This window comes from Thamnophis elegans, chromosome 14 (assembly GCF_009769535.1).
Source record: "Thamnophis elegans isolate rThaEle1 chromosome 14, rThaEle1.pri, whole genome shotgun sequence".
Lineage (NCBI taxonomy): Eukaryota > Metazoa > Chordata > Lepidosauria > Squamata > Colubridae > Thamnophis > Thamnophis elegans.
In genome coordinates, this window is record NC_045554.1 from 6,566,416 (window position 1) to 6,626,820 (window position 60,405).

General features: G+C 43.2%; 2 protein-coding genes and 1 non-coding gene across 3 annotated transcripts in view; all 3 read right to left on the reverse strand.

The window, feature by feature from the left end:
- Nucleotides 1–591: 591 nt before the first annotated feature.
- On the reverse strand, nt 592–41,766 carry POLR3E (RNA polymerase III subunit E). Its single transcript, XM_032231193.1, has 21 exons — nt 41,594–41,766; nt 39,246–39,331; nt 38,135–38,185; nt 37,954–38,031; nt 35,353–35,468; nt 32,774–32,856; nt 30,304–30,411; nt 28,481–28,530; nt 27,950–28,069; nt 26,080–26,165; nt 25,751–25,795; nt 23,452–23,543; nt 22,941–23,061; nt 21,701–21,782; nt 19,780–19,839; nt 16,735–16,892; nt 15,692–15,756; nt 12,036–12,523; nt 9,268–9,345; nt 5,181–5,306; nt 592–1,011 (listed from the first exon to the last, which is right to left on the reverse strand). Exons 2-21 carry the CDS (start codon nt 39,279–39,281, stop codon nt 946–948), a joined length of 2,109 nt encoding a protein of 702 aa, XP_032087084.1. The 5' UTR covers nt 39,282–39,331; nt 41,594–41,766; the 3' UTR covers nt 592–945.
- Nucleotides 41,767–42,028: 262 nt separating this feature from the next.
- Nucleotides 42,029–42,110, reverse strand: TRNAL-AAG. Its single transcript has one exon. It is a non-coding gene; the product is annotated as a tRNA-Leu (tRNA).
- Nucleotides 42,111–50,425: 8,315 nt separating this feature from the next.
- Nucleotides 50,426–60,405, reverse strand: part of EEF2K (eukaryotic elongation factor 2 kinase) — a 44,187-nt gene continuing 34,207 nt past the window's right edge. The window contains exons 14-18 of the mRNA XM_032230965.1: nt 57,228–57,362; nt 55,855–56,043; nt 54,301–54,425; nt 52,025–52,203; nt 50,426–51,314 (exon numbers count right to left, since the gene is read on the reverse strand). Of these exons, the coding sequence (XP_032086856.1) occupies nt 51,205–51,314; nt 52,025–52,203; nt 54,301–54,425; nt 55,855–56,043; nt 57,228–57,362 (738 nt within the window). The 3' untranslated portion in view covers nt 50,426–51,204. The remainder of the gene's footprint in view (nt 51,315–52,024; nt 52,204–54,300; nt 54,426–55,854; nt 56,044–57,227; nt 57,363–60,405) is intronic.

Sequence of the window (60,405 nt, forward strand, 5' to 3'; positions counted from 1 at the left end):
GATATTTTTCGGGTCATTTTTAGCTCAAAACAAATGACCATCAACAAATGGTGTGAAAACAGCCTGAAAATGGCATGAATACAGGTCTTTTCTCAGGCTGTTTTGAGGCCATTTTTGGCCCAAAAAACAGCCCACAAATGGCCTGAAAATTTGACAGTAAACAGCCTGAAAATGGCATGAAAACAGGCTGAAAAAGAGCCTGTGTTCTGGCTGTTTTGGGGGCCATTTTCCAATCCATTTTTGCCAAAAAAAAAAAAAAATGCTGTGAAAACAGGCTAAAACAGCCTGTGTTTTGGCTGTTTTCAGGCCATTTGGGGGGCCATTTTCAGGGCTATTTTCGGTCTGAAAATGGCCAAAAACCAGGCATGCGCGTGCCGGCCAACTGGTCTTCGGTTTTCCGGTACTCCGGCATGCACAAACACACATACACATTCTGGTTTGGGCACTCGGTGCTGAAAAGTTTCGCCATCACTGACCTATGCCATGCCCTCCAAGAGGCGACCAACCGTAACCCAAAGACACCTCAGAGGCCGGGCGGTGATGAGAACGAGAGACCACCAACGTGTAAAGATAAAAATCCGAATCTCCTCCTCCTGCAAACTCGAAATTTATTGGCATTCATTATAAAACGAACCGTTCGATCATGATTCCATAACAGTCCAGCCGCCCTAATAAGGATTGTTCGTCCCGTGGTTGCTTCTAAGTAAGATTTGAGAAATATAGATAATTAGGGAATCCAAATTAAGCTAGCGGGACATACAGATCCCCCCCTGTCCGTTGAAGAGTAGTGGTTTGGATGTTCGTTGCAAATAGCTAGCACGGCAGTCTCTGGTAGATCTTCCATCTGGAAAGCTGTGAGAGCATCCAGCTGTTTTCCCCATCCTTCTGCTTTCCCTTTGCCCAACCTGGGATGAAACCAGATGCAACAGAAGCGGACTCCCATCGTCAAGAGGTTGGTTGCTGGACTGTCCCTTTGAGGTACCACATGCCCCCTTGGCTTACGCAACAATCCTGCAAGAAAAGGAAGAAGCTGGTCAGGGGTTTGGTTGCAATCAAACAAGCTCACCTCAAATTGCCATCTGCAGCAACCGAAGTGTGACGAAAACAAGAGAGCTGAACCCAGCTAGCATTCATCGTGGTTTTTTCCCCCTCAAAACAACAACAACACAAGATTTAGCAGTTAGACTTATATACCGCTTCATAGGGCTTTCAGCCCTCTCTAAGCGGTTTACAGAGTCAGCATATTGCCCCCAACAACAATCCGGGTCCTCATTTTACCCACCTCGGAAGGATGGAAGGCTGAGTCAACCCTGAGCCGGTGAGATTTGAACAGCCGAACTGCAGAACTGCAGTCAGCTGAAGTAGCCTGCAGTGCTGCATTTAACCACTGCGCCACCTCGGCTCTAATTTCATGCATGGTTTCCATTGCAAATTATACAATCCCACAACTTTGAAGGAAGTTTGAAGGATGCTTCCGAAAGGCAGCCAGGGTTAGAACTGATTTGGTGGGAGTGGCCCGCCAGTGGCCAGTAGAGCTGGCTGCAGATTCGGACAGTGAGGAGGTTGGGGAGGAAGATGGGCCAGTCCTGGAGTCTGGGGAAGGCTCTGACGAGGACTCTGTGTCAGAGGCAGAGAGGGGGGCCAGGGACGTATGCCAGTTATCAGCTGCCTTCAGAGTCAGACATCAGTGAGGCGGAGGAACAGCTGGAGCCTGTTCCCAGTGTGCGCATGCGCAGAGTTGCCAGATGAAGGGAACAGCTAAAGAACGGGTCGACTTGGGAGTAAGGCCACAGGTGGACAGTGAATGGCCCCTCCCAGAGGTAATAAAAGAGGAACGAAAGGGGAGTGGAGTTTGCAGGAGACCATTAGTTCATTCTTGCATTCTTGCCAAATATTGTGGTGTCTGAATGATATCGGCCTGGCCACTCTCCAAGCCTGATAAAGGTCAGTAATTGTGAACTATCTTGAAAGACTGTGGGAGAGGAAAGACTTTGCTGGATAATTCACTATAAATTAAATTAAAAGGGGTTTATCGGGACGAGGACTCGCCTTCGGGCTGCTGGGGAAGCCTGGGTCAGAACCCTGGTGCTAATCGAAGGTTGGCTGGGGAATTCTGGGAGTTGAAGTCCATATGTCTTAAAAATGGCGAATGATCCCACTGATCTGGGATAATTACGTAATTCAGAACCACATCAACCTCAAGTAGAGAAGATCTATAAATCTGTGGATTTGTTCCTCTCCTCCTTGTTTTAATGACCCTATCATCCCTTGAGGGATGGAGTCTGGGCATACGAATGAAGATGAGTGTTTAAATGGCCCGATGCCCTTCCTGTTGCCAATATGGAGTTTTTGTTCAGTAGATATATTCTCATTCTGCCCAGAGAGAGAAATATCTGTATATATATAAAAAAAGAAAATATTGTGGTGCTGTCAAGGCAATGACTGATATTCAGGGATCCTCAGAGACAATAAACAAACCTCCTTTAAACATTTCCAAGGGGATTTGATGTGATATCATTTTCCATCTCCGGGGGGGGAAAAGGCTTAAAATGCACAGTGCATTTAGCTCCCTATCTGCCTGGAAGGAAGTGTAATGACAATTCCTCACCCCCCAAAAAACACATGAAGAAGTTGCTAATTGCTGCTATTAAATAATTAACACCGTGCCTACAGATGAAAACAAACACAAGCATCTGCTGGTTATTTTTGGGGGGGGGGTTGCAAACATCTGGGCTCTGCTCTCTCTTCCAACAGCTTCCCTAAATGACATGGCAGGCTAAACCAAGATAGGCCTCAAGCCTGAACCAGACTAGGGTTTCATGACATTAAGCTTTAACTGTCCATATAGAAATTGCAAGGTTTGCTTTTAGGACATAGTGCGGTTAGACACGGGTTAGAAGGAAATCTGTACATGAAAATTGCTGAGGCAAAACATCTATTTTAACCTATTTGCCGGCTTGGCTGTTAAAACTGTTTGGTAGACACATATTGTTAGTTCCTCAAAATACATGCTATGTCTGTCCGTTGGCTGATCTATGTATTATGACGTCCTGTAAACATACTTGCTGTAACTCAAGGGCAAATCTTGAGGGGTGTTTCCAAAACTAACAGATGGCTTTAGCTGAAAGCGATAAACTACATAAGGAATTTCCTGACTTTCACTCATTGTTCAGACCATTCATTCTGAACCTGCGCAATAAACATTTCCTTCCCTGAAGAGCTGGATTGCGTGTCCCGTCTTTTCTACAACAGACAGGCCCTTAAGAACGTTCAAAACTTCAAAAGTGAATATTTAGAATACCTTGTTGAAAAATGAAGGAATAACATCTTTGAATGTCTGACGTACAAGGACAATAATGAACATAAGCATACTCGATAGATGATTGGTGGGATTATACATAATTGAAAACAGTGATATACAAATATAAATAGTTGGTAATTTTTTTTTATATCGTAAAAATATTCAGAATGGGATAAGTGATTATATAAAGGTATATTGTTATTAAACAGACAATCAAGGATGTAAGGGAATTAGGTTTATTGAAAAGAAAGAAATATTAATCGTAACTGAATATATGTTGTACAATGAAAATGAGGTATTTAGTTATATTAGATGGAAAATCTGTGATTGTAAATGTGATTGAGAATATGGATGCAAAAACACTTGTAACCTAACGACATGCTGTAAGTAATGGATGATAATTTTTTATGTTGTTTTTTTATGTTTAAAAATAAAAAAAATTGCAAAAAAAAAAAAAAAGAAAGTTCAAAACATCCTTAAAGATCCATCTCATCCTGGGCACCCTTTTTTTTGAACTATTACCATCTGGCAGATGGTACAGGACAATCAAAATGGACGAACAGGCTGAAAAACCGCTTCTATTCTATCGGTAACTAGATTGAATTCCACTGCACAGTGCAATATTAATGCAATATCAGGGGTTTTCAATTCAATTGTATATAAAATGTGAAGGATGTCTGTTTGTGTTTTATTTTTTTATGTATAACGCACGCCGAAGATGGCATTTAATTTCGTTGTACAAAGTGCAATGGCAATAAACTAAACTAAACTAAAGCAAAGCAAAAATTAAGTAAACTCTTCTTTCTCCATCATTCTTCCGCGATTCCGCAGAGAGAAAAACAACTCTGTGTGTGTGGACAGTTGGTATCTCATATGCCACCCCTAAAAACCAGTGAATAGCAGGCTGATGGCTCAACCTTGTAAGTTTGGTCAATCCAGAGACCTGGGAATACCGATGCCTTTTCAGGCGTGCAATCCAGAGTTGCTTCACCAAGTAAATTCGGAAAACAATTTAATTAAAAATTCCTCCCAGTTTCTCAGGTAAACCGGCAGTTCTGTTACGCAAGAGAATCAGGGGAACGGGTGGACTTAAAAGGCAGCGTCCTGTGAGAACCTTCCTTGGGCTATCGTGAACGCTAAGCACACACCCTTAGTTCCAGCACAGAATTGTAAGTAGGTGTGCAGGTATGTACAGGTTCTCGGAAAGATTTTAAGTTCCGCATCCAAACCAGAAGGGCTGCTCCATGCCGTGTTTATTCTTGCCCGGGATCAGTGAGAGCGAGCGGCCGGCCATATAAATTTAGAAATACCCCGTTTCCCCGAAAATAAGACCTAAACGGAAAATAAGTCCTTGCACAATTTTTCAGGATGCTCGTAATTTAAGCCCACAAAATAAACCCCTGTTAAGATTGTCAGCCAGATGGATCGGGGTGGGTTCCTGCAGGCATGACTACCGTTTCGATGCCCCCCAAAAATGTGCGTGCACGTGTGAGCTTGCTTGTGCATATCTGCACTTAAAAAGGTCAGCGCATGCGCACACCAGTAAAAAAGGGGGGGAAATACATTTTTTCCATGAAGAACGTTCTGATTGCATTGCAGACGCTGCTTTAGAGCCGAGGTGGCACAGTGGTTAGGGTGCAGTACTGCAGGCCACTACAGCTGACTGTTATCTGCAGTTCGGTGGTTCTAATCTCACCGGCTCAAGGTTGACTCAGCCTTCCATCCTTCCGAGGTGGGTGAAATGAGGACCCAGACTGTGGGGGCGATATGCTGACTCTGTAAACCGCTTAGAGAGGGCTGAAAGCCCTATGAAGCGGTATATAAGTCTAACTGCTATTGCTAACTGCTATTGCTATTTAAACAAAAGTAAAACTTTTACCTTCAAAACTTTATCCACTTCCTGTTTGTCTAGATCTTCGCCATACTCCCGGGCCAGTCGATTCTGGATGATGTTTCGGCGCACACGGTAGTTTTTGGAAAAGATTTCAAGCAAAATTTGCCGATGCTGGAGGGGGAAAAAACCCACAATGAAACGGCAAGAAAAAATATATATCAGGTAAGCGTCAGAAAATATCAAACCGGGGTTGATATAAAGCACCACGATGGATGTCATGCGCTGAATTTGCTTGATAATTTAGGCTGAATTGGGATGATGAAGACTTCTGCTGAATCAGTGAACCAGTGATCTTATTTTTAATTGTAAAAACTGATGCACAAAAGTTTGTAACCAAACGACATGCTTGACGAAATTGAGGAAAGTTTTTTAAATGTTTTTTTTTTGTTGGTTTTAAAAAATAAAATATATATATTAAAAAAAAATAAGACTTCTGCTGAACCAGCAGAATCCCAGAAAAAAAATTAAAATCACCTCATGTTCGCACCCCCTTGAACCGTGAGCGTGTAAACAGCAGGCTGCCAAGTACTCTGTCTGCCTTATTTCTAAGTTCCCAATAGGTCTGGCAATTTTTGCCCGGGTTTCATTTCCTCCCTTTTTAAACAGAATCAGAGCAGAGCTGGAAAGGACCTTGGAGGTCTTCTAGTCCAGCCCCCTGCTCAAGCAGATCTTATACCCGTGATGGTGAACCTGTGGCACACAGAGACCTCTCAGTGGGCACACACCATCGCCAGCTGGTCTTCTAGTTTCCGACACGCGCATGTGTGCTGACCAGCTGGAATTCACAGGCGCCAGAGCACTGGAAAACGATCTGAAAACAGCCTGAAAAACAGCTGAAAATTACCGTATTTTCCGGCGTATAAGACGACTTTTTAACCCCCCAAAATGGGGGGTCGTCTTATACGCTGGGTATAAGAAAGGCCATGCCAAAAGAACCAAAACAAAAGAAAAAGCACCGCCGCCAAGCAAAAAGCCGCGCTGCCCCCAGCACAGACGCCGGCCTTTCAATCGTTAACCTCGGCGCTCCTCGCCTGGGCATGTGGATGGATGAGCGCTGGGATGGCTTAGTAAGGTCTGGCTGGCGGTCTGGAGGAGGAAGGCGCTGAGCTCAAACTGCGAAAGCCCGGCAGCGCAGAGGCCTTAAGCCGGCTCGCGGGCGCCTGAAATTAGGGGGTTGTCTTATACGCCCAGTCACCTTATATGGCGGACTATACAGTAAGCCATTTTTTCAGGCCGTTTTCTGATCATTGTTAACAACTAACAATGGAACAATAAGGATAAGGGATACAGTTAATGATATATATATATATGTGTGTGTGTGTGTGTGTGTGTGTGTGTGCTGATAAATAAATAAAGGGAGACTAGTATAGATCTATTTCAAGCTATTTAGCTCTCATCAGCTAGCCATACCCTTACTGGGATTTGAAGAGCTAAATAGCTTGAAATAGATCTATACTAGTCTCCCTTTATTTATTTATCAGCACAAATAAAAAACACAAATATAACAAAGGCAACAGTAAAAATATTGGGTTTCTGTCGTGATGGACTCTTGTGACGAGCCGAAGGACAGATGATGGAAGCAGTTAGCTTCCTCCCATAATTGGGGCTTACCAGGGGTTGTAAAAAAATCATATATATATATATATATATATATATATATATATATATATATATATATATATATATATATATATATATATATATATATATATATATATATAGTGTCATATACTAAATATATACCTTCCTCCCTGGCTTCAGCTGATAAGGAGGAGGGCCTGTGGCTTAATGGCTAAGACATCTGCCTACAATGTAATACACCACAGGTTCGAATCCCAGTAAGAGTCTGGCTAGCTGATGAGAGCTAAATAGCTTGAAATAGATCTATACTAGTCTCCCTTTATTTATTTATCAGCACAAATATAACACAAATATAACAAAGGCAACAGTAAAAATATTGGGTTTCTGTCGTGATGGACACTTGTGATGAGCCGATTGACAGATAATGGAAGCAGTTAGCTTTCTCCTATAATTGGGGCATACCAGGGGTTGTGACACTAAATATATACCTTCCTCCCTGGCTTCAGCTGATAAGGAGGAGGGCCTGTGGCTTAATGGCTAAGACGTCTGCCTAAGATGTAATACACCACAGGTTCGAATCCCAGTAAGGGTATGGCTAGCTGATGAGAGCTAAATAGCTTGAAATAGATCTATACTAGTCTCCCTTTATTTATTTATCAGCACAAATATAACACACACACAGACACAGACACACACTACCATAACAAAAGGAACCAGGACACAAATTGTAAACAGTGATTTTTTGGGGGGGGAGGGCTTAGAAATTTTGTCAACTAATTTTTCTTTAGAATATGTTATAAAGGTTGAAGGCTATTGGATGACTCTGTAATAATTAATGAAATGCCATTAGGTGGTTGTGTTTTTTAACTATGGATTATTCTAGGCAAAAGGACACCAAAACAATTTCAGTCAAATGAGAACTACGATATGTTGAAAGACTCATTAAGAACTTTGATATTTGATATGAATGTAATGACTGTGGAAGAGATGCACGAAAGCTAATTATAACCAATTGGCACACTTTCTACAAAGATGTAATGTAAGATGATGATTTTTTGTGTGTGTTAATAAAAATAAAAAAAATTGTAAAAAAAACGTGTTTCTGCAAAAAGTTTTTGCCCACATTAATCACGTCTCAAAGATGTTTCGAAGACGTTCAAAAAAAAACCCAGAAACCCCAGTTGCCTCCTGAAAAAGCACCCTTTCAGACAACCAGGGCCTGGGTGACTGAGAATCTCTACAGACTTTTAGCTACACAGTTTGGGAAGAACACCCTTGGAATGGTGTGGGAGGAGGAATGGATTTCCAAAGGGGGGAAAAATTTTGGTCCAAAAAAACGGCATGAAAATGGTCCAAAAAACAGCCAAAAAAACTAGGCATGCACGCACCAGACAGCTGGTCTTCGGATTTCCGGTGATCCGGCATTTATGCGCACTTCCGGTTTGGGCACTCAGTACCGAAAAGGTTTGCCATCTCAGTCCTATACCATCTCAGACAAGTGACTGTCCAATCTCCTCTTAAAAACCTCCAGTGATGAAGCACCCACAACTTCTGGTGGCAAGCTGTTCCACTGGTTAATTGTCCTCACTGTTAAGAAGTTCATATCTGAACCTCGACTTACAATCATTCAACTGTTTAAAGGTACAATGGTATTGGGCGGGGGGGGAAGGGGGGATTTACGCCCAGAAAATTTATGGCAGGATGCTGCACTTACAACTGATGTAGCATCCCCAGGGTCACGTGATCAGAATTGGGTTACTTGGCAACCGGCATGTGTTTACAAAGGGCTGCAGCATCCTGGGGTCATGTGATCACAATTTGGGACCTCCCCAAAACCAGCTTCCAACAAACAATGGGGAAAGCCGGATTGGCTTAACCAACATGGGATTCGCTTAGCAACGGCAGTGATCCATTTAACAACTGTGGAAAAAACAGGTTGTAAAACCAGGGGTGACTCATTTAAGAATCGCGTTGCTTAGCGATGGAAATTCCAGAAGACGAAGTCCACAAGTCTTAAAATTGCCAAGATTGGACATCCCTGCTTTAGAGCAACTGATTTCTACTTGTAAGATTCTGGCTCAGCGGTTAAGACGCTGAGCTTGTCGATCAGAAAGGTCGGCAGTTTGGCGGTCCGAATCCCTGGCGCCGCGTAACAGAGTGAGCTCCCGCTACTTGTCCCAGCTTCTGCCATCCTAGCAGTTCGAAAGCACGTAAAAATGCAAGTAGAAAAATAGGGACCACCTTTGGTGGGAAGGGAACAGCGTTTCTGTGCGCCTTCGGCGTTGAGTCATGCCGGCCACATGACCACGGAGACGTCTTCGGACAGCGCTGGCTCTTCGGCTTTGAAACGGAGATGAGCACCGCCCCCTAGAGTTGGGAATGACTAGCACAGATGTGCGAGGGGAACCTTTACCTTTACCGAACTCTCAAGTTAGAGAAAACTTTTAATGTGGAACTTTGCCAGGAGAATACTTCCAATTTTCTTGCCTACCTGGTCGTAAACATCGCCAGCTTCCCAAAGTGCAAACACCTTTTGTTCGTCGGGTGAGGCTGCGGTCTGCGGAGGAAACTAAAAGAAAAAACAACAGAAAACAAATTTACAATTATTGGACTGGTAGGGCTACAAATGTACGCAGAAGAAGGAATGGCGTTTGGATCTTGAGTTCATCTGGAACTCAACTGGAACTCAGAAACTATAAAACCGAGCAAGCTGGAGATTTTGAAGCAAGCTGGCAGACTTAAATATGGGCATTGTGTACTGTATTATGCATGCTACTCGGGCCCGTCTGAGGTCTTCGCCCTGATCATGGCTTAGTTTGCTGACAGCCCAGCATGCATAATCAGACACGGTAAGTGGGGTGGGGAAGGAGGAGGGAGATGGAGAAAAGCAGAAAATCCTGTTTCTCAGTTGCTTGGTGCAGATTTTTCCCCCCTAGGATATTTGCAACTGCAGAGAGAACAACATTATTGTAATCTAGTGTTGCAGGGCAGCCAAAGAAAATGTTCGAAGAAACTCTGTGTGCTCCAAAGCTCTGACTCACAATCAAAATTGCCTTTACTTCTGACGCTGCCTTAACGTTTATTCTTGTTTACTTTGCTCAGCTCCTGTTATAAATCACACCCTGTCTGCTTCAAGAGGGTTTTTTTTAAATTCCGCAAACAAGCTAAAGTTTGGCTCCTGTGTTTTTCTCCCCCCGGCAAACAAAATGTCAGGCAAATTTCAGGAACACAAATGGAAAAGTTTCACTGGAGCAAGCTGAGGAGGTCAGGTTCTTATTACTCATCTTTTTAAGAAGTTTAATCCACGGGCTGTTTCCATATTTGGCTGGATCTCGGCTCCTGAAATGCTTATAAGTACTACAGGCACTGCCCTCAATTTACGACATTTGAAGAGACAAACTGCGCCGAAAAAAAGGGGCTTACGACCGCTTTTCACACTTACGACCACTGAAGCATCCCCACGGTCACAAGATTTACAGTCGGATGATCGACAACAGACTCCCATGAAAAACATTCCCAAGTCACGTTTTTCGGTGTCGTTGTAACTAAACTGAACATTTTAACAGTCCTAACGAAACCAAAGAGTCACTAAATGAATTGTGATAAGTTGAGGACTATCTGTGCTGGGAAGAGATTTAATTTTTAATCCAGGCGTCCTCAAACTCTTCGTCTTATCAACCCCTTCTAGTTTCAGATTGTTGGTTGATACACACACACACCCAAACGTTATACAAAAATAATGCTAGACGAATCAAAAGTTGGAATTAAGATTGCCGGGAGAAATATCAACCACGGCAGATATACAGATGATACCACTCTAATGGCGGAAAGTGAAGAGGAACTAAAGGGCCTCTTGATATGGGTGGAGAAGGAGAGTGCAAAAGTTGGCTTGAAACTCAACATTAAGAAAACTAAGATCATGGCATCTGGCCCTCTCAGCTCCTGGCACATAGATGGGGAAGAAATGAAGGTAGTGACAGATTTTATTTTCCTGGGCTCCAAAATCACCGCAGATGGGGACTGCAGCCAAGACACTAAAAGACGCTTGCTCCTGGGAAGGAATGCTGTGTCAAATCTAGACAGCATCCTAAAAAGCAGAGACATCACCCTGCCAATCAAAAGTGCGTTGAATCAAGGCTACGGTTTTCCCAGTTGCAATGGATGGCTGTGAAAGTTGGACCATAAGGAAGGCTGAGCGCCAAAGAATGGAGGCCTTTGAACTCTGGTGCTGGAGAAGACTCCTGCATTGAGTCCCTTGGACTGCAAGGTCATCCAACCGGTCAGTCCTAGAGGAGATCCACCCTGACTGCTCTTTAGAAGGCCAGATCCTGAAGAGGAAACTCAAAGACTTTGGCCACCTCATGAGAAGGAAGAAGGACTCTCTGGAGAAGAGCCTCATGCTGGGAACGATGGAGGGCAAAAGAAGAAGGGGACGGCAGAGAAGGAGGTGGCTGGATGGAGTCACCGAAGCAGCCGGCGTGAGCTTAAATGGGCCCCAGGGGATGGTAGAGGACAGGAAAGCCAGAACACTGTCCATGGGGTCACAATGGGTCGGACATGACTTCACAACTAACAACTTTAATATGCGCTTTACATGGGGCAGCCCTTGAAGAGCATTCGGAGACTTCAGCTCGTCCAGAATGCAGCCGCGCGAGTGATTGTGGGTGCACCTCAGTACACCCACGTTACACCTATCCTCCGCGAGCTGCACTGGCTACCGATTGGTCTCCAGATACGCTTCAAGGTGCTAGTCGTCACTTATAAAGCCCTTCATGGTATTGGACCTGGGTACTTGAGAGACCGCCTGCTGCCAATTACCTCCCAAAGGCCCATTAGATCCCACAGATTAGGCCTCCTCCGGGTTCCATCTTCTGGCCAATGTCATCTGGCTACTACCCGGAGGAGGGCCTTCTCTGTGGCTGCTCCGGCCCTTTGGAACGAACTCCCCGCAGAGATTCGGACCCTCACCTCTCTCCAGGCTTTCCGAAAAGCCGTTAAAACCTGGCTGTGTCAGCAGGCCTGGGGTTGATGAGTTCCCTTCCCCTCTCAAATCGTGTGGCTGTTGACTGTCTTTTAAATTCTCTTTGTACCTGTTTGTTGTACTCCCTTCTTGTTTACACCCCCCCCCCGCTTGGGTTTGTTAGCCGCCCTGAGTCCCTCCGGGAATAGGGCAGCATATAAATACAATAAACCTTAAACCTTAAAGTTAGTAGAAAGATTCCCTTTGAAAAATAACTGCACAGGAAGAGATCCACTTACAGGCACCATGATCTGCTTGCAGCCTACATCCAACACCATCTCTTGCAATGTTTTGTCCGAGATCCCACTGAACAAGAGATTCCCAGGAGGTAAGCTAGCCAGATGAAGGTTAAATAACCGTTTCAGCTCGTTCAGAGTCAGCACATATTGTTTCTTAAATGTGGCCCCGACAAAAGCTCGCAGTTCCTCAGTGACCCTCTCCGGAACTGGCATATGGCCGTTGATGGAGTCCAGGCCGTCTTCCAAATGGATCCCGTTGACTAGTCCATTGTTGAGGCTCTCGGGGACAGAGGTCTCCATCGGTTCCTCGTCGCTGACCGGTTCCTCCTTGATCCGGACTCCGAGGAGGCCCGCCGGGTGAGGAGACTCGTCCAACCGGCTCTCGGCTTTCCTCTTTCGGTGATCTTGATCCAACTGGCTGTAGCTCTGGTTGACGTTGGCCTTGGCCAAGTTGACCCTCTGCTCTCCAGAAATCACCACTGGAGCCGCTGTGGGAATGAGAAGAACAGGGGTTAAATGTCCTCCAAGGTCACGGTTGATACCAAAGGGGCTTTCTGGGGTTTCTTTTTCCTCTGAAGGCGTTTCCCTTCTCATCCAAGAAGCTCCTTCAGCTCTGATTGACTGATTGGCTTCCCATTTTATTTAAAGTAGATTGTGCTCCATTTCTCCCCCCCCCCCCCTTTTCGGCCCACCAGACCACAAGGACGCAAAGTGTGAAGCAAGCAGAAGACAAATGTCCCCAAAACCTAACTTTTATAATTAGTAAGTAGTAATTTAGTAACTTACAGATGGTTATGTTAAATAAATAATTAATAAGGGCCATAAGGTGTACATATATGTTGGTTTGATGAGAAGAAAATAGATATAACAGTAAAGGGTTTTTGTTAACCAATATTAATTATAACAACTAACAACGGAATGATAAGGATAAGGGATAGTTAATTATATATATTTATCAGCACAAATACAACAAAAATGTAACAAAAAGGCGACAGTAAAAATATTGGGTTTCTGCCTGGATGGTCTCTTGTGACGAGCCGAAGGACAGAGAATGAAAGTAGTGATCTTCCTCCCATATTTGGGCATACCGGGGGTTGTAAAAATCTAATAGATAAAAATGTAATAGATAAATATATATATATATGTAACTGTGACTTTAAATATATACCTTTCTCCCTGGCTCAGCTGATAACTGAGGAGAACCTGTGGTTTAGTGGTTAACACATCTGCCTAACATGTAATACAGCCCAAGTTCGAATCCCAGTAAGGGTATGGCTAGCTGATGAGAGCTAAATAGCTTGAAATATATCTATACTAGTCTCCCTTTATTTATTTATCAGCACAAATACAACACACACAGACATATATATATATGTCTGTGTGTGTTGTATATGTTTTGTATTTGTGCTGATAAATAAATAAAAGGAGACTAGTATAGATATATTTCATAGATATAGACTAGTATAGATATATATATATACACACTACCATATATGTACTACCATAACAAAAGGAACTTGGACACAAATTGTAAACAGTGATTTTTTTTTGGGGGGGGGGGAAGGGCTTAGAAACTTTGACAACTAATTTTTGTTTAGAATCTGTTATAAAGGTTGAAGGCTATTGGATGACTCTGTAGTAATTAATGAAATGCCATTAGGTGGTTGTGTTTTTAACTATGGATTAAAGGGACACCAAAACAATTTCAGTCAAATGAGAACTACGATATGTTGAAAGTAAGACTCATTAAGAACTTTGACATTTGATATGAATTTAAGTAATGACTCTGGAAGAGATGCACGAAAGCTAATTATAACCAATTGACACACTTTCTACAAGTAAGATGATTATTTTTTGTGTGTGCTGTTTGTTTAATAATTTTTTTTAAAAAAATGTAAAAAAAAAAAGACAAATGTGTTTCTGCAAAAAGTTTTTGCCCACATAAATCACGTTTCGAAGACGTTTCAAAAGAAAATCAGAAAGCCCAGTTGCCTCCTGAAAAAAACACCCTTTCAGACAACCAGGACCTGGGTGACTGAGAATCTCTACAGACTTTTAGCTACACAATTTGGGATGAACACCCTTGGAATGGTGTGGGAGGAGGAATGGATTTCCAGAGGGGGAAAAAAATTGCAGACTACAAGAACCAGGAGCACTGACTCAGGTGACCTTGAGGACAGAGATAAAGCCCCCAAGTGCTTCAAGAACCCTCTAAAAGGATGCAAATGACCAGCTGTCTGCAAGGAATATCAATCCTTCCATTTCCCCACTATCCAGAAGCTTCTTGGATGACAAGTGAAACATCTTCATAGAAAAACTTGAAAATCCAGTTGCCTCCTGAAAAAGCACCTTTGGGACAATCATGGCCTGGATGACTGAGAATCTCTATAGATCTTTAGCTATACAATTTGGGATGAACACCCTTGGAATGATGTGGCAGTAGGAATGGATTTCCAGAGGAAAAAATTGCAAACTACAGGAGCCGTTTGGACCACTCAGGTGACCCTGAGGACAGAGATAAACCCCCCAAGTGCTTCAAGGACCCTCTAAAAGGATGCAAATGACCAGTTGTCTGCAAGGAATATCAATCCTTCCATTTCCCCACTATCCTCTCAGAGCTGAAGAAGCTTCTTGGATGTGAAGGGAAACATCTTCAAAGAAAAAAAGTCCAGTTGCCTCTTTAAAAGGTTCCACCACAAAACCACGTTTGACTAAAGCGCGCTCGACGAAACCGCCTAGCTGACGTCATCACAGTGCGACGAAAAAAGCACGTTGCGAACGCTAAAGCTAAAATTAACCCCTAAACCTAACCCTAACCCCCTAAACCTAATCCTAAACCTAACCCTAACCCTAACGCTTAACCTAACCCTAAACCTAACCCTAACCCTTAACCTAACCCTAAACCTAACCCTAAACCTAACCCTAAACCTAACCCTTAACCTAACCCTAAACCTAACACTAACCCTAAACCTAACCCTTAACCTAACGCTAAACCTAACACTAACCCTAAACCTAACCCTTAACCTAACCCTAAACCTAACACTAACCCTAAACCTAACCCTTAACCTAACCCTAAACCTAACCCTTAACCTAACGCTAAACCTAACGCTAACCCTTAACCTAACCCTAACCCTAACCCTAACCCTTACCTTAACGTAAATCGGCTTGCTTTCAAAGCGCTATTTAAAGCGCCCTTTTTTCTCCGCGGTCGCTGTTGTCGCCCTGCTGATGACGTCAGCGACGCGGTTTAATCGGGCGCGCTTTAGTGGAGCGCGGTTTTGTCGTGCCACGCTTTAAAAAGCACCTTTGGAAGAAGCAGAGTTAGCTTGGCCAAGATGATGGAAGAACTTTGTTCCACCTAGATGTTGAGTACGTAGGAAATTGTAGGAGGAGGACTACTTTTTTTTGATGACTTCATTTATTAAAAATAACTCTTGAATCGTTCAGCTACCGCCACAACCCTAGTTTTCCTCCAAGGTCTTGTGCGTTAAAAATAAAACAAATTACATTGTGGTAAGCCACGGTTTTTATTAAACCATGATTGTCTAAGAAGCCGCCATAGCAGGATTGACTGAATCTAAGCCTCTGCAAACATTATTTTAGTCTTCTTTTTGCTGCCTCCCACCTAGTTGTCTCTGGTTCCCTAAATAGCTTACCTGGCTGGGCTGCTGGTTTCTTTGAAGCCAGGTGCTCTTTGGACAGGTTGTAGACTTTTTCCAACCTGAAAAAATAAAGAAAAAAGGAAAATTCATCTCTGGAAAAATCTTCGATGGCTTAGTCAGCTAGTCACCAAGAATCGGCAGTACTTCGGATGCGAAACGGAACAGGGAAATGTGTGTCTTTCCAGACTCAGGCAGTAGCAGGACAATCCCAGGAAAAGAAAGGGGAAGAGGAAGAAAGGGAAGGGAAAAGAAAAGGAGAGAAGGGAAAAGAAAAGGGGGGAAGGAAAAGGAAGGAAGGGAGACAGAAGGAAGAAGAAAAGGAGGGATGGGAAGAAAAGGGAAAAGAAAAGGAGGGAAGGAAAAGGAAGAAAAGGAGGGAAGGAAAAAGGAGGGAAGGAAAAAGGAGGGAACGGGAGGGAAAGAAAGAAGAAAAGGGGGGATGGGAAGAAAAGAGAAAAAAGGGAGGAAGGAAAAGGAAGAAGAAATGGAAGGAAGGAAAAAGGAGGGAACGGGAAGGAAAGAAAGAAGAAAAGGGATGGGAAGAAAAGGGAAAAGAAAAGGGAGGAAGGAAAAGGAAGAAGTAAAGGAAGGAAGGAAAAAGGAGGGAATGGGAAGGAAGGAAAGAAGAAAAGGGGGGATGGGAAGAAAAGGGAAAAGAAAAGGGAGAAAGGAAAAGGAAGAAAAGGAAGGAAGGAAAAAGGAGGGAATGGGAAGGAAAGAAAGAAGAAAAGGGGATGGGAAGAAAAGGGAAAAGAAAAGGGAGGAAGGAAAGGAAGAAGAAAAGAAGGGATGGGAAGAAAAGGGAAAAGAAAAGGGAGGAAGGGAAGGAAGAAGAAAAGGAGGGAAGGGAACAGGAAGGAAAGGGAGAAGAAAAGGAGGGAAGGGAAGGGAAAAGAAAGGAAAGGAAAGGAAGAAAAGGAGGGAAGGGAAAGAAGTGGGAGAATGGAGGGGGAAGGGAAGGAGTGAATGGATGAAGAAGGGTAAGGAAAGGAAAGGGAAAATGGAGAATAGATGACGAAAGGAAGGGAATGACTTACTTGGCTTGGATGCCCATCCAAAGCATTTTTTGCCTCTGCACCACATCTGGATGCTTCTTGACAAAATCCTCGTCGTAGCGCAGCTTGAATTCCCACCCTCGGTTTATCCTCAGGAAAGAGACGTGTTCCAGGAAGTCCTTCACATCCTCTGGACCAAGCTGCACAAAGGAGAGGTTTATTTATTTTTTAATTACCAAAAAATAAAAAATCATTTTCACAAAGGCAGCAAAAGGTTGCCCAATTTGGCTGTCCATAACTTCCTTCAAAACACCCAGTTGCCGTGTCCTTGCCTTACGACCAAAACTGGTGCCAGAATTTCTATTCTTGAGTCGAGCGGTTGTTAAGTGAACTGGGCCCGATTGCATGGTGGCTAAGCGAGTCGCAGCAGTCGTTAAAGGAATGATACAGCCGCTCCGCGAATCCCCTTGTCGGAAATTGGCTGGGAAGGTTAGAAATGGCGACCACGTGATCTGGATTCTGCCAACATCATATACACGGTGCATGCTTGTTGCCAAGCAACCCAATTTCGATCAGGTGACCCTGGGGATGCTGCCAGGATAGTTAAATTGTGAGGATTTGTCCTAAGTGAATTTTTTTTTTTTTTAGTGCTTCAAATCGACACTAAAGGAAAGTCCCAATAGGTGCTTTTCCAAAAGGCAATGGGCCTTTTGGGATTTTTTTCCCCTTGACAACGTTTCGTTTCTCATCCAAGAAGCTTCTTCAATTTTTGGACAAGGGATAATCACTTAGATCAGGAGTCTCCAAACTTGGTAACTTTAAGACTTATGGATTTCAACTCCCAGAATTCTGGGAGTTGAAGTTCACAAGTTATGCCGGCTGAGGAATTCTGGGAGTTGAAGTTCACAAGTTATGCCGGCTGAGGAATTCTGGGAGTTGAAGTCCACAAGTTATGCCGGCTGAGGAATTCTGGGAGTTGAAGTTCACAAGTTATGCCGGCTGAGGAATTCTGGGAGTTGAAGCCCACAAGCTATGCCGACTGAGGAATTCTGGGAGTTGAAGTCCACAAGCTATGCCGGCTGAGGAATTCTGGGAGTTGAAGTCCACAAGCTATGCCGGCTGAGGAATTCTGGGAGTTGAAGTCCACAAGCTATGCCGGCTGAGGAATTCTGGGAGTTGAAGTCCACAAGCTATGCTGACTGAGGAATTCTGGGAGTTGAAGTCCATAGGTTATGCTGGCTAAAGAATTCTGGGAGTTGAAGTCCATAAGCTATGCCGGCTGAGGAATTCTGGGAGTTGAAGTCCACAAGCTATGCCGGCTGAGGAATTCTGGGAGTTGAAGTCCACAAGCTATGCTGGCTGAGGAATTCTGGGAGTTGAAGTCCACAAGCTATGCCGGCTGAGGAATTCTGGGAGTTGAAGTCCACAACCAAACATTTTCAAGGGAGGGAAAAAAACCACAGAAAAGTCCAATTGCCTTATGGAAAAAGCACTTTTGGGACAACCATGACCTGGAAGATTGAGAATCTCCACATGCACGAAATAAATGGTTATAAGTTGAGTGCTGCCTACAATCGGACAGAGAAGAGAATTGCATTTATGGGAATAATGGCCACCCTGAAGTTTGGGGTGTGGTCTTCCAGAGAAAACAGGTAGACGGGACTACGCCCTAATAGATGCAAACTTTCTTCAAAGAAGGAACCTGCTACCACTTGTTGGTGAGCTCAAATATGCACGTATGCATGCATTCACATACACAAACACATATGCATATTAAAAGGACCAGCTTATTTGCTTCTCAAGTATTGGGGTGTGGGTGCAAATGACACACCCGAGTAATATAAAAATAATCATCTGTGGAATTCTGGCGGAATTGCGTGTCCTCTTTGGAAATGGATACTCTGACCTTCTGCATTTTAACTCCATCATCATGCTAATAATAAGAGGCAGAGATTTTAACTCTGAGGAAGACAAGCCAGCGGAGGGAGAGATGTTTATTTCTAATTTAGAAGCCTTTGTAGGGTTCCCACGTTGCTGCTTATTGGGCAAGCAAGTTACTCTAAAAGTAGCTATCAATAGGTTTAACAGGTCAACGGAGTTGGTAGGGACCTTGTAGGTCATCTAGTCCACCCCCCCGCACCTTATACCATTTCTGACAGATGGCAATCCAGTCTCTTTTAGAAAGCTTCCAGTGGTGAAGCTCCCACAACTTATGAAGGCAACTTCTGCTCCATTGGTTGATGGTTCTCACTGTTAGAAAATTCCTCCTTATTTCTAGGTTGAATCTCTCCTTGGTTAATTTCCATCCATTGTTCCTTGTCTGGCCTTCGGGTGATTTGGAAAAAAGCTTGACCCCCTCCTCTCCGTGGCAGCCCCTCAAATATTGGGACACTGCTATCATGTCTCCCCTGGTCCTTCTTTTCACTAGAGTACCCAGGCCCAGTTCCTGCAACCGTTCTTGATATGTTTTAGCCTATCAGAATGAACAGAGATCATTCGAAGAGCCAGGGACATTCCCATATTAAAACATTATAAGCCAAACCTGGTTTGTCTCTCACACAGAACAAAACAGGCCTCCGATCTCGGGCACGATGCCATTTAGTGGCATTTACAAAACCACAAGATCTTCAGGCTTAATGAATGCATCTTAGATTTTGTTTTTCCAGTCGTCACATCTGGGCCACCAGGCTGATGATGTGTGAACTTCAATTCCCAGAATTCCCTGGCCACTGAAGTGGATTCTGGGAAGTGAGTCCCCAAACTTGTTAACTTTAAGAGTTATGGATTTCAACTCCCAGAATTCTGGGAGTTGAAGTCCACAAGCTATGCCGGCTAAGGAATTCTGGGAGTTGAAGTCCATAAGCTATGCTGGCTGAGGCATTCTTGGAGTTGAAGTCCATTAGCTATGCCGGCTGAGGAATTCTGGGAGTTGAAGTCCATAAACTATGCCGGCTGAGGAATTCTGGGAGTTGAAGTCCACAAGCTATGCTGGCTGAGGAATTCTGGGACTTGAAGTCCACAAGTCTTAAAGGCTGGACACCTCTGACCTAGCCTGATTAAAAACCAAAAGTTTAAGAAGAGACTTACTTTTGTTACGGCAGCAACTTCCTTCCGTACCACCCACCGATCCTGGGTGAACTTCCATATCTGAAAAAGAAGGAAGATACGTTTCAACCTGGTGAATGCCTACCTGCTATGTCCATGTTACAACATAGTCAAAGGACAACTTGGCTTCCTGCAAAACCTTGATACTTAGAAAGACTGCCGAGATAAGCTGCCCCTGAGTTATAATTATTATTATTGATTGATCAAATTTATAAATCTCCCCCTCCCACCAACTCAGGGATGACAACTCAGGGGGGGGGGTTTTCCAGTAAAACAAACGTACTGGCAGTCCTCGACTTACGACCAAAACTAAGCCCAAAATTTCCACTGCTAAGCACAGGCAGTTGTTAAGTGAGTTACATCCCATTTTAACGACCGTTTTGCCACAGTTGTTAAGTGAATCACTGCAGTACGGATAGTCCTCAACATTTGACCAGATTTTTTTCCCCTGCTAAGTAAGGCAGTTAAGTGAGCCTTTTTTATGCCATTTTATGACCTTGGATGTTAAGTGAATACATTGTAGTTGTTAAGTGAATCACGGGTACGTTAAGTGGACCTGGCTTCCCCTTTGACTTTGCTTGCCATAAGGTCGCAAAAGGGGGGGGGTCACTTGACCTCCAGGACAGTCGTAAATACTTGCCCGCTGCCAAGTGGCGAGGTGGCGCAGTGGTTAAATGCAGCACTGCAGGCCACTTCAGCTGACTGTTATCCGCAGTTCAGCGGTTCAAATCTCACCGGCTCAAAGGTTGACTCAGCCTTCCATCCTTCCGAGGTGGGTGAAATGAGGACCCAGACTGTGGGGGCGATATGCTGACTCTGTAAACCGCTTAGAGAGGGCTGAAAGCCCTATGAAGGGGTATATAAGTCTAACTGCTATTGCTATTGCTAAGTGCCTAAATTTTGACCATGTGACCGAGGAGGTCATAAGAGTGAAAAACAGCCACTTTTTTCAGTGTTGTAACTCCAAACGGTCACTAAACCAAGAAGTGTAAGTCCAGGACTACCGGTATTAAAACAGATCTTAACCATTAGGGCAAGAAATATGGAGCCCCTCAGGACAGTTAATAGAATTGGACTTACGTATCATTTCACAGTGCCTTTCAGCTCTAAGTGGTTTACAAAGTCAGCCTCTTGCCCCCAAACAGCTAGATCCTCATTTTAAATCTCCAAAGCATAAAAATAGAACAAGAGTTCCCAAAATGGACATCAAGCTCTTGTTGTTGTGGCCCACCAGTGGTCAGCGGAGCTGGCCGCAGACTTGGATAGTGAGGAGGTTGGAGAGGAACCTGGGCCAGTCCTGGAGTCTGGGGAAGGCTCTGATGAAGGCTCTGTATTGGAGGCAGAGAGAGGGCCAGGGCCATCTGACAGTTATCAGCTGCCTTCGGAGTCAGACATCAGTGAGGCAGAAGAACAGCTGGAGCCTGTTCCCAGTGTGCACATGCGCAGAGTTGCAAGACAAAGGGAACAACTACAGAACAGGGGTCAACTTGGGCGTAAGGCCACAGGTGGACGGTGAATGGCCCCTCCCATAGGGAATAAAGAGGAGTGAAAGGGGAGTGGAGTTTGCAGGAGACAATCACTTCACTTAATTAGTGTGAAAATTTGTTCGTGACTCTCAGAGACTCCTTGCCCAGTATTTTTTTGTACAATCTTGCATTTCGAAGATATCAACCTGGCAGCCCTCCAAGCCTGATAAGGTCTGTGGCTGTAAATTGAAAGACTGTTTGCCGGGATTTTGCTGGATGCGAATGAGAGGAATCCACAAGAGCTTAATAAAAGGGGGTTTTGTCGGTGACAAGGAGTCTTGCTTCGTGATTTCGTGAAGCCTAGGTCAGAACGCTTGCTGCAGAAGGAACATGTGGGAAAGCAAATGCATTCTTGGTTCAGGCATTTTGGTACTCACAACAAAATCCCTTCCACGGCAGAGGACTTCAGCTGGGACGCCACTGTGCGGGCTGGAGGTATCTTTGGGGTAAAGGATGTCACTGTGTGTGTGTCGGGGGGAAAAGATAAAACATGTATTAGCTGCATCAAACACTCAGGCAAAAAATCCAGGCCAATTCTACGATATAGGTAGTCCTCAACCAAGTCCAAAATCTGCAACCGTTCCAAGTTATGACGGAGCTACTTGGTGGGAGCTTACAAGCCAGATTTGAAGTTCTGGTGGTCACCTCCAATGGGTCTGCTTAACGACGATTGCATTTTCTTAACGACTAATACACACAAAGTCGTAAAATCAGGTTGGTGATCTGATATACGACCATACCAGAGGTGGGTTCCTACCAGTTCGCACCTATTCGGTAGAACCAGTTCGTCAAATCTACCGAACCGGTTAGAAGAGGTTCCACCAGTGGACCCGGAAAGCAGGCCACACCTTCAGAAGAGGTTCCAAACATTTTTGAAACCCACCACTGCTAAAGGGTTAGGGGTGCAAGGATCTTGTAACTTGAGAGCTTTAAGACTTGCATGCTTCAATGCCAGAGTTCCTGAGCCAACGTGACTGGAGGAGGAATTCTGGGAGTTGAAGTCCACAAGTCTTAAAGCTGTCAGGTTTGAAGACCCCTAGTTTTTTTTTCTAAAGGGTTAGGGGTGCAAGGATCTTGTAACTTGAGAGCTTTAAGACTTGCATGCTTCAATGCCAGAGTTCCTGAGCCAACGTGACTGGAGGAGGAATTCTGGGAGTTGAAGTCCACAAGTCTTAAAGCTGTCAGGTTTGAAGACCCCTAGTTTTTTTTTCTAAAGGGTTAGGGGTGCAAGGATCGTGTAACTTGACAGCTTTAAAACCTGCATGCTTCAATGCCAGAGTTTCTGAATAGCTATTTGGACCGACCTAAGTACTAATTCATAATTTCATATCCAGTCACATGGGCAGCAAGCCACTCCCATCCGGTCACATGGGTGGCAAGCTACTCCCACAAAGGAGGCCACACCCACAGAGTAGGTTCGAACAATTTTTGAAACCCACCACTGGAGCATACCATAGGCTACAATTGGGACGGTCAGGTGCCATTACAGTCGCAACTCAAGGACTACCTATATAGCAACCAGAAACCCAACACACACACATACATTGTTGGGATATTTAGGAATTGGCAGTTCAATCTGCAATTAGCAAATAAAAATAAATGCTGTTTTTTTTTTACCTTTTCACCACCCAGTTTCCCTGGACTAGCAGCGCCACCTGCTGGATGCTTCGCAAAACCGCAGTCGGATCCGTCCCAGATGCTAGGAGGCTCATTAAACTGGCAAAGGCGATAACTTTCACTGTTAGGGGAAGGGAAAAAAGCAGGGACCCATCAGCCCCAGCCATCTAGAAGCCCTCCCCCCCTCCTTCCCAAAACAGGGAAATTAGAGAGCAACAGGAAGGGCTGATCAAATCCAGATGCTAAGGATTCTACCCAGAATTCATTACGGGGGGCCCTGATCAGGAGGGACCATTCTCAACAAAAGCATCTTGGTTACTACTTGGGAGGGGAGACCACTCAGAGATCACTTGTGAGATGGAATAGAAGTTGGAGAAAGTCCCCTCCCCCCCCTTTCCCCCAAAAGCAGGAACAAATGTTTTTGCCACTCGCCGCAGACCCACTCGCTCGCCGAAAGTGGGCAAAACAATTTAAGAGAGGATTTGGGAAAGGAAAAAATAAGAAAACCTACCATTTTTCATCAAGATCTTAATCTGGTCAGCCAGAGGGAGTGTTCGCAACTGAGCCATAGGCAGCACATTGCTTGGCGCGACTGGTTTTTCCCTGCACGTAAAATAAAATAGCAAAATTAAATGCTGGCTACTATGGCCTCCTCAAATTATAACTGCCCAAAAGGACTGCCGCTTCTGTTCTACAGAGGAATTATTGAGTCTGTCATCTGCACCTCTATAACTGCCTGGTTTGGCTCTGTAAGCCAACAAGACAGACACGGACTTCAGAGGAGAATCAGAACTGCAGAAAAAAACAATGGCTACCAACCTGCCTTCCATTGAGGACCTGGACACTGCAGGAGTCAAAAAGAGGGCTGTGAAAATATCTACAGACCCCTCGCATCCTGGGCATAAATTGTTTCAACTCCTACACTCAAAACGACGCTATAGAGCATTGCACATCAGAACAACAAGACACAAGGACCGTTCCACCCCCCCATGCCATCACTCTGCTAAGCAACTAATTAATAATTTATTAAGACTGTATTACTGTTAATTCTCCTCTTCCTTCCTAGTACCTATCTCTTCCCACTTATGACTATAACCATGTTGCTTATCTCTTTTCAATTTATATTGTTTTCATTTGTTTCCTAGTATGATTTAATAGCTTATTAGTACCCTTGACTATGACAAAGTGTTGTATCTTTCCATTCTTGATGAATGTATTTTGTTCTCCTTATGTACACTGAGAGCATCCGCACCAAAGACAAATTCCTTGTGTGTCCAATCACACTTGGCCAATAAAGAATTCTATTCTATTCTATTCTATTCTTTCTTTCTCTTTTTCTCCCTTTCTTTCTCTCTTTTTCTTTCTTTCTTTCTTTCTCTCCCTCCCTCCCTCTCTCTCTCAGAGGATCTACACCAAAGACAAATTCCTTGTGTGTCCAATCACACTTGGCCAATAAAGAATTCTATTCTATTCTATTCTCAATTCTATTCTATCCTTTCTTTTTCTTTCTTTCTTTCTTTCTCCCTTTCTCTCTCCCTTTCTCTCTCTCTCTTTCTTTCTTTCTTTCTTTCTCTCCCTCCCTCTCTCTCTCAGAGCATATGCACCAAAGACAAATTCCTTGTGTGTCCAATCACACTTGGCCAATAAAGAATTCTATTCTATTCTCTATTCTATTCTATTCTTTCTTTCTTTTTCTTTCTTTCTCTTTTTCTCCCTTTCCTTCTCTCTTTTTCTTTCTTTCTTTCTCTCCCTCCCTCCCTCCCTCCCTCTCTCTCTACACCAAAGACAAATTCTTTGTGTGTCCAAGGATCTACACCAAAGACAAATTCCTTGTGTGTCCAATCACACTTGGCCAATAAAGAATTCTATTCTATTCTATTCTCAATTCTATTCTATCCTTTCTTTCTTTTTCTTTCTTTCTCCCTTTCTCTCTCCCTTTCTCTCTCTCTCTTTCTTTCTTTCTCTCCTTCCCTCTCTCTCAGAGCATATGCACCAAAGACAAATTCCTTGTGTGTCCAATCACACTTGGCCAATAAAGAATTCTATTCTATTCTCAATTCTATTCTATTCTCTCTTCTTTCTTTCTTTCTTTCTTTCTTTCTCCCTCTCTCTTTTTCTTTCTTTCTTTCTTTCTTTCTCTCTCTCCCTCCCTCCCTCTCTCTCTCAGAGCATCTGCACCAAAGACAAATTCCTTGTGTGTCCAATCACACTTGGCCAATAAAGAATTCTATTCTATTCTATTCTATCTCAGCTTAGTGTTTCGGTGTGTAAACTCAACTGGTAAGAACCACCTGTAGATGCAACTCTGAAGAATTTGAGTCTGGTCCATTCTCTAGCATGGGGAGAAGGTTAAACTAGCAGCCAACATCGGGGAGGGACATTTAAGAAATAATATGGTTCTAGATTCCCCCCCCCCAAAGAATAAGAGAGATCTCTACACTACTTAAGAACCGAATAAGCTTCTTGTATGAGTAGTGAAACGTTTTCAAGGGGGAAAAAACCAAGGAAGTTCAGTTGCCTTTTGGAAAAAGCACTTTTTAGCAGTTAGACTTATATAACACTTCATAGGGGTTTCAGCCCTCTCTAAGCGGTTTACAGAGTCAGCATATCGCCCCCACAGTCTGGGTCCTCATTTCACCCACCTCGGAAGGATGGAAGGCTGAGTCAACCTTGAGCTGGTGAGATTAGAACCGCTGAACTGCAGATAGCAGTCAGCTGAAGTGGCCTGTAGAACTGCACTCTAACCACTGCGCCACCTCGGCTTTGGACAAAAGTAACCTGGATGATGGAGAATCTCCATAGCTACTTACTTTTCTTCTTCTACACTTGGTGGAACGAGCATCATCAAATATTCACTGTGGAGAGAGAAGGAAGAATATGAATTTCCCTCGGGAAAGGAACACTTCAAAACTGTCATTAGAAACCAGTAAGAAGTTAGCTGGCTTGGTCATCTGAAAGAAATCCCAGGCAATCAAACACATAAAATGTGGGGCATCTCGTCCTGCGTTTTTCTTAAATATTGACGATGGTTTTGCAAGAGGAATGCTAGCTCGGCATCTCCTCCTCAGCGGCCAAACTGATTTGGGTTGGGGAAAGTTGGACTGGATTTCAATTGTTTCTCTTCCCCCGCTTTCCTCACCTTGGCGATTTAATTAGTTCCGTGTTCCCAGCCATGCTGTGACCTTGGCTGAATAAATACTGGCGTTCGTGCTCAGAACGGCTATCCTAGGAGAAACAGAAGAGGGAGAGCTATGGATCCCACCAACTTTAATGGCCATTTCAGGACTACTGCATGAAAATATACAGGCAGGAGCTGAGCTTAAACTGTTCTCCCTGTTCAGGAAAAATAACAAGAACAGAGGAAGGAAGGAAGGAAGGAAGGAAGGAAGGAAGGAAGGAAGGAAGGAAGGAAGGAAGGAAAAGAAAGGGAAGGAAAGAGGAAGGTTTAGGTTTATTGGATTTATATGCCACCCTTCTCCGAAGGACTCAGGGCAGCCTACAACATAAAAGAAAACACATATTACAAAAATTAAAAGGGACATTAACTAAAGTATCCAAAAAAAACCCCAATTGTTATATTCAATAAAATTTTAAACATTAAATTAAAATTAACAACCAAATTAATCCTATATTTTATTCTTTTCAAGGCAGGCTGGCTTGCTGGAAAAGCCAACTTTTTAGGGTGCGTCGGAAGTACCGGAGGTCGGGGATTATGCAAAGCTCCAGGGGCAGCTCATTCCAGAGGGAAGGCAATCCCACAGAGACAGCTCTCCCCCTGGGGGTCGCTAGCCGACACTGGAAGGAAGGAAGGAAAGGAAAGAGGAAGGAAAGAAGGAAGGAAGGAAGGAAGGAAGGGAAAGGAAAGAGGAAGGAAGGAAGGAAAGGAAAGGAAAGAGGAAGGAAGGAAGGAAGAAAGGAAAGAGAAAGAAGAAAAGTGGGAAGGGGAGGAGATGGAAGGAATGGAGGAACAAAAAGAAAGGAGAGGAAAGGGAAGGAAAAGGGGAAGGGAAGGAAACAAAAGGAAAAGATCAAGGACTAATTTTGGAATTGATACCTATTTCTCTTCTCCTTTGTAATCAACTGTCATGACGCTGTCATAGTTTTGATAATTTTCACAAGGGAAGATGATCTGGAAAACCAAGATCTGATCTACCATGAGATTGTATAAAACTGTCTGGGGTTGGGAAGGGGAGGCGGGGGGGATCAAATCCGCTTCTCTAGCAGACCATTTCTGCAGATGTAAGTACACACTGGCTGAGATCACCTATCGTTAGCTATGGTTTCTGCCTTCAAATCCTCATTCCTCATCCTTAGAACCAGCTCTGGTTGATATTCCTGAAAATGACCGGCAGCTTCTTAACACGTTGAAATAGGAAACACACCCAAACTAGAATAAAGTTTGCTTCTTCTTGTTGTTTTAAGAAAAAGTAAAGGTTCCTTTCGCACATATGGTGCTCATCTCCGTTTCAAAGCCAAAGAGCCAGCGCTGTCCGAAGACGTCTCCGTGGTCACGTGGCTGGCATGACTCGATGCCGAAGGCGCATGGAACGCTGTTACTTTCCCACCAAAGGTGGATCCTATTTTTCTACTTGCACTTTTTATGTGCTTTCGAACTGCCAGGTTGGCAGAAGCTGGGACAAGTCATGGGAGCTCACTCTGTTATGCGGCGCTAGGGATTCGAGCCGCCGAACTGCCAACCTTTCTGATCGACAAGCTCAGCGTCTTAGCCACTGAGCCACCGCGACTGAATCCCGCAAGAAAAAGTAAACCTCTTTAAAACCAGGATAAAAAAAGGGGGGGGAACTTTAGCTCCACCTTCATCAATGATCTGGCTCCACCCACTGTGGTCCTTTTCTTCCTGCCAAAACATTTGTGTCACTTTTGCCCCTAAACGTTTATGCCCTCCAAACCGTTCCTTAAACCCCCACTAATGGCAGACGATTCAACAAACCAGGGTTAAACTAACCGTAGTTTAATGCGCTGTGCAAACACAGCCCTGGGAAACCTACCTTCAAACCGTAATAATGGAGGTGAACCCAATGCTCTTCTGCTTGCCTTTTCTGCAGGAATTCGTAAGATTGAACTCGACGCTGGCGGGCCTGCTCTGATTCTGGCCGGGAGAACCTCACCTGAAAAGAGACCTTTCCTGTTATTATTATGGGATGCAATCAAAATTCCCTATCGGATGAGAATGGCCTAAGGCGCCCACTTTCAAAGAAAAACATGGTATATTAGAAAGTAAAAAAGATGTCACAGGCTAGAGGAACAAAATAATAATTTTTTAAAAAGCAAGTAATTTTCCCAACACAAAACTTATTGTGGTCGTATATCGAGGACCACATCTGTACAAACTGTTTGCCAGGAACCCAGATTTTGCTTCCTGTGACTGTGGGGAAGCCACAAGAGTTGTAAACGCGAGGATCGGTCCAAAATTCACTTTTTGGGGGGCAGTTTGGAAGGGTCACTAAACAGTTGTAAGTCGAGGAAAGCCTGCATATTCCTGGGAATTAAGACAGGTGTCAGAGAACATCTTGACGTACCGTGATTTGCTTGACGTCTTCCTCAGCCTCATCCTGAGAAGAATCCCCATCTATGATTGGGGGGAAAAAGTAGATATTAAGCAGAAAGCATCTTAACAGCCAACAGTTGCTGCATGTGGGAACATGCACAAACCTAGATCAATGATCAAAGCTGTAAAGGAAATGTGGGAAAATAGCTTGTTTTACCCCATTAAGGGAAATTGGCTCTATTTTGAATGCCGGTAAGCTGGATCTTTGCGGCAGCAATCTGATTAGCAATATCACTTAGACATATATACTGCTTCACAATGCTTTACAGTCCTCTCTAAGCCGTTTTTCAGAGTCAGCCTCTTGCCCCCCGATAATCTCGGTCATTATTTTAACCATCTCGGAAGGATGGAAGGCTGAGTCAACCTTGAGCTGGTCAGGATTGAATTTCGGGCAGTAGGCAACTTGCAATATTACATTCTGATAGATAGGTAAGATAGGTAGGGAGGTAAGTATAGATAGGAAGGTAGGTGGGTAGGTAAGTAGGTGGATGTATGTATGTATGTATGTATGTATGGATAGATAGATGGATGGATGGATAGATAGGGATGGATGGATGGATGTAGGGATAGATGGATGGATGGATAGATAGGGATGGATGGATGGATGTAGGGATAGATGGATGGATGGATAGATAGATGATAGATGGATGGATGGATAGATGGATAGATAGATGTGGGGATAGATAGATAGATAGATAGATAGATAGATAGATAGATAGATAGATGATGGATGGATGGATAGATGTAGGGATAGATAGATGGATGGATGGATAGATGGATAGATAGATGTAGGGATAGATAGATAGATAGATAGATAGATAGATAGATAGATAGATAGATAGTAGATGGATGGATGGATGGATAGATGTAGGGATGGATAGATAGATAGATAGATGGATGGATGGATGGATGGATGGATAGATGGATAGATAGATGTAGGGATAGATAGATAGATAGATAGATAGATAGATAGATAGATAGATAGATAGATAGATAGATAGTAGATGGATGGATGGATGGATAGATGTAGGGATGGATAGATAGATAGATGGATGGATGGATGGATGGATGGATGGATAGATGCAGGGATAGATAGATAGATAGATAGATAGATAGATAGATAGATAGATAGATAGATAGATAGATAAGATAGATAAATGATAAATAGATAGATAGGGATGGATGGATGGATGGATAGATAGGGATGGATGGATAGATGTAGGGATAGATAGATAGATTAGATTAGATTAGATAGATAGATAGATAGATAGATAGATAGATAGATAGATAGATAATTGATAGAGAGAGGTAGATAGGTAGGTATAGATAAATAGATAATAGATGTAGGGACAGATGTAGGAACAGTGAGAGACAGAGAGATATATAGACATAGAGAGAGAGATGAGGTATAGATAGCTTCACAGCCCTCTCTAAGCGGTTTACAGAGTCAGCCTCTTGCCCCCAACAATCTGGGTCCTCTTTTTACCCACCTCGGAAGGAGGGAAGGCTGAGTCAGCCTGGAGCCTGGTGAAATTTAAACTGGCAAATTGCTTAACCATGCTTCACAGTCCTATAGTATGAAGAGCTAGGCCATAAGAATGGGGAATTTGGGGAGCTGAAGTGCCCCCCATGTTGGCTGTTGAATTCTGGGCCTTGAAAATCCATACACGTTGGCTGAGGAATCCGGGGAGCCTTCAAGCATTAAGGGCGAAGCTAAACACAGCCAGCCATTTTGAACACGGAAGCTGGCAATCTTCTCAGACCCAAATACGGAGAAGATGGCGCCCTACTTACGCTCGTTAGCAGCTTCGCGTTCTCGGTATTTGGCATCCGCTTTGTCCAAGTAGGCAAAACTTGGCCGCATTTGCAGGATCCCATGCAACGGAGTCAGGTGAAGCTCCCCTGCAACAGAATAAAGCAGGATAAGTGTCATCTGTATTGTCATTGTACTTAAATACAACGGAATTGGTTGGTAAGGATAAGAGAAATAGCAGAGAGTGGATCTAAAACAGCATTTCTCTAGCCCAACAATTTTAAAGATGTGTGGACTCCATCGCCCAGAATTCCGCAGTAGGTATTGCTGGCTGAGAAGAGGAAGTCCATGCATGCTGGCTGAGGAATTCTGGGAGTTGAAGTCCACCTATGCTGACTGAGGAATTCTGGGAATTGAGGTCCACCTATGCTGCCTGAGGAATTCTGGGAGTTGAAGTCCACCTATGCTGCTTGAGGAATTCTGGGAGTTGAGATTCACCTATGTTAACTGGGGAATTCTGGAAGTTGAGGTCCACCTATGCTGCCTGAGGAATTCTGGGAGTTGAGGTCCACTTATGCTGACTGAGGAATTCAGAGAGTTGAAGTCCACCTATGCTGACTGAGGAATTCTGGGAGTTGAGGTCCACTTATGCTGGCTAAGGAATTCTGGGAGTTGAAGTCCACCTATGCTGCCTGAGGAATTCTGGGAGTTGAAGTCCACCTATGCTGCCTGAGGAATTCTGGGAGTTGAAGTCCACTTATGCTGCCTGAGGAATTCTGGGAGTTGAAGCCCACCTATGCTGCCTGAGGAATTCTGGGAGTTGAGGTCCACCTATGCTGACTGAGGAATTCTGGGAGTTGAAGTCCACCTATGCTGCCTGAGGAATTCTGGGAGTTGAGGTTCACCTGTTAACTGGGGAATTCTGGGAGTTGAGGTCCAACTATGCTGCCTGAGGAATTCTGGGAGTTGAGGTCCACCTATGCTGCCTGAGGAATTCTGGGAGTTGAGGTCCACCTATCCTGGCTGAGGAATTCTGGGAGTTGAGGTCCACCTATGTTAACTGGGGAATTCTGGGAGTTGAAGTCCACCTATGCTGCCTGAGCAATTCTGAGAGTTGAAGAAAAAACATCTTAAACTAGATGAGGGGAGAAACCCTGCTCTAAAACAAAGGCCGCTCCCAGGGAGATGGAATTTGGGTGTAATGACAAAGCAAAGATTCCCGCCTTCTGTGCGTTGCACTAACAACAATTCTGCTCAGGTAGAACGGCGGTAAACTAGGCAGCTACATTCATTCCACCTGCTAAACCTGGTTAGATACTGATGGGGTTGGAGGTGTCGTAAAAACGCAGCTGTTTAGTAACCCTCTGAAAATGCAGTCTATGATTTAAATTGTTTAAAGTTAGTTTAGCAAGGAGGAGCTAAGTTCAATGTAAAGATGTTATCAATTTCTTATTCTTTTTTCCAATATATTTTAGACTGTTTTTGTTAAAAATCTATACGGTTCTGGGAAGTCGGGGGGAGGGAGGTTGGGGGGTGTTGGGGGGGAGCGTGACCCGTCAAAACCGCGCTCGACCAAGCTGCGCCCGATTAAACCGCGTTGCTGTTGTCATCAACAAGGCAACAACAGCCAGCGCGGAGAAAGAAGGGCGCTTTAAATAGCGCTTTGAAAGCAAGCCGATTCAACTTAAGGTAAGGGTTAGGTTAAGGGTTAGGTTTAGGGGGGTTAGGTTTAGGTGTTAATTTTAGGTTTAAGGTTTACAGCGTGCTTCTGTCTCTGCGCTGTTGTCGCCCTTTTGATGATGTCAGCGACGCGGTTTAGTCGGATGTGGTTTAGTTGAGCGCGGTTTTGTGGTGGAACCGGGGGGGGGGAGGGATATATATCAGGTTTGACGAGACATGTTGGATTTTAATGTAATTTGACCCCACATGTATACTGTTTTCTCTTATATTTTCATTACTATTATTATTATTTCTTTAAAACTAGGATATGTTAAGCATATTGACATGTAGCGGAAATACACCAATGAGAGGAGGAGTGGGAAACAGAAGGGAGAAGAAAGATGGGAAGAGAAGGATAGGAGAGAGGGTAAGGGGGGAAGATGAGAAGGAGTGGATTGTAGAGAGAGGAGCAGTAGAAAGGGAGGGGAAGTAGAGTAGAAAAGGATGATGGAGGGAAGATAGAAAGTTGGAGGGTGGTAGAAGAAAGAGGTGTATGGAGAGCAGAAGAGCTATAATGGGTTTCTATTTCTCTGGGCATTGTTGACAAGAGGAACTGATGCAATTATTATTTAATACTATATGATACGGGCTATGTATAGTATACATGTGAGTGTGTGTTATGAAAATGAAAATAAAAAATATTTATTAAAAAAAAAATGCAGTCTGTGAATGAACTCCATTGCTAGCTTGGATGCTCCATTTTGCACCAGAAATCCGAAGATTTGTGGGGCCTTTTTAAAACAAAAATAGTTTATTTTGGGAAGCCACAAAGGCAGGGCATTAACAACTCACCTCTTTTGTAGATAGCAGCAGCGTAGCGTGAAATGTTGCTGGTGGTTTGCGAGGAACAGAACGTCTGCTTGTCCATCAACTTCCTGGAAAACATGGAACAGAAGACCTCAGTGAAAGGGCAGGTGGGAATGATCTTGGGAGACCATAAGAGACAACGGTCAGATAAGACAGGCGCCAGGCCTGCAGTTATATCCCTTTTCGGATCTTTGGCCTGCCACACACTCTCTTATTTCATTATGCTGTTTCATTAGTGAGTAGTTGGGAGGGGGGAATAGAAAGGAGTAGAATGGTGGAATGTGTTGTTGTCTTTCTTTTCTAGAAGCCCAAGGTCATCTTTTGTCTCCGCACCTCTGCACCTGACCAGAACCAGCTGGGTGGAGATGCCAGCGTGGAAGAAGAAAATTGGACCATGTGATGGATTTGTGGGTGTGGGGGCAAGATCATGAACTTTCAACTGGGTGGGAATCCGATGTAAAGCCCTACATGGCTTAGGACCAGCGTACCTATGAGACCGCCTACTGCCACATACCTTCCAATGGCCGATAAGATCCCACAGGATGGGCCTCCTTCGGATGCCATCAGCCAGTCAGTGCCGACTGGCGGGCCCCCGGAGAAGAGCCTTCTCTGTGGCTGCTCCGACCCTTTGGAATCAGCTATTTCCAGAGGTCCGGACCTTGCCCACTCTCATGGTCTTCAGGAAGGCTGTTAAAACCTGGCCCTTCCGGCAGGCCTGGGGCTGTTGACCTTATTGAACGGTCCAGCCACGACTAGAACGAATGTGTGTTGTGAATTTTAAATTCTTTTTCTTTTTCTTTTTTCTCCATTCTTTTTTTTCTTTCGCTTTGTAAGCTGCCCAGAGTCCTGCGGGATTGGGCGGCCTATAAATATTATTATTATTATTATTATTATTATTATTATTAATAATAATAATAATAATAATAGCTTCCAGAATTGAGATTACACAGATGTGCTAAGTTGTCCAACTTATTAAATTGGAACTATAAGGATCGTTTTGCCTTGAACTCTGAGTTAATTCTGCATGATACTTGGAACGCTGACAACAGGATTATAGCCTGCAGTTGTATAACGGGTGAAGAACGGAAGTTCAGATGGGTCCCTCCCTAACTTCTCAGAGGGTAAAATGGGAGGGAGGGATTTGTACTTTCAGACTTGCTCAAGATTCCATTAATGTAGCATTACAATAAAATAGAATTAACTCATTGTGTTGTCTTTCCTGTCTGGCTCATTTAGTAGGGCAAACAACTCAAACGAAAGAGGGGGAGCTCACATCGCAAACCTCAATGATGGTCATAACCTGAGGACTTCCTAAAAGACTCACAAGGTCAGTGATGGCGAACCTTTTCGGCCCAGAGTGCACAAAAGCGGAACACGTGTGTGCATGCACCCAAGCACAGGAAACACAAAGACCAGCTGGCTAGAGCATGCATGCCTGTTTTTTTCAGGCAATTTTGGGGGCCGTTTTCAGGGGCTCTGGCACCTGCCAAGACCAGCTGGCCGGTGCGCACGGCCGCTCCAGAAACCAGAAGAGCAGCTGCTGATGGTGTGCGTGCCCACAGAGAGGGCCCTGCGTGCCACCTTTGGCACCCATGCCATAGATTCGCCATCCTGGCTCTGGGTAGATTGCAGAGGGAAGTAACGAAGATTAGGGGATTGGAGGCTAAAACATACGAAGAACAGTTGCAACATTGGATATGTCCACTTTAAGGCAAAGAAGGATAAGAGGTGACATGGTAGCAGCAGTGACGCAGTGGCTAGGGTGCAGTACTGCAGGCCACTTCAGCTGACTGTTATCTGCAATTCGGCTGTTCAAATCTCACCGGCTCAAGGTTGACTCAGCCTTCCATCCTTCCGAGGTGGGTGAAATGAGGACCCAGACTGTGGGGGCGATATGCTGACTCTGTAAACCCCTTAGAGAGGGCTGAAAGCCCTATGAAGCGGTATATAAGTCTAACTGCTATTGCTATTGCTATTCTAGTATTTTCCTCTTCTACGGGGCTTAGTTGACTATCCATTGATATAATCTTTTCTGCAAATATGTGATCATAGACAAAATACCTCGGTGTACGCAGAAAGGGAGGAGGAAAATGCTTAATGTGTTTATTGGGTATGTCTACTTTGATGAAAAGAAGGACAAGGGGAGACATGATAGCAGTCTTCCAATATCTCAGGGGCTGCATCAAAGAAGAGGGAGTCAAACTATTCTCCAGGGCACCTAACTATAGAACAAGAAGCAATGGGTGGAAACTAATCAAGGAGAGAAGCAACCAAGAACTTAAGGAGAAATTTCCTAAGGGTGAGAGCAATTAACCAGGGGAACTGCTTGCCTCTAGAAGTTGAAGGTTGCTCCATCACTGGAGGTTTTGAAGAAGAGATTGGATGACCCTTTGTCTGGAATTGCATAGGGTTTCCTGCTTGAGGAAGGGGTGGTTGGACTAGAAGACCTCAAAAGGTCCCTTCCAACTCTATTATTGTGTATCAACCTCCCAATTAAAAAACCCTGACCAAGATGGGGATTCCACCCAGTTGAACCCGGGCCTCAATGCAAAGGCAATACTTACGATGAGTAAGTGTTGGTCTCGTCCGTACAGGTGCCGTCTACGTTGAGGGCAATTTGTTCCCCTTTGCTTCGACAGTAGTTGGAGTTCGACGTGTCAATGGCCATTTCCAGTTCAACCTGAATAAGAACAGGTGGTCCGATCAGCTCAGCAGAGTGAGTAAACGCAACCCTTCATAAAAACTGCCGAATTTGGTAAAAATGAGACACAAGCTGCCTTGTCAACTTGGAAAAAGCATCTCAAGTTGCCATAGGCAAGGGGGATGGGAAAACGAACTCTGCAGCTGTGGCGAGGCAGCAGAGTCAGTCAAAACAAAAGCACATTCCAGTCATATCTCTGTCAAGGCTCTCTCCGCGGTTATCCACAGTGGCCAGAGGGGAGTGATCTCTACAACCGAGAAAATTGCTTCTTTGGAGAATGAGACTGATGGCACACCTTGGGGTGGGGGGTGGGGGGAAACAGGATCAGAGCTGGAACATAAATTTTGTGGAGTCAGAGTTGGCTTCACTTGGAAGTGCAGACGTGACACTCCTAATAAATAGCTGGATTTCTTTTGAAGCTTGGCTCGCGGCTCATGATTTAATTAAAGCCTTGGTTGGAACCCTGACACTGCGTATTTAAATAGCAGATTGGGTATATTAAACCCTGGAGGGATGAATAAACTTTTCCTTTAAATAATAATTTTATTCAAGATCAGATGTAAAAAGATAAAAGCGAATACAAATTTAATAAATAGCAATAATACAAAATAGGAGGACAAAAAAGTAGAAAAAGTTATCACGAATCCAAAGAAAAATAGAAAACTAAAGAGTAATGTTGCCAAAGAAAATAAAAATATAAAGAAATGATTTTCATTTTTTTAAGTACGCATATCAACATTAATAACTTATCACTCACACTTAAAATACAACAAATGATCTTTGTTATATCCCATCTTGTATTTATACACAAATCCTTCAGATCGAGTGCTTCTTTGAAAGTTATCACAGATCACAAACCTATCTATTTTATCCCTGAGCAAATAAGCCTTTGAGAACGAGAGTTGAATGGCCAATAAATTTAAATAATGCTTGGTTTGATCAAAAGAATCCTACCTGTTTTTGGAAAAGTTAAGACTGGGTGTCAGTGTGCACAGCATTACTATTTTGAGACAATATTCATCACTGTGGAGAGTCACACTTAGTGAAAAACCACAATAGCTTTTGCTTGGCCTGATACATCAAAAAAAACAAAAACTAGTTATTCTGGTTTCAAAACCATAGTTTGTCTCTACATGTTCCATCAACTCATCCAATTAGATGTGCTTCATAAAGTACCTTTATAAGCAAAGTGTCAGGCGTGGAAGCCATCTATGGAATGGGACTTCTGGCCTGCCACTTTTACTGCTGTGGGGAATTCGGAAGGGGAATGATATGGAGTATGGGAGATCTATACTCAAAATAACATTCCTTTCTCAGAGAGTCAAGGATATCTTGCCCTGCACCTGGAGTGGTGTGCCTGGAGGCATCTCCAGCTGGGATGGTGATTGATTGGGCTATGGGATGGACATGGGGGTGCAGGGGAAAGGGCTTGGACTTTCAATTGGGTGGGGAAAAACCTGGAAGCTTTCAAATTTGGGTTTCCCCAGATGTGCCAACATGACATCTCTAATAAAATGGAACTTTAAGCCTCGGAGTTTCCTTTCATTGGGGGTGTTACCTGGAACCCTGACACAGGACATGGCTTAATGAGAAACAGCAAGAATCTCGTATGCACACAATTGGGAAAAACATACACACACCAACAGAAGATAATGTGATAAAAAAATTGGAATTAACTGAAATGGACAGGCTTATAAAAGAGCTAAAAGACAAAGAAGAATCCGATTACTACGTAGTATGGGACTTATCGTATAATTGGTTAGAGGAAAAAAAGAAAAAAAACAGGATAGTAACAAAGAGAAGAAGAAAGATCAAGAAACTACAAAACGAATACAAAACCGCAGAATCAATAAGAGGGGGAAACACAAGATAGATTGTAGGTGGAGTAAGAAATATGAGAGGATCAAATGTATAAAGTACGTACAAAATATGTATATAGATATGGATATAGTTATATAAGATATATATGTATTGATAAAGGAAACACAATGGATATGTAAAAGATGTAAGATGTGCTGCAAAGATGATATGATTGTATAAATAAATAAAAATAATAACCAAAAAAAGAGGGAAACATTAAGTACCAATTCTAAGCAACCAACATTACATTTTATTCCGTTATTTCTAAACAAACCTTTACTATCTTTTAGCCATCACACCAGGGTTGAACAATCTTGAACCTTCACTTATTTTGAATTATAATTCATTTCAATCCTTCGTTATTGGCTGTTGTGCTCAGGACAAGGTATAAACGATAATCCAAAATACAGGAAGGACAACAGATTTTCTGACCTTACCACCACTTTAGTCCAGCAAGAAATTGAAATTTCTAATAACAGTGGGATAACAGATTCTTAGAAAGGTTTAAACCAAATGGTTTCTCCCCACCATTAAAACTTCATCTTAAGTTTTGAAACAACCTTTTAATTTTTTTTTTTAAAAAGGTTTTAAAGTGGCATCCAACCTTCTGTTGCTTCGGTTTGATCTTCGCCGAGAGATGAGTAACCTCATTGTAAGTCATCGAAGCCGGACGAATAGGATACTGCAACGAATTTCAAGACGCAACTTCAGTTAGCTTTTAAAAGACCCTTTCAGCGGTTTTTCTTTTTAAAAAAAACTTGCATGGAAAATATATATATATATACCTGGAATAGATACAGTTTTTCCGATAGACTTTTAGCCAGGTAGACATCAATCTAGCAAAAAATACAGAAGACATATTTCAAGATTATTTTTTATTTTACCTACTGGATCTTTGATTTTGACCCATCATAAGGTATATGGGATGTGGTGGCTCAGTGGCTAAGACGCTGAGCTTGTCGATCAGAAAGGTCGGCAGTTTGGCGGTTCGAATCCCTGGCGCCGCGTAACGGAGTGAGCTCCCGTGACTTGTCCCAGCTTCTGCCAACCTAGCAGTTCGAAAGCACGTAAAAAATGCAAGTAGCAAAATAGGAACCACCTTTGGTGGGAAGGGAACAGCGTTCCGTGCGCCTTTGGCATTGAGTCATGCCGGCCACATGACCACAGAGACGTCTTTGGACGGCGCTGGCTCTTTGGCTTTGAAACGGAGATGAGCGCTACCCTCGGGAACAACTAACACCTTAAGGTGTCTCACCCAAAATTACAATTGCCAAAAGAATAAATCAGTGCATCAAAACAACTAGAAAAATGATGCATCGGTATAAAAATAAAGGGAATACATAATAAATTGGAAACCTTTTTTTCCTGAAATGCAAGAAAGCTGGCATAATTGAAGCAGGGAGTTTGAAAAAGGATTTTTACTTCGTAACCTTCGTAATTTCAAAGGGCTGCTAAGGATATATATGTATATTTTCTACAGGAGGAAAAGCTACAATCTATATTTACAAAAATGACTATGTGTGTATGTTCCGGCATAACTCTGGAACGCCTCAAGCAATTTCAACCAAACTTGGTACGCAGATGACTTACTCTCTGGGAAAAAATAAACTGCGGGGGATAAGACACCCCTAACACCCCTTGGGGTGTGTGTTCTGTTAAGATACAGCCTGTTGTGCCTTCAAATGGATTCTACTGTACAGCGGAGTGGAGTTGCCACGGTAACGGCTTCACAGTATTCCACAAGGGAACTCCCTCAGGTAAGGCGGAAAATCCAACATTCGAAATTACGTTTGGTCCGGACAGTTCCCTCCTACAAATAAATACCCGGGGAACGAGTATCAGCTAGTAAATAGTAAAAATTATTATTTTTTTTTTTAAAAAAAATGCACTACTTGCCTCTTGTATAATAGGGTCATCTTCCTCATTGGCCATAGTAGCATTGAAAGAAAATTGGCCTCGCGGTGTTGCTTTGCGTTAAAAACCTAAAACAAAACACACAACCATCACAATTCTGATCTCTTCAAACAAAGCTTTCACATAAAAGGCAACCAACAACATAGAGGCAGTTCTCGACTTACGACCCCAATCGAGCCCCAAATTTCTGTTGTTAAGCGAATCACTGCAGTTGTGAAGTCAGGAACACGGTTGTTACGTGAATCTGGCTTCCCCTTTGACTCCGCCCGTCAGAAGGTCGCAAAAGAGGATCACACATAACCCAGGGGTGCTGCAACCATCGTAAATGCGAATCAGGTGTCAAGCATCCGAACGTTAAATTGGCTGAATAATGAGGATGCTGCAATGGTTATAAGCGTGGTGGGGGAGGGGAACAGTCCCAAGTCCCTTTTTTCAGTGTCACTTTGCAACTTTGGTCACTAAGTGAGGACTCCCTCTCCCAAGGAACACACCCACTTGTGTAACACACAATCACAACCACAAACCTTCCTACCAAAATGAGAACTGCTTCTTGGTTTAGCTTCTCTCGGCTGAGCCAATTACTACCAACCTGCCTTCCGTTGAGGACCTGTGTACTGCAGGAGTCAAAAAGAGGGCTGAGAAAATATCTACAGACCCCTCACATCCTGGGCATAAATTGTTTCAACTCCTACCCTCAAAACGAGGCTATAGAGCTTTGCACACCAGAACAACTAGACACAAGGACGGTTTTTCCCCAAATGCCATCACTCTGCTTAACAACTAATTCCCAACAGTCAATAATTTATTAAGCCTGTATTACTATTCTTCTCATCTTTCCTATTACCCATGTCCTTTTCTACTTATGACTATAACCATGTTGCTTGTATCTTTACAATTTATATTGTTTGATTTGTTTCCTAGTATGATTTGATTGCTTATTAGTAACCTATGACTATATCACTACGTGTTGTATCTTGTGATTCTTGATGAATGTATTCTATTTTATTTTTCTTTATGTACACTGAGAGCATCTGCACCAAAGACAAATTCCTTGGGTGTCCAATCACACTTGGCCAATAAAGAATTCTATCCCATGCCATGCCATGCCATGCCATTCCTATTCTATTTCTTATTCTAATTCTTCTTCTATTCTTCTTCTTCTTCTTCCTATTCCATTTCTATTTCCAATTCTTCTATTCTTCTTCTTCCTGTTCCTATTCCATTCCTATTTATAATTCTTATTCTATTCTTCTTCTTCTTCCTATTCCATTCCTATTTCTAATTCTACTTTTTCTTCCTATTCCATTCCTATTATTTCTTCTTCTTCTTCTTCTTCTTCTTCTTCTTCTTCCTATTCCTAATTCTTATTCTATTCTTCTTCTTCCTATTCCATTCCTATTTCTAATTCTTTTTCTTCCTATTCCATTCCTATTCCTATTTCTTATTCTATTCTTTTTCTTCCTATTCCATTTCTATTTATAATTCTTTTTCTTCCGATTCCATTCCTATTTCTAATTCTTCTTCTATTCTTCTTCTTCTTCCTATTCCTATTCCATTCCTATTTCTAATTCTTTTTCTTCCTATTCCATTCCTATTTCTATTTCTTATTCTATTCTTCTTCTTCCTATTCCATTCCTATTTATAATTCTTTTTCTTCCGATTCCATTCCTATTTCTAATTCTTCTTCTATTCTTCTTCTTCTTCCTATTCCTATTCTATTCCCATTTATAATTCTTCTTCTTCTATTCTTCTTCTTCTTCCTATTCCATTCCTATTTCTACTTCTTCTTCCTATTCCATTCCTATTTCTAATTCTTCTATTCTTCTTCTTCCTATTCCTATTCCATTCCTATTTCTAATTCTTTTTTTCTATTCTTCTATTTTTCCTATTCCTATTCCTACTTCTCCTTCTGCTTCTCCTTTCTATTCCATTCCAATGCAAGCAGCCACATCCTGGGCTGCTGTTTTTCCCCAGCCCTGATCAGGGTTAGATCAGGGTTCGATGCCAAGGTGTCTTTAACCCGGTTTAAGAAACCAGGTTAGTTTCTTAACATGATGCAACCTTTGCAAAACAAAAAAATAAATCCCGGACACGGCCAGGAATAGCTCCTTAGTTGAAGCAGGCGGGATCTCTCTCTCTTCCGGGAAGGGATGATCCACCCAAGGGCTTGGAAAGGCAGGGAGGGAGGAGGGCCCAGAAGGGGCAAAGGGGGCTCTCCCACCCCCCCAACTTGGGACTTTTAACCTCTGCAATCCAAAGACCCCCCCCAACTCACCCCACCCCCACCCACCCAGGCCTTGCAAACCCTCCCAAGATCAAAGCATGCTCACCGCTTTGGTTGCAAACCATGCAAAGCCTGGGATGGGCTGGAGGAGGAAAGGCGGGGAGGGGGGGCTCCGGTATCGGCCCCCCACCCTCTTCTTGAACTGGGCTGCAACGTGCACGGCAAGCCCCGGGCTCCTCTCGCTCTCAGCTCGCAGCCATGTTGCGGGAAACTCCTCCAAAGCACGTGGGAAGGGTCGGGGCCGCCTCCCGTACCCATAATGCTCGCAAAAAGCCTTCCCCACCACCGCGGGAGGATGGGAGCGGAGGGGAACGCCAGGGGGCGCTGTGAGCCTGCCTCTCCCAACATCGCGGTTCGCGTGTTTGAGCTGTAACGGTGCAGACGTGCCCGTTTGTGCGCGTGCACGGGGGTGCGGCGTTTGCAAAGAGACCCCCCATTTATTTGTAATTGCAAAAAAAATATTAAATAAAAAAAAAGTATTTGGCAGCGGTGGGATTCGAACCCACGCCCCCGAAGAGACTGGAGCCTTAATCCAGCGCCTTAGACCGCTCGGCCACGCTACCTTATGGAGAAAGAGGGAAGCTGCACATGGTATTCAATGGCTGCGAAAATTCTCTCTTATTTCTTTGCCTTCTCTTCCCCCCCCCCTTCCCAATTTTAGACCTGTCTCTTTCTCCTCCCTCCCCTTCTAAAGAGTCCAGATTTAAAGTGAAACTTGATTCTATGCGGGATCTGGCCGGAAATCTCATCTGCCAATTTTTATTTTTCTAAATATATATATTTTAAAAAAACAATATTTTATTAAACTTTTTTTTTAAAAAAAAAAGACCAAAAGAAAAATATATTTTTTGCAATTTCCTTCTGCACAACATTCCCACCTTGGTATGCATCCATTGTAAATGTACTTCTCCCCCCACTTATTTCAGCTTCCCTTTTTCTATAAATAGGATACTATTTATATATACAGTCCTTAATTTGCAATCCTTCTTTCCATTTACACACGTTCGTACATCTCTATGCATTGTTAATTTCTGTCTCCTTCATATAGTCTTTCCTTAAGCCTCGTGCCGTTTGGTACCACTCCTTCCATCCCATATAATATTCTGTTTCCTCCTTTTCTTTTATTTCTTTCGCAAATTTGTCCATCTCTGCAAATCTCTGCAGATGGACAAATGCATTTTTTTTAAAAAAAATCCTTTTAATTTGTGGGAAGTTATCATCCAGCCCTCTCCCAGAAAAATGAAACATCCTAGGAAATATTGAAAAGGCAGAATATTTCTCTGGATGTGAAAAGAAAGAAACATGTTTTAAAAGACAGAATAGCTGCCTGTAGCTTCCTGCCCACCCCAACTTTGTCAATGGGCCATTAAGAAGGCCAAGGTAGTCCACTTTACATAATAAAGAGTTCTCCCCTTCAGCTACAGGAAAGCATGATAATATTGGCCCCAACTGACCACATGGCATCTGAGAACTCAACCAAAACACAGCCTAGAGAGTTGCCCCTGCATGGCCCCATGGGAGTCTGACAACCAATCAGAATACGTTTCTTACACAGGAACAGGAAACAGAGAGGTGGGACTGAACAGGTTATAAAAAGCCTAGCAAGCCCCTCCCTCAGCCCTTCTCTTCTTCTCCACCAACATTGAAGCATGTGATCACCTTTTCTGTTTAGGGCTCAAGCCATGTGGCCCTGTCCAACAATAAACCATCTTTCCAAGCAGCCTCCATGTCTCCAGTGTCTTTTTCCACACTTGGAGCCGAACCCAGAAGGTCATTTCTTTCATCAGTCCCATATAGTATTCTGTTTCCTCCTTTTCTTTTATTTCTTTCCCAAATTTGTCCATCCCTGCAAATCTCTGCAGACAAACTGCTAGTGGTACCTATTTATCTACTCTCATTTGCATGCTTTCGAACTGCTAGTGGTGCCTATTTATCTACTCTCATTTGCATGCTTTAAAAATTGCTAGTGGTACCTATTTATCTACTCGCATTTGCAGGCTTTTCCACTGCGAGGTTTGGTAGGAGCCGAGAAGCAAGGATGGGAGCTCACCCGGTCGCGTGGCACTCAGGGTCTCGAACGCGGGCTACTGGCCTTCCAGCTGACAAGCCCAGCGTCTTTAACCGCTGAGCCACACCACCAACCACAATGCCCACCAATACCAATTTGATAGCACATAAGGAGTCAGTCGATCGATGTAAAGACACAGCTCCCTTTAAGAAGTCCATAATACTGGGGAAATGACCAGTACCGACATGGACGGACGCATAGTAGTGTATGGGACACTGTACTGGTTGAAGAACCAGATTAGGGGAGAGACCAGGTTGGAGTAAGTTTTTGTGGCCACTAAGCGTTGAACCAGACATCATGGCTGATAACCCACCAACCCTCCATTGATGGAGATCCTGAATCCGTTTTATTGTTCTAGAAGTCCCTCAAACTGCAGGTTTTAACTCCTTCACAGCTTAGAGAATCGTTTAAAACCCCACTGTCTGTGAATTCACGTGACGTACTGTACGTATTAAATTCGTTGTTTACAATTCCTTGCCCAACGCATACACAGGAAAGGATTCAGTTTATTTGGAAAGGGAAAATTGCAGATTATTTCATCATCCTCCAAGAGGTTACGAGCAGAGGGGAGTTGCTCCCGGTTCGGCAGAACCGGTAGAATAATTCAGTTCTGCGACCTAGGCCTACCACGCCACCAAACTAGTTCCCTCGCCACTGCTGGGCTGCCGCCATGTTTTCTAGGGACGGCGCATGCACAGTTCACTGTGAATTGTTCTGTAAATGTTGTTTTCTAGGGATGGTGCATGCGCAGTTCACTGTAAATTGTTCTGTAAATTTTGTTTTCTAGGGACTGCGCATGCGCAGTTCACTGTGAATTGTTCTGTAAGTTTTGTTTTCTAGGGACTGCTCATGCGCAGTTCACTGTGAATTGTTCTGTAAGTTTTGTTTTCTAGGGATGGCGCATGCGCAGTTCACTGTAAATTGTTCAGTAAGTTTTGTTTTCTAGGGACTGCGCATGCGCAGTTCACTGTAAATTGTTCAGTAAGTTTTGTTTTCTAGGGACTGCGCATGCGCAGTTCACTGTAAATTGTTCAGTAAGTTTTGTTTTCTAGGGACTGCTCATGCGCAGTTCACTGTGAATTGTTCTGTAAATGTTGTTTTCTAGGGATGGTGCATGCGCAGTTCACTGAATTGTTCTGTAAATGTTTTCTAGGGATGGTGCATGCGCAGTTCACGGTGAATTGTTCTGTAAGTTTTGTTTTATAGGGATGGTGCATGTGCGGTTCACTGTAAATTGTTCTGTACATTTTGTTTTCTAGGAACTGCGCATGCGCAGTTCACTGTGAATTGTTCTGTAAATGTTGTTTTCTAGGGATGGTGCATGCGCAGTTCACTGTGAATTGTTCTGTAAGTTTTGTTTTCTAGGAATGGTCCATGCGCAGTTCACTGTGAATTGTTCTGTAAGTTTTGTTTTCTAGGGATGGTGCATGCGCAGTTCACTGTGAATTGTTCTGTAAGTTTTGTTTTCTAGGGACTGCTCATGCGCAGTTCACTGTGAATTGTTCTGTAAGTTTTGTTTTCTAGGGACTGCGCATGCGCAGTTCACTGTGAATTGTTCTGTAAGTTTTGTTTTCTTGGGATGGTGCATGCGCAGTTCACTGTGAATTGTTCTGTAAGTTTTGTTTTCTAGGGATAGTGCATGCGCAGTTCACTGTGAATTGTTCTGTAAGTTTTGTTTTCTAGGGACTGCTCATGCGCAGTTCACTGTGAATTGTTCTGTAAATGTTGTTTTCTAGGGATGGTGCATGCGCAGTTCACTGTGAATTGTTCTGTAAATGTTTTCTAGGGATGGCGCATGCGCAGTTCACGGTGAATTGTTCTGTAAGTTTTGTTTTCTAGGGATGGTGCATGCGCAGTTCACTGTAAATTGTTCTGTACATTTTGTTTTCTAGGGATGGCGCATGCGCAGTTCACTGTGAATTGTTCTGTAAGTTTTGTTTTCTAGGGATGGCGCATGCGCAGTTCACTGTAAATTGTTCAGTAAGTTTTGTTTTCTAGGGACTGCGCATGCGCAGTTCACTGTAAATTGTTCAGTAAGTTTTGTTTTCTAGGGACTGCGCATGTAACCCACCCCTGGTTATGAGATTGTCAAGTTTGAGAACATCTGCTGTGAAATATAATCTTTCTCCAAACTACAACTGCATGTAATTTCAAGAAACTAAAATACGGAAAATCCGTAACGGGCGAAGGTCCCCCAAATAAAGATGCAGACAAAAATCCGTCCTTGAGAAAGTTTATTGAAAACGTATCACAGCAATTTTCTGCCTTTTTTTTTAATTTTCGCAGGGCACAACGTAAAGGTAATTCACAAGACTTGAGCTCTTTTAAAACTCTCTATGCCACCAGCTCGAACCCATCTGCCAACATCTAATGCTTGTTACTATTCCTTACTTACAGCCGGAGGCCCAGCGGGTAAAGCTGCTCAAAATACTACATTCATCGCCGTTTTACAAGATTCGTCAATCCGTCGAGCAAAATAGAAATTAGCAGACCCTTGTCAGTCAAATCCAGGACAATCCGATGGTCTTGTCTTTGCTGGACAGAGAGGTAGTAGTAGAAGCATACATCTAAGGCAGGGTGCAGAAGGAAATTGGAATTCATTGACAATTGGATTGAAAAGCAAAATACAACCCCAAGCAGGGAATCATGGGGTTTAGCAGGAAAAACCCCAGCTCCATCCTTCAACACTAGTCTGTCTACCACTGGGAATTTGGATCCGTTAGCAACAGGGTAGATTCAATTCCAGATCCCTGTCTTTTAAGAGATGCAAAACCAGAAAACTTTTTCCATTTAGCAAAGAAATGTAATCTCTACCGGTCTTGGATCCAGAATAAGGATCCCCTACAGAACACCCCAAGGCCAAATCAGAAGTGTTTTTTTTTTTTAAGTAGAAATCAAGACGCTACAGAGAAAGTTTGAAGTTCTTGAATTCTGGCAGATAATGATTTTTATCTATCTGCAGGGATTCTGTATTGGTAGAAATGGGTCCTTTTGAGCTACCATGGGTAATTCAGATGTAAACTGAACACCTTATCATCTGCTTTTCATTCTCTAGTAACCATTCACACAAGCGGATCCAATGATCCGGATTTGAGAAGCACATGTTAACAATTAATTGCCTAGACAAACCAGAGGAAGAAGTCCTACAATCTTGCAGGATGCAATGTAAAGATTCCAAACTCTTTACTCTTAAGCATTCCTGAACTCTGCAAGCTTCAGCACAACACATTTTTCAAGTAAAAGAGAAACGAAACTGTAATCTTGACATTTCCAAAATAAACATTTTTCTCTCTCTAAAACTGCCCGTTTTATTCCTTGTTCTTGGAAGAGGTGACGAGTTTATACATAAATGCATTGACATCATCAGTTGAATATTTTTTTAAATCGGCTTTACTTTATTTTTTATTTTTTTAAAAATGAATGCACTGGTTAAAATGACCGGTTAAAAGTTATGACCAAACCACTTCTGTTGCAGTTGAGGGCATAATGACTTTTATCGAGCCGTGTTTTTCTCTGCGGGACAGCAAAAATTACAGATTTAAGTATTGCTGTTACAGTACTGCAGAGTAGGCATGCACATAAGATAAAAGGAAAACTTTAATTAACCATACACCTCTCACCTGCCATTAAAGCAGCAGCCAAATTCTTCCTTCAGTTGGCAATACTTCTGAGCAAAAAATTGAAAATTGCAAAAACGTTTGACCCTCAAGAAAATGAAAACACAATGTGCAACATGGCTTTTTCCATCTCTCCTCTCTGGATATACCGTGTTTCCTCACAAATAAGACAGGGTCTTATTTTCTTTTGACCCCCGAAATAAGCGCTTGGCCTTATTTTTGGGGAGGTCTTATTATTTTTGAGGTGCAGGAGGCGGTGAGCATGGTCACTTCATGGCTGCTGCCATGTTGCAATATTTTCAGGGAGGGCTTATTTCAGTGGATGCTGCAAAAACCCGATTGGTCTTATTATCCTGGGAGGTCTTATTTTCAGGGAAACAGGGTACCATATCCATTTTTCATTCCTACCAAATTTTCTCTGCAGAAGTATTCTTATTTATTACAAGTTCCAGTCACCTCCAAAATTCCAAGATTGTATCTAAATTATTATTTGGAAATACAAACTTCTAACTTATCAGGATTCCAGCTTGATCATAAAAAAAAATGAACCATCAAGAGAATCGATATAAAATGGCATTCAAGCAAATAAGTCTTCAAGCTGCAGCCGGGGACATCCAGGAAAAAAATAATAATAAAGGCTACCACTACTTAAAAAAAACGAACAGTAAAATGTCTTGAGCTGCATTTGGTTCTGTTTGTGTAACGGTCAGGAGTAAAGAATCGGTTTTAAAGATATTTTTTAATCACTAAAAAAGTTTCTGCATCTGTAGACATGATAGGAGATAAAGCAATTTCCAGCTAATTTCCTTAAAATGGTTCAATTCTGTTAGACAGCCAATAATTCTGTGGTTTTACATTCAGCTGCAAAACTTCCTGTGTCTTTAATGAGTAGGGAGTTGCTCAAAATGACTTATGCTTGGTTAAATCACGGACCAGCCAAAGGTCAATCAGGAAAGGCTAGCGGATTCCTAGGAAATTTGCAATTGATTGTTAAAAATTTCCTGTCCTGGCCAAGATCGGTAACTGCTTGATGTGTTTCTCTATTCCTCATCTGTAAAATGGGTGTGCCAAGGCTTTCTTAGAAACTGCCTTTTGTTTGGCTCCGTTTTAGAATGAGAGGCATACACCATCAAAAGCCGTTTTCGTAATGTCTACATCAGTGTTTCTCAACTAGATGCGTGGCCATAAACTCCCAGAATTCCGCTGGCTGGGGAATTCTGGGAGTTGGAAGTCCGCACCAAGGTGGAGAAACAATGGCTTAAGATGTTAGAACCCAGACAATGGCTTTGATTATGGTCAAGAAGAAGAATCAGTGGCCCAGATAAAGGATCAGGCTAATGTAATTTCCTAATATAAACCCATTTTATTTTTCATTTGACTATTTAATTTTCAGAGATCGTTTCGAGTTGCACTGGTGTTTGCTGTGCCAGATGGCTCATTGACCTTAACGTAAAAACACAAAAGCAGCAGCTGTTGCTACAGATTAGCAGGACTAACCATCAATTTCATTAATCAGGGACTCTGAAGCAATTCAATTTTTAATCCCCATTTTAGAGCAAACTCATCTTGGCTCAGGGATGAAGTCAGCTAAGCCCCCATCCCAGGATGGATGTAAGCATAAAAAAAAATATACAGGGCTAAACCCTCTGAAGCTAGAACAGAACAAGAATTAGAATAGAATAGAATAAAATAGAATAGGATAACAGAGTTGGAAGGGACCTTGGAGGTCTTCTAGTCCAACCCCCTGCTTAGGCAGGAACCCCTATACTATTTTCAGACAAACGGTTATCCAACCTCTTCTTAAAATCTTCCAGTGTTGGAGCATTTACAACTTCTGGAGGCAAGTTGTTCCACTGATTCGTTGTTCTCGCTGTCAGGAAATTTCTCCTTAGTTCTAGGTTGCGATATATTGCAGGTCATCCTCAATTTAAGACCCTTCACTTAGCAACTGTTCGAAGTTGTAACCAGCCCGAAAAAGAGGACTTACAACCTAGATCCACAGTTTGGCTGCTCAGTGGCGTTCGTGGCTGTTTGCAGCATCCTGCCATCACGTGACCGTGTTTTACTATGGTTTTTGCTGAAATCCGGCACTTACTTTGCCAAAACCACACAGCCCCGAGCAAACGACGGTTGCAGAAAAAAATCCCAAAATCGTGACTCCTTGTATGCCCGTTTTAAGACTTATGACCATAACTGCAAGCCATTAAGATCATCACTCAAGAGCTGCCTGCCTGCTTTTAGAACAGTGGGTCTCAAAAAAGAATCTTTCTGATATTGAGATCGTCCTCCCTGGCTATCTTAACTTTCAAATAATCTGGGGGTGGGAGTGGGGATCCACTCTGAAATGCAAGCAAATAAGAAAATAGAAAAGATGTGGAGACTCTAGAAAGAGTGCAGAGAAGAGCAACAAAGATGACGAGGGGACTGGAGACTAAAACATATGAAGAACAGTTGCAGGAACTGGGTATGTCCAGTTTAATGAAAAGAAGGACTAGGGGGGACATGATAGCAGACTTCCAATATCTCAGGGGTTGCTACAAAGAAGATTTGGGGGTCAAGCTATTCTCCAAAGCACCTGAGGGCAGAACAAGAAGCAATGGGTGGAAACTAATCAAGGAGAGAAGCAACTTAGAACTGAGGACAAATTTCCTGACAGTTAGAACAATTGAACAACTTGCCTCCAAAAGTTGTGAATGCCCCAACACTGGAAATCTTTTAAGATGTTGGATAAGTCATTTGTCTGAAAGGGTATAGGGTTTCCTGCCTAGGCAGGGGGTTGGACTAGAAGACCTCCAAGATCCCTTCCAACTCTGCTATTGTATTGTATTGTATTTGCAAACCTTGGATCTATGAACAGGGAGTATCCACTAATTCCTACTATTTGCTATATTGCAACAGAATTCTCTGTGCTGATCATATACTGAGGATATCACCTTTAAACAAAGGACCAGTAACTGGAATGATTGTATTGAAATACCATAAAGAAAGACATATTTTTCTAAAAAAAGACCAGTTAGAACAATTGAACAACTTGCCTCCAAAAGTTGTGAATGCCCCAACACTGGAAATCTTTAAGATGTTGGATAAGCCATTTGTCTGAAACGGTATAGGGTTTCCTGCCTAGGCAGGGGTTGGACTAGAAGACCTCTAAGGTCCCTTCCAACTCTACTATTGTATTGTATTGTATTTGCAAACCTTGGATCTATGAACAGGGAGTATCCACTAATTCCTATTTGCTATATTGCAACAGAATTCTCTTGTGCTGATCATATACTGAGGATATCACCTTTAAACAAAAGTGTTCCAACTCTGCTATTGTATTGTATTATATTGTAAAATACCGGTGTATAAGACGCACCCAAATTTTCACCCTCTTTTTTGCGGGGCGGGGGGGGGGGGAGTGCGTCTTATTACTTTAAAAAATACAGTCAATCTCATTTATAGAAAAAATTCTGGAGAATGAAGCCAGCAGTCAGGCAAGAGATCTACACAAACGAATCTCCTAGCAAAACACGGAGGATCTATGATATCATCCATATTATTTTTTAAAAAATAACAATTTTTCCAACTTGGAAAATGGCACAAAAGAAAAAGAATATCGAGAGAGGAAGAATCAGAACTGCGTTCCATCACAATTACGGAAGATTTAGGGTCTACCAAAGAGACCCCGAATAAGAAGTAAAAAAAAAAGATTTCTCGGGAAAGAGAAGATCCATTCACAGGAGATAGATAGATAGATAGATAGATAGATAGATAGATAGATAGATAGATAGATAGATAGATAGATAGATAGATATATATATATATATATATATCCTCCTTTTATATATATATAAAAGCGTCTCTTTCTCTCGGTTCTCCATACAAGCTTTGGAATAAAATATGTTTTTTTTTTCTTTTTTTAAATTAAAAAAAAAGGGTATCTGTATCAAAATATACAAGGGAAGGGGGAGGTATTTTGTGGGTTTTTTTTCATTCTTCCATCATGGCCCAAACCTCTTCCGCTTTCTGATAGTATTGATTGGCTAGCCGACCCTTCATAGCTTCCATGGCAGCTTCGGCGGCTTCCGTGAAAAGTTCCCCTGGAAGAGAAAATGACAGGTAAAGCTCATGCAGCTAAGACCCTTGACCAGGGGGGGTCTCATGGGAAACCCCCCCCCCCCGGGCCTCTCTCCGGTAAGTGGGAAAAATCCAACATTAGTAATTACATTTGTTCCCGACATTTTCCACCTATAAATAAATCCCCGAGCTGTCTTTAAATAAATAAGCAAAGGTTGAAGGCATCACAGTTGTTTTGATAGCCCTGAGAAGGACCTCACAATTCACACAATTCTGCTCCTTGGAATACAACAGCCATAACTAATTGCACACATTGAACCGCCTTGTTGGATAGGGAGCTCGAGTAAGCAATCCCAGCTGCACAGAAGAGAAGCAGAGAAAGAAACTGGCTAGAAAACGACCATTTTTTTCCTGAAGGACTAAATCATCATTCCTAAAATTGACAACCTTTTTTTTTTTTAATGGCAATCATAAAAAGATTTGAAGACGTCCTTCCGACTACTTGCAGGCCGTATATCTATATCTATCCGCTGAAAGAACTTTTCCTTTCAATACATTGAGTGGGAATTGCAATGCAAACCTGTTTCAGAGGCCTAGGGGTTGGACTAGATGACCTACGAGGTCCCTTCCAACCCTCTTAATATGTTAAAATCTGTTTCCAGGTCAATTCTGCGAAGGCCAGATCAAAACAAGAATCCCCACGGGGAAGCCGAGAACAACCCCAGCTTCATACCTGATCTCTGCAAATCCTTGTCCAAGTGAAATCCTCCCGTCATCAGCATCTCTGCCTCTTTGGCAAGGAGGAGGTAACGAGGTTCGTCCTGAGTGCCGTCGTACTCTCCGCCTTCGTCGTAATCAGTCATGTTCAAAGCTTTGTCGTACCAATGCAGCGCTTCTTTCCAATCCTGCTCTCTGCGGAGTCGGAAAACAACAGAAGCCAACGTCAGGGATGTCTGCGGAGGCGTAACGGAGAGATCGAGTGGGGATTTACAGCGGGGGAAGCTTGGAAGACTGGTGGACTTCAACCCCCAGAATTCCTCAGTCAGCTGCTAGGGAATTCTGGGAGTTGAAGTCCACAGGTCTTAAAGTTGCCAAGTTTGTAGAGCCCTGCTTCAAAGATTAGCAAACTGGAGTAGATGGGGGGAACCCCACCCCTTCCTCCCTTCTTTCCTTATGATAGATAGATAGATAGATAGATAGATAGATAGATAGATAGATAGATAGACATAGATACATACAGAGATATTATATATATAATGTGTGTATATTCTATGAAAACATATAGATAGATAGATAGATAGATAGATAGATAGATAGATAGATAGATACATAGAAAGAATTATATATATGTGTGTGTGTGTATGTACATGTAATTGTACACAGAGAGAGGGGGGAGGGAGGGGGATAAGAGATAGATAGATAGATAGATAGATAGATAGATAGATAGATAGATAGATAGATAGATAGATAGATAGATAGAATGAATAAATTATAGAAGGATGGATGGATGGATGGGGATAAGATAGATAGAAATATACATAGATACATACATATAGAGAGAGGGGGGGAGGGAGGGAGGGATGAGATAGATAGATCGATAGATATAGATTAACTCCCATCTACCTACCTACCTATCATCTCTCTCTCTCTCTTTCTTTCTTTTTGCAGGCCCTGCCAAAAACACCATCCTGAGACCTTCCTCCTTTTACGACACTCTTGTCTTGAGTTAAATGTCTTAGGTTACAAGTCAGGCCATCTGCCCCATACATCTTATGCACTGGAGACAAATTCCTTGTGTGTCCAATCACACTTGACCAATAAAGAGAACAGAACAGAATAGCGCAGTTGAAAGGGACCGTGGAGGTCTTCTAGTCCAACCCCCTGCTCAGGCAGGAAGCCCTATACAGGTTGTCTTTGACTTAAGGACCACCAGTGAACCCCGAAATGGATGTGGCTAAGTGAACTATTTGTTAAGTGAGCTTTGTCCCATTTTACCCCCTTTCTTGCCATAGTTATTAAGTGAATCGTTGCGGTTGTTAAACGAGTTGCCTGGCTGTTAAGTGAATCTGGATCCCTCGTGGATTTAGCTTGTCAGAGGGTCAAAGACGTTGATCCTATGACATCACAACCATCATAAATATGAATTTAGATCAGGTGACCATGCTGCAGCGGTCGTAAATGTGAAAAACAGCCATAAGTAATTTTTTTCCGGTGCCATGGTAACTTTGAACGGTCGCTAAATGAACCGTTGTATGTCGAGGACTGTCAGAATAGATATATTCCTGAGCTAGAATAGGGCATAGCGACAAGGTCCACCAATGGGAGCTGAATACACTTTGGAGCCTGTGTGTGCTTTCTGGATTTGATTGCTGCAACAAACTCAAGGAGCTGAATACACTTTGGAGCCTGGGTGTGGCTTAGCTCTGTAGCTCTGAGTCTGTGCAAAAGCCAAGAACCAGTCCAAGCTCTAAACTGAAAACTGAATACCACTCTCATCCCTCCACCACGTTGAAGAGCCACTCTTGGTATTGTATATATGTCTTGTGGGTTTTATTATATATAAAGAGAAGTTAATGAATCCTGCTGAATCAGTTACCTGTGTGTGCTTTCTGGATTTGATTGCTGCAACAAACTCAAGGAGCTGAATACACTTTGGAGCCTGGGTGTGGCTTAGCTCTGTAGCTCTGAGTCTGTGCAAAAGCCAAGAACCAGTCCAAGCTCTAAACTGAAAACTGAATACCACTCTCATCCCTCCACCACGTTGAAGAGCCACTCTTGGTATTGTATATATGTCTCGTGGGTTTTATTATATATAAAGAGAAGTTAATGAATCCTGCTGAATCAGTTACCTGTGTGTGCTTTCTGGATTTGATTGCTGCAACAAACTCAAGGAGCTGAATACACTTTGGAGCCTGGGCGTGGCTTAGTTCTGTAGCTCTGAGTCTGTGGATTTGATTGCTGCAACAAACTCAAGGACTACCTGTATAGGGATGGGCCATGCAAGAGTACCTGTCGGGCGCCAGGTTCACGCCCATGTCGTAAGCTCTCGCAACAAGAATCATGGAAGGGCGGTCCCCCGCTTCGGCTGCTCGGCACAAATATTCAAAGCCCTTGGTTCTGTTTTGCTTGGTGTCCTACAGAAGACATGGAAATGGGCGTAAGAAAAAAAGCAAGGCCGATCAAAAAGGATATTCGTAGTTCGGGGTTGAAACGAGGGGCCCCTGGCGCTCTCTAAGCTTGGCTGTTTTCTTGCAGACGTTTCATGATCCAACTAGGTGACATCATGAGTGCTAAAAGGGAGTGGGGTTTGTGGAGAGGAGAAGGGAAAGAAGTAGAAAGGAAGAGGAGGAAGAGGAGAAGACAGGAGCAGCAGGAATTTGGGGTCTCTGGTGCTCTCTGAGCTTGGCGGTTTTCTTGCAGAACTTTCATGACCCAACTAGGTAACATCATCAGTGCTAGAAGGGAGTGGAGTTTGCAGAGAGGAGGAGGAGGAGGAGGAGGAGGAGGAGGAGAACGACGACGACTAGGGGAGGAGGAGGAGAACTATGGAGTATTTGGTGCTCTCTGAGTTTCGTGGTTTTTTTGCAGAACTTTCATGACCCAACTAGGTAACATCATCAGTGCTAGGAGGGATGGGGAGTGGGAGAAGAAGAAAGGAGGAGGAGCAGGAGGAGGAGGAGGAGGGAGGGAGAAGAGGAGGAGGAGGAGGAGGACTGTGGGTCCTTGATGCTCTCTGAGCTTGGTTACTTTCTTGGGAGACTTTTCATGACCCAACTAGGCAACATCATCAGTGCTAGGAGGGATGGGGAGTGGGAGAAGAAGAAAGGAGGAGGAGGAGGAGGAGGAGGAGGAGGAGGAGGAGGAGGAGGGAGGAAGAAGAAGAGGAGGAGGACGACTGTGGGTCCTTGATGCTCTCTGAGCTTGGTTACTTTCTTGGAGACTTTTCATGACCCAACTAGGTAACATCATCAGTGCTAGAGGGAGTGGAGATTGCAGAGAGGAGGAGGAGAGGAGGAAGAGGAGGAGGAAGAGGAGGAGGAGAGGAGGAGGAGGAGGAGGAGGAGTGGAAGAGGAGGAGAACTATGGAGTCTTTGGTGATCTCTGAGCTTGGTGGTTTTCTTGCAGACCTTTCATAACCCAACTAGGTAACATCATCAGTGCTACAGGGAGTGGAGTTTGCAGAGAGGAGGAGGAAGAGGAAGAGGAGGAGGAGGAAGAGGAGGAGGACAAGGGGAGGAGGGGAGGAGGAGGAGAACTATGGAATCTTTGGTGTTCTCTGAGCTTGGCTGCTTTCTTGCAGACCTTTCATAACCCAACAAGGTGACATCATCAGTGCTAGAAGAGAGTGGATTTTGTGGAGAGGAAGAGGAGGAGGAGAACTGTGGGATCCTTGCTGCACTCTGAGCTTGGTGGCTCCCTTGCAGACATTTCATAACCCAAACTAGGTAACATCATCAGGCTGATGGAAGGAAAAAAAATAACATGTGGATCTTTGCAACCTTACTGCCCTACTTAAATTCTGGACTCAACTGTGGTCATAAGTCAAAGACGGCCTGCCGTTACCTGTAGAGTGACCTCTGCAAGTATGTGATGAGGCAGCTGAGAATACATGAGGCCCAGCCCCACAATGGCCTCCAGTTCTCCACACTCGGCTGCATGTTCCAGATGGAAGAGAGCTGAATCCTGATCCCACTCTTGGTCCTTTTCGCAAAACCGGCCAGCTTCGTGGTACCGAACCATGGCCAGGTGGACCTAATTGAGAGGAGGGGCAAAAAGGCTGTTAATGGTACGTAGGAAAAGACCTTGAGGGACAGATAACAGATGAACAGAGTTGGAAGGGACCTTGGAGGTCATCTAGTCCAACCGCCCATCCTAGCAGGAGACCCTACACCATTTCTGACAGATGGTGGTCCAGTCTCTTCTTGAAAGCCTCCAATGATGAAGCTCCCACAACTTCCGAAGGCAACTTCTGTTCCATGGATTGATTGTTCTTGTAGTCTGAAAATTCCTCCTTATTTCCAGGTTGAATCTCTCCTTGTTCAGTTTCCATCCATTATTCCTTGTCTGGCCTTCGGGTGCCTTTAAAAATAGTTTGACCCCCTGCTCTCTGTGGCAGCCCCTCAAATATTGGAAGACTGCCATCATGTCTCCCCTGGTCCTTCTCTCTTCACTAGACTAGCCATGCCCAGTTCTGTTCTGACCGAGGCTTCCCAAGAGCAGGAAGCAAACTCCTGGTCCCGACAAAAACCCCTTTTATTAATTGACTGTGAATTCTGCTCATTCACATCCAGCAAAGTCTTTCAAGGGAGGATTTACAGTCACAGAACTTATCTGGCTTGGAGAGCGGCCAGGACGATCTCTGCAAAACTTGGCAAGGAGTCTCAGAGAGTCACGAACCAATTAAGCGAACAAATTATCTCCTGCAAGCTTCACTCCTCTTTTATTTCCTCTGGGAGGGGCCATTCGTCGTCTACCTGTGGTCTCACTCCCAAGTCGACCCCTGTTCTTTAGCTGTTCCCTTCGTCTGGCAACTCTGTGCATGTGCACACTGGGAACAGGCTCCAGCTGTTCATCTGCCTCACTGATGTCTGACTCTGGAGGCAGCTGATAACTGTCAGGTGGCCCTTGCCCCATCTCTGTCTCCGAAGCAGAGCCCTCATCCGACCCTTCCCCAGCCTCCAGGACTGGCCCATGTTCCTCCCCAACCTCCTCACTGTCCGAATCTGCTGCCAGCTCCGCTGGTGGGCCACCACAGGTCCTCCAACCGTTCATCTTATGTTTTAGTCTACAGTCCCCTAAATCATCTTGGTTGCTCTTCTCTGCACTCTTGTAGAGTCTCAACATCTTTTTTTTTTACAGCATGGTGACCAAAACTGGATGCAGTGCTCGAGATGCTGCTTATGAGACGATTAGATAACAGACCGCTTAGCCCTCACCTTTCCAAGGATGGACTTTCCAATCTTCTTCTCCAGCTCCAGGCCGTTGAGTCTCTGAACCTCTACTGCAACGCAAGAAGGTCTGTGAATGTGAACTCGGGCTGCATTGTAGAGGTTCCATTTATCCACGCTGACCTGGAAGAGAGGGGAAGTCCATCAGATCTTCAGCCTGACGTCCATGGAGAGTCTCGATCATCCAAGATACGACTGTCGCAAAGGTGTTTTTCCAAAAGGCAACTGGATTTTCTTGTTTTTTTTTCCCCCTTGAAAATGTTTCGCCTAACTTTTCTAATTTATAAAATGTTTTCTTTCTTTTAGTTGCTGAGTTAAGTCCATTAATATTGATTGTAATCATTTTTCTTTCCTCCATATTTATACTTTATATACTTTATATACCTTTATAAGATATGGGATTTGTTTTATCAGTGGTTGGGGAAAAAACTTGGAAATGAAAAATGTTTTACTCATGCTTTAGCTGAAGGAGTTAAATGATAACACAATTATGCTGTGAAATAAATTAACGACGATACAATGAAAAACTGATACATATATGAATTGAATACTTTAGAACGTTTTGATTTAAAATGGAGAAGGATAACAATGATTTTATGTATACTTGATAGAGGATTGGTGATATAATGTATAACCCTAAGAATATATTACAAAGATATCTTGTTGTTGATAATTTTAATAAGGAAGTAATTAAAAATTGGCATATATATATGTAGTGACTATTTAGAATACCTTGTTGAAAAATGAAGGAATAACATCTTTGTTTGAATGTATGATGTACAAGGACAATAATGAACATAAGCATATCCGATAGTTGATTGGTGGAGTTATGCATAATTGAAAACAGTGGTATACAAATATAAATGATTGGTAAATCTCTTTCATATTGGGATCTGTGATTATATAAAGGTATACCATTATTAAATAGACAATCAAGAATGTAAGGGAATTAGCTTTATTGAATAATAATAATAATTATTATTATTATTATAATAATTGTAATTGAATATGCGTTGTACAATGAAAGTGAGACATTTAGTTATATTAGAAAAATCTGTGATTGTAAATGCTATTTGAGAATATGGATGCAAAAACACTTGTAACCAAATGACATGCTGTATGTGATGATGTTTTGTGTGTGTGTGTGTGTGTGTGTGTGTGTGTGTGTGTTGTTTGTTTAATAAAAATAAAAATTTCTTGCAAAAAAAAAGAAAAGAAAATGTTTCGCCTCTCGTTCAGAACTGAAGAAGCTTCATGGATGAGATGAGCAAGAAGTCTTCAAGGAAGGGGGTGGGAACCAAAGAAAATGCAATTGCCTTTTTGGAAAAGCACTTTTGGTTCAGTCGGGTTAGAGAAAGAAAGCGAAGGGGAAAAAAAAGAGGTATCCTACTTCCCATCTTCACCCTCCTCTCACTGAGCTTCTTCTTAATCTACCACTGAACTCCAGCAGCAGAGGACTTATCTGGCCAAAAACGGCTCCATGGTGGAACTCCAAAACTTCTTTCGTAAGTTAAAATAAAACTCACACTGAAATCACACTGAAAGAGAGTTTTTTTCACAGCCATGGACCACCTAGACACATCATGTAAGCCACAGATTGTTGGGTTCAGCCAGACTGCCTGAATTCACCACGCATTGAGCTTTTGTGAGCCTTATCAAGTAGGCCAGATCATAAAAATCAGCTCCAACGGAAGACCACAATTACAATTTACTAAGATTGTCTAGAACTGAGTGTTTCTCAACTTTGCAACTTTTAAGAAGCGTGGACGTCAACTCCCAGAATCCCCCAGCCAGCCAGGAAGCCAGGACAGTACCCCTAGAGATTTTCACATGTGTGCATGCACCCACTGACACGTCTTGAGCCAGTGCAAGGAGACACAAACACATTGAACGCACGCTTCACACCAGACACTTAAACACGGAGGAGAGTTAAAAACGATTCCCAGCACATGAAATTTTCAACAGAACTGACAAAATGTGCATTGCACATCCTGACACCAGTTCTGCTCCTTAACAACATCACAACAAGCATCCCAAAGGGGGGGGGGGGGGAGACATTTGTGTTGTGACAACGCAATGCATATTTTATCCTCCACTTTCCTGCAGACATTCCGGAACAAGTCTGTATTTGAAGGAAATAAATGTGCTTTCGACAACTAAACATTGAAGCACATCCTCACATTTAGGTACTGTGATGACCCGGGGCGTGGCACGAAGGCAACACAGCCAGAGAACCAGTATGAGTCCCTTTATTGGCACTCAACTTTGCTCCCAACGTCCCTTTCACTCTCCTGCATGGAGAGAAACTCTTCCACAAACCTGAAGATACTCCAGTCCAAATGCTGTAAGCAGAATGACTGCAAACAATCACTCCAGCAGAGCAAGATAGGGAGTTCCAGAAGCAAAGAATAATTCCAGCAAGACAAGATTAAGCACACAGAATGACGGAAATAATTCAAACAGGCCCAGTGGAATGCCACGAATGCAGGCCACAACTCTCAACACTCTAGGAATTCAGTGTTTGTTCCCCAGAAACAACTCTCCCAACTGCCTCTCCTTTAAACTCCATCCCCAGGTGTGCCTTGTGAATGGAATCACGGCTCTTTCCTTCCTCGTAAGCTACACAATCCCCGTTGCTCTCTTCTGCCTTCTTCCCTGCACTCCCTAGGATGAGGAGGGGGTGGGCCTTGGTCTTCATCTGAATCCCTTCTCCCTTGTTCTACCTCTCCCTTGCTCTGCCCAGCCTGACTTTGCCGTTCCTGTTTCCTCCGCAGCCAATGGATCCGCTCTCTCACTCTCTGTCACTGTCAGTCTTCCATCTCACAGTCTCTGACGGGGGCATGACAGGTACATGGTACGGACTCTCAAAGGAGCTTATGTGGCCACTCTGGGCTACAACTTTAAAAACATTTAAAAACCACGATGCCGGAGCACACTCCCAAGTTCTGGAGTTGTTTGCCAAGAGCTGAAAACAGCGGAGGAGAACAACAAGCCGAAAACCGCAGAGACAGAATAAAAATCCATGCAGAATCACCCTTTTGTTCCTGAAATTCGGTTTAGCTCTCTCAGACAGTTTATTTCTCTAATAATTGGAAAGAGAAAGAATTAAAAGAGGGAAGGAAGAAGAAAGAGGCGTCAACCACAGGTGAAAGATTCTTCAGCAATT

Excerpts from the sequence above, each read along its gene's own strand:
- POLR3E (XM_032231193.1), bottom strand. The coding sequence starts at position 39,281 with ATGGCCAATGAGGAAGATGACCCTATTATACAAGAG. Across the intron at positions 19,840-21,700 it reads GCCGTGGAAGGGATTTTGTT|ATATGGAAGTTCACCCAGGA; the intron begins GTGAGTACCAAA and ends CTTCTTTTTCAG. Across the intron at positions 9,346-12,035 it reads GCAAGCAGATCATGGTGCCT|TTTCCTCCGCAGACCGCAGC; the intron begins GTAAGTGGATCT and ends TTTTTCTTTTAG.